This window comes from Corythoichthys intestinalis, unplaced genomic scaffold (genome assembly GCF_030265065.1).
Source record: "Corythoichthys intestinalis isolate RoL2023-P3 unplaced genomic scaffold, ASM3026506v1 HiC_scaffold_23, whole genome shotgun sequence".
Taxonomy (NCBI): domain Eukaryota; kingdom Metazoa; phylum Chordata; class Actinopteri; order Syngnathiformes; family Syngnathidae; genus Corythoichthys; species Corythoichthys intestinalis.
In genome coordinates, this window is record NW_026651592.1 from 8,638,149 (window position 1) to 8,710,237 (window position 72,089).

General features: G+C 41.0%; 1 protein-coding gene and 1 pseudogene across 2 annotated transcripts; one reads left to right on the forward strand and one right to left on the reverse strand.

Annotated features, from left to right (window-relative positions):
* Positions 1-1,045: 1,045 nt before the first annotated feature.
* On the forward strand, positions 1,046-36,129 carry LOC130911120 (calcium/calmodulin-dependent protein kinase kinase 1-like). 2 transcript variants are annotated; one of them, XM_057828839.1, is made up of 17 exons: positions 1,046-1,204; positions 10,361-10,630; positions 10,692-10,739; positions 11,877-11,930; positions 12,022-12,073; positions 12,160-12,281; positions 21,703-21,739; positions 21,805-21,826; positions 21,906-21,994; positions 23,486-23,685; positions 24,223-24,276; positions 24,391-24,464; positions 25,813-25,900; positions 28,994-29,122; positions 29,245-29,348; positions 30,249-30,299; positions 35,696-36,129. In XM_057828839.1, the coding sequence occupies exons 2-17, from the start codon at positions 10,406-10,408 to the stop codon at positions 35,790-35,792; spliced, it is 1,446 nt and encodes a 481-aa protein (XP_057684822.1). In that variant the 5' UTR covers positions 1,046-1,204; positions 10,361-10,405; the 3' UTR covers positions 35,793-36,129. The 2 variants fall into 2 exon arrangements, with proteins under 2 accessions (XP_057684822.1, XP_057684823.1); XM_057828840.1 differs by lacking the exon at positions 30,249-30,299.
* A 16,350-nt stretch (positions 36,130-52,479) lies between these two features.
* Positions 52,480-53,423, reverse strand: LOC130911261 (odorant receptor 131-2-like; annotated as a pseudogene).
* Between the last annotated feature and the right edge of the window lie 18,666 nt (positions 53,424-72,089).

Genomic DNA, 72,089 nt, shown 5'->3' on the forward strand with positions numbered 1-72,089 from the left:
TAACATTCTTTCTGTGAGAGGGATCCACGGATAGAAAGACTTGTGACTTTGTGTATTGTGACTAAATATTGCCATCTAGTGTATTTGTTGAGCTTTCAGTAAATGATACTGTGGCCATCCCAAATGCATGATGGGAAGTGCACCCATGACTGTGCGTCGTGCTACCAATTGATATATCTTCTCTGCGTTGGGAAATAACTTAAGGTGTTAAGACAAAGATCCAACTGCCACCTTGCTTCCCCACATTGCTTCCCATGATATTTCCAATCATAGGGAGAAGGATTGCAAGGCTTTAACCAATTGAAAAATGGCTCCAAAGGCTGCCAAAATTCACTCTACTCATTTTGCGCTGCCTTTTATCTCTCTATATCGGAAAAACAGTGTCAATACAGATTGAGCGTGACAATGAGTGAGAGGGTCGACCACCACATACATTAATATGTAACATGCCACGTTTTTTAATAAATTATTATTAATTAAATACAATTAGAAAACGATTTAATTAAAATATATATGTATTAAAAAAAGGCATGGCCGATATTTTTTTGCCGATTCCGATACTTTGAAAATGACATGATCGGACCGGGGACACCTCTAGTCGCGGCCATTTTTAATGTTACGCACATGTGCAGAACCGCAGAGTTGCAGTTTTTGATGGGTTGCAAAATTTGTGAGAACACTGGTCCATGAAAAAAAGACCCAAATCACACCGGTCCGTGGTGCAAAAAAGGTTGGGGACCCCTGCATTAAATCATTAGTAACATCAAATATTACACAATACACCAAAGTATATCAGTAGCCGTGTCCTTAAGTATTTCTGATAGTTTTCCCCTGACCTTTTTACTGCAATAATATAATAAAAACCTGAAATTGTGGCTTTTAGTTTTGGTGTGCCACCCCAAGATTTTAAGTGGCCGCAACTGGCCACCCCTATAAAAAAATTTCTGGAGGCGCCACTGGTTTCAATGTATAAAGCACAGCCCCTTTTAACCCCTCCCGGCCTTTATGGGCCATGTTGTGGTGTTCAGAAGCGCTCAGCTGCGCTAAATGCGGCCTGGGCTAATCCCTAAACTCCGGCGCTGGGTGACCGCGACCTCTTCCTGATTAACAGTGAAAGTCCGGTGCTCAGACACAAAAGGTGCACCTCCAACGTCAACCTAATGTAGGACGACAACGCAGGACGCTGGAGGCTGACTCTCACACTGTGAGTACATATCAACTCATACAAACAAAAAAAGAACATTTTTGTATATGGCTTCAGGTCTTTATTTTTATCCTTTCCGTACAAACAAACATGTCATGGATAGTAACTAGTGTGTTTGCTTTAATTTGTGTAAACTGTCACAAACCCCGAGGCCTTTTATGTTCCTTGTTGGCGAGGAAATGTTTTCCTCCTTGTTGCGTCTTCTTGTCGTTGTTGCATAAGGAGCTTTCCAGCGTTTAGCTCTTGTATTGTAAGACAACGTGCTTGACAGTCTCACGGACATACATTTAGATCAGCCATTTGACATCATCTGTCCTGTTGTCAGAAATGTAAATAGCCAACATATGGCAACATATTAAAATTTAACATAAAAAATAAATAAAACATTCACACAAGCCATATAACAACTGAATTAAATGCAAAATTTACAGCATTTACAACATGAGATACAACAAGATTAGCATCGGAATTGAGTTGATTAAGTACCTTTTTCTATTATAGTATTTTATTAAGCACACTTCAGATGTATTGACGTTCAAACAAATTTTCTATTTTTAACTTTGAAATTCCTCATTTAAGAGTTCATGTAAAATATTTTTAAGTGTATTTTTATTCTCCAGCACAGTGTTAATATTCAAACCATGTATAGAATGACAGTAGCTTGTAATAATAAATCGCTAAATTGTTACTATTCATCGTTTATAGCGCACTCATTGAACCCATTGACAGCACTAGATGTCAAATCCATTTTGACTGAGAGAGGTTGGCAGCGAATCTTTGCTCATGGCAAACATGTTGATGACCCTGAAACGCAGGGTCAGCAATAAAATCAACTTATACACTGTATGTATACACTCACCGGCCACTTTATTAGGTACACCTGTCCAACTGCTCGTTAACACTTAATTTCTAATCAGCCAATCACATGGCGGCAACTCAGTACATTTAGGCATGTAGACATGGTTTAAGACAATCTCCTGCAGTTCAAACCGAGCGTCAGTATGGGGAAAAAAGGTGATTTGAGTGACTTTGAACGTGGCGTGGTTGTTGGTGCCAGAAGGGCTGGTCTGAGTATTTCAGAAACTGCTGATCTACTGGGATTTTCACGCACAACCATCTCTAGGGTTTACAGAGAATGGTCCGAAAAAGAAAAAATATCCAGCGAGCGGCGGTTCTGTGGGCGGAAATGCTTTGTTGATGCCAGAGGTCAGAGGAGAATGGCCAGACTGGTTCGAGCTGATAGAAAGGCAACAGTGACTCAAATAACCACCCGTTACAACCAAGGTAGGCAGAAGAGCATCTCTGAACGCACAGTACGTCGAACTTTGAGGCAGATGAGCTACAGCAGCAGAAGACCACGCCGGGTGCCACTCCTTTCAGCTAAGAACAGGAAACTGAGGCGACAATTTGCACAAGCTTATCGAAACTTGACAATAGAAGACTGGAAAAACGTTGCCTGGTCTGATGAGTCGAGATTTCTGCTGCGACATTCGGATGGTAGGGTCAGAATTTGGCGTCAACAACATCAAAGCATGGATCCATCCTGCTTTGTATCAACGCTTCAGGCTGTGGTGTCATGGTGTGGGGAATATTTTCTTGGCACTCTTTGGGCCTCTTGGTACCAATTGAGCATCGTTGGAACGCCACAGCCTACCTGAGTATTGTTGCTGACCATGTCCATCCCTTTATGACCACAATGTACCCAACTTCTGATGGCTACTTTCAGCAGAATAATGCGCCATGTCATAAAGCTGGAATCATCTCAGACTGGTTTCTTGAACATGACAATGAGTTCACTGTACTCAAATGGCCTCTACAGTCACCAGATCTCAATCCAATAGAGCATCTTTGGGATGTGGTCGAACGGGAGATTCGTATCATGGATGTGCAGCCGACAAATCTGCACCAACCGTGTGATGCCATCATGTCAATATGGACCAAACTCTCTGAGGAATGCTTCCAGCACCTTGATGAATCTATGCCACGAAGAATTGAGGCAGTTCTGAAGGCAAAAATGGCTCCAACCCGTTACTAGCATGGTGTACCTAATAAAGTGGCCGGTGAGTGTATATTAGGGCTGTCAAACGATTAAATTTTTTAATCGAGTTAATCACAGCTTCAAAATTAATCAATCGTAATTAATCGCAATTCAAACCATCTATAAAATATGCCATATTTTTCTAAAATTATTGCTGGAATGGAAAGACAAGACGGATATATACATTCAACATACTGTACATAAGTACTGTATTTGTTTATTATAACAACAAATCAACAAGATGGCATTAACATTATTAACGTTCTGTTGAAGCCATCCATGGATAGAAAGACTTGTAGTTCTTAAAAGATAAATGTTAGTACAAATTATAGAAATTTTATATTAAAACCCCTCTTAATGTTTTCGTTTTTATAAAATTTGTAACATTTTCAATCAAAAAATAAACTAGTAGCTCACCAAGCCTAGTCAATAATTACACAATGCTCATGGTGCTGAAACCCATAAAATCAGTCGCACCCAAGCACCAGCAGAGGGCGATAAAACACAAGTAACAAATGGACATGACACTGTCATTTTAATCTTTTTGAGTGGGGCATGTGCGTTAATTGCGACAAATATTTTAACGTGATTCATAAAAAAAAAAAAATTACCACCCGTTAACACGATGATTTTGACAGCCCTAGTATATACATATATAGTTATGTACAGTAGATTAGATATCTCTGAAACTGGTTGTGTTCAATCCTCGGTTAAAGCTCAGTTGTTGTTAAAGCTTTTGAAAACTTAGGTTTAAAAAAATTCTAAATATCCATCTTGCCTCCTCAGGTGTAATTTTGGCCATAAACTTTATTAGGGGTGTGACAAAATATCGAAATGGTGATATATCTTGATACTTTGTATTCCAAAAAGGCTATTGATAGGGTTGTTCCGCTCATGTTTTTTTGCTCCCGATCCGATCCCGATCGTCTTAGTTTGAGTATCTGCCGATCCCAATATTTCCCGATCCGATTGCTTTTTTTTTTTTTTTTTTGCTCCCGATTCAATTCCAATCATTCCCGATAATTTTTCCCGATCATATACATTTTGGCAATGCATTAAGAAAAAAAATGAATAAAACTCGGACAAATATATACATTCAATATACAGTACATAAGTACTGTATTTGTTTATTATGACAATAAATCCTCAAGATGGCATTTACATTATTCACATTCTTTCTGTGAGAGGGATCCACGGATAGAAAGACTTGTAATTCTTAAAGGATAAATGTGACTTTGTATATTGTGACTAAATATTGCCATCTAGTGTATTTGTTGAGCTTTCAGTAAATGATACTGTAGCCATTTAACAGTTCAGCCCAAATGCATGATGGGAAGTGCAACCATGACTGTGCGTAGTGGTACCAATTGATATATCTTCTCTGCGTTGGGAAGTAACATAGGGTATTAAGAAAAAGATCAACTACCTTTCTTCCCCACATTGCTCCCCACGATATTTCTAATTGTTGAGAGGGGGATTGTAAGGCTTTAGCCAATAAAAAAAAGGCTTCAAAGGCTGCCAAAATTCTCTCTACTCATTTTACGTTGCCTCTTAGCTCTATATATCCGTAAAACAGTGCCAATGTAGATTGAACGCGGCAATGCGTGAGTGGGTAGTGCAGCGCATGCAGTAATTGCGTTAAATATTTTGATGTTATTACCGCCGTTAACACGATAAATTTGATAGCCCTACTTTAAGCCAAAACTAAAGACTCTGGATGAGTGTAAGGCATTTCGTCTGTAACGTTAAATACAGTTAGAAAACGATTTAATTAAAAAATATATATACATTAAAAAAAGGCATGGCCGATATTTTTTTGCCGATCCCGATACTTTGAAAATGACGTGATCGGACCCGATCGATCGGCATCCGACATCTCTAGTTATCGATATGCTTCTGTCAAGAATCGAGATATTGTTTTAAAAAGGTGTCAATGTTTAAAAAAAACAACAACAAAAAAAACATGAAGTTGCTACCAAGATCTTCCACCATAATAGTGTCTCCGTTAACTCGAAGACTGCCATTGACGGTGCTCGACGCCCAATCCATCTAGACTGGGAACGTTCGTTCATTCAAAGCCAGAGCATTCACACAGTCATTCGGTCCGATTTTCGGGGCATTTACAGGTCACTTGCTGTTCATTTTGGGGCATTTACAGCTCATTTCCTGTTGAGTTTGAGTCACTGCCTATTTATTTGGTGTGATTCCCACTTCCTGTTCTGTAACTCAAAATGAACAGGAAGTGACCCATGAAATACCCCAAAATAAACAGGAAGTAACTGAAAATCAAAATATTAGAGAGGCCTGTAATTGTAAACATGGGGAAACCTCAACCATGAGAGACAGAATGTGGAAAAAACCCCAGAAAATTACATTGTTTGATTTTTAAAGAATTTATTTGCAAATCATGGTGGAAAATAAGTATTTGGTCAATACTAAAAGTTCATCACAATACTTTGTTATGTACCATTTGTTGGCAATAACGGAGGCCAAACGTTTTCTGTAACTCTTCACAAGCTTTTCACACACTGTTGCTGGTATTTTGGCCCATTCCTTAGTGCAGATCTCCTCTAGAGCAGTGATGTTTTGGGGCTGTCGTTGGGCAACACAGACTTTCAACTCATTCCACAGATTTTCTATGGGGTTGAGATCTGGAGACTGGCAAGGCCTCTCCAGGACCTTGAAATGCTTCTTACGAAGCCACTCCTTTGTTGACCTGGCTGTGTGTTTGGGATCATTGTCATGCTAAAAGACCCAGTCACGTCTCATCTTCAATGCCCTTGTTGACTCAAAATCTCTCGATACATGGCCCCATTCGTTCTTTCCTTTACACAGATCAGTCGTCCTGGTCCGTTTGCAGAAAAACAGCCGCAAAGCATGATGTTTCCACCCCCATGCTTCACAGTGGGTATGGTGTTCTTCGGATGCAATTCAGTATTCTTTCTCCTACAAACACGAGCTCCTGTGTTTCTACCAAAAAGTTCTATTTTGGTTTCATGTGACCATATCGCATTCTCCCAGTCCCCTTCTGGATCTACCAAATGCTCTCTAGCGAACCGCAGATGGGCCTGGACGTGTACTGGCTTCATCAGGGGGACAAGTCTGGCAGTGCAGGATTTGATTCCCTGGCGGCGCATTGTGTTACTGATAGTAGCCTTTGTTACTGTGGTCCCAGCTCTCTGTAGGTCTTTCACTAGGTCCCCCCCGTGTGGTTGTGGGATTTTTGCTCACCGTTCTTGTTATCATTTTGACGCCACGGGTTGAGATCTTGCATGGAGCCCCAGATCGAGGGAGATTATCAGTGGTCATGTATGTCTTCCATTTTCTAATAATTGCTCCCACAGTTGATTTCTTTACACCAAGCGTTTTACCTATTGCATATTCAGTCTTCCCAGCCTGGTGCAGGTCTACAATTTAGTCTCTGGTGTCCTTCAACTTCTTTGGTCTTGGCCATAGTGGAGTTTGGATTGTGACTGACTGAGTTTGTGGACAGGTGTCTTTTATACCGATAATGAGTCAAAACAGGTGCCATTAATACAGGTAACGAGTGGAGCCTCGTTAGACCTCGTTGGAAGAAGTTAGACCTCTTTGACAGCCAGACATCATGCTTGTTTGTAGGTGACCAAATACTTATTTTCCACTGTAATTTGGAAATAAATTCTTTAAAAATCAAACAATGTGAATTTCTATTTTTCCCCCCCCACATTCTGTCTCTCAGGGTTGCGGTTTACCCATGTTGACAATTACAGGCCTCTCTAATCTTTTCAAGTAGGAGAACTTGCACAATTGGTGGTTGACTAAATACTTATTTGCCCCACTGTATGTACGTAAAATAAATGCTAACTGCCCGTTTTTTTTGCTTTTAACCAAGAATCTGTACATCCATATCTATAAAGAATTCAGGGATTTAAGCATTTATTCAAAAAGCTCTTTGTCTGTGTTTCCACTCGGTCAGCTTTGACAGAGTTAGGCCCCCTATTAATCAGCCCTGCGCCCCATGTCCCATCATTATATTATGATGTCTATGTTTTGGCAAAGCAAAGCAAAGGACCTTCTCTAAGGTGCTAGTCATATGATCTGTCCGACCCATTATGAAATAGGATTCTTTTTCATTTCATTCATTTTTGTTTTTTGTGTGATTGCTTGACAACTTTTATAGACAACATTTTAAAAGCTAGGTCTTTTATTTAAAGGGGAAGTTGACAAATTTTGAAATTAGGCTTAATCCTCAAGTTAACGGGGTTTAATTATGACTGTTTAGCATGCCAATAAAAAAACCAAAACAAACAATATTAACAGATTTAACATAGTCAAATAAGTTCAAAATGCAAATCATTGTTCAAAATACCCATGCGGCCAAAACAATGTCACACCAAACTGCCGTAATTAATTTCATGCTGCAGGATTATGTTTTTTTAGATGCGTAATGTGACCACAATAGAGAGGAGTGCTTTGACCACTCATGCCCAGTCTGCTGGGGAGTCCCTTTTGTTCCTACGACAAAAAAATCAGTGGTGAAAACACAGATGTGCTATTACTCTGCCCTGCTTGCCTAGACAGCCTGTTCCCTGCAGAGCTGCTGGATTACAAATGTTGCTGTTCATACTTCAATTATGGACATGCAATTGTAAGTTTAAATAACTTTATCCTGAAAACATAGCCAACACTATTGATTGCATGGGTCATAGGTGAATCTCATGGGTGCATTTGCTATTTTTTTATTGGTATGCTAAGCAGGCACCATTGACTCGCACTAGTTTAGCCACTCCGAAGCCCTGAAACTAATAAATAACTAACAAACTGCATGGAATTTGTTGAAATCAACTCCACTGGCTAATTATACATCCGCTAACTCAAGATTAAGGTGTCATAAATTCTGAACTTCCCCTTTAAATTAATTTAGAGGAAAATCAATTGCATGCAATGATATTTTTCAGCCACCAGGGGGATACTGCCCCCTCGATCTCTGCCTATTTTTTTTGCTTGCAGCCCTTGACTCATTTACTTCCATTGCCAGTTATAGACAAATCAATTACCACTATCTATTTTAAGTCCAATCTAATTTGACTGAGGGGGCTGGCAGAGATTTGAAGCAAGGGTGTTGGTTTGCATAGGGACGGTCGAGACATAAAACTGCCAACTTTTCAGGATGCTCAAATTGTACCCATTCACTTTCAGGCAACCTTATTTGCATTATATAATGACTTCAGCTATATAGGTCATTTAGATCACAGGTGTCAAACCGATTCCAGAAAGGGCCAAGTGGGTGCTGGATTTTGTTCCAACCGATACCGTGCAGAGAGTTTAACCAATGAACTTCCTACTGAAACAAGCAGCACCTTGCAAAGTTTAACTGATTACTCATGTAAAAGATCTGATTGGTGAAAAGGTGTCCTCTTCAATGGTTGGAAAGCAAACCTGCACCCACTTGGCCCTTTCTGGAATCGTTTGACACTTGTGATTTAGATTGTCTTCCCATACGTTGTAATGATAGAATAGACCCTGCCATTATTAAGTGAATTATTTTCATTATGTTCAGACTTACATTTATCCATTTTCACTTGTTGAATGCGCTGGTGCACCCCCCCCCCCCCCCCAAAAAAAAAACAACGTTTGGTTGGCTGCTGACTTAAAGCTCCCCGTCCCGCCACAAAGACACACACACATACTCGCACAACCCTGACAGATTCATGTTGACAATACGCCGCCTCCTTTGGAGAGAAGCGATATTGAAGTTTTTTTTTTTTTCGTTAGCAGCAGCCACTGTAAGTCATGTAAAAAGACGTCAATGTTGTGGAAGTGGGGGAAACACCACTAATTTTGCTACTGAAAGTCCGACCTGCATTAGAGTTAGCATAAGATTAAACTTACTAACCTGCAAATCTACTGCGGTTGACCAGCCATTATGTGTATTACGGTAATATCGTCCCTAACGATGTTGAGACCAAACCTACACCCTAATTTGAACAATTACTGACAGACCTCCCTGTCAAAATGGATTGGGCACCTTGCACGTTATGTCTATCTCTGTCAGTGGCAGCTAATGAGTGAATACTTAAAAACAAATACATAAAATATAAAAATCCAATCTTTTATACCTGAACACAATCCTGTGAATACAGGGCTGGCCCAGGCCTTTTGGGGGCCTTAAGCAAAAAAATGCAAAGGGACCCATATTTTTGGCCCACCATTTCGTCACAGTGTACTGTGAAACCCATACATGCAATCCAACCCATACGTACATATTTTGTATATTAATCAGATTTTGTTGCATTGCATACTTCAAACTTCTCACCCCAAATGATTGTCAGTACTTGGAATGGAATTTTATCGTCATCATCATCGGTATCACTGACAATCATTGACAATTACAAAATGTGATATGATATGCCCAAAGGAACCGAAGAAGAAGACAAAGGCGGACGGAATGAAGCATATGCTTATCAGTTTCCCGTCCCCCATACAACCAAAGACGCACATTCAGGCGTGGAACATACTGTACATCAAAACTGTACAATATCACAATCAACAATCTGGGTTTAGTAACTTAGCGTCCAGTCAAGCAGCTCGATTAATTTCAGGGCGTACAAGAGTTTCTCGTTTTCAGCGCGAATTGACTGGAGCTCTCTGACGATTTCTTGAGTCTGGTTTTGAATGAAGCTAGTCAAGGAGACCTCCAACTTCTGTATGGAGGATTTTAATTCTTCCAAGTCTCCAGGTTTCAAATTCTTTAAAGACATACTGGAAGTCGAGCTCGCTGGCCCTGAGCGCTTATCGGTTGAGATAAGAGAGTGCTTCAGGAGCTCAGAGTGCGACTGTACACGGTGAAGTCTGTACACTTACAGTAGATCACGCCAAACCTTTTTCTAAAAGAGGAAAGAAAGAAGTTAAGAACTTTTTTGTTTTTTTAAGCTTGTAATCAAGTATCAAAACTCACAAAAGTCAAATAAAGCAAACTGCAGTAAACAAAATAGAATATAAATTAAACAATTGCCAGATTGGGGGCACCCTAGTGGTCAGGGGCCCTAAGCAGCTGCATAGTCTGCATATAGGCTGGGCTGGCCCTGTGTGAATATGACATCATCGTGCCTGATTTCCAATCACGTTTTTCCTGCCAGCGGTAGCGATGTTTCCAGAGTGAGCGCCACCCCCTTCAGGCCACCATGAGCGTGACGGGCGACGACCCCGACGCGGATCACCATGCCGAGCTGGCCGACACGGTGGCAGCCATGAGCGTCAACACGCCTACTGCGCCCAACGGCTATCGCTCGGCCGCCTCTCACCGGGCCCGCTTCTCCAACAGAAAGTTGTCCCTGCAGGAGCGCGGCGGACGCGTCTTCAGGCAGCCTACCATCGAAACCAAGAGGGTGTCCATCACTGACACAGAGGTCAGGGCCTCGTCTTTGGTGTCTTTGTCTGGGGACACTAAAGTGTTTTTCCTGCTTTCAGGACTTTGTGCAGCTGAACCAGTACAAGCTCAAAAAAGAAATTGGAAAGGTACAATTAAGATTTTTATTTTTTTGTTATTTAGTGGGCGCCGGGATTGCACAAAACCAATTCGTAGTGAAAGTGCCCCCCTAAAGTCCGATTTTCCAAGACTTAATACTTGATTTTTTCCCCCACTCATAATTATCCAAAGAAAAAAAAAAGTCTTGCTAGAATTTTTATGTCGAGGGGGGAAAGTGGTGAAAAAAAATTTTTTTTCATCGTTTTTTTTTTCTTTTCCAGTGGATTAACGTGTCTACTAAATACTTATTTGCCCCACTGTATGTACACTTGCATATACACACACACACCTATTATAGGAGAGAGAGAGTGAGAATGAGTGTACAGTCCGTATTATTTACACATTATTTTATATGTATTATTTACATGTTTCAAACTAACCCCTAACCCAAATTTTTAGGGTTATATACATACATACACTTATTGATATCATATACTATACACAAATACACAAAAAATACATGTTAGATGTGTGGGAGGGGTGACACTTTGCGTTTTTTCACTTTACGCGGTCGGTTCTGGTCCCCATTAACAGCGATAAGTGAGGGATTATTTATTTATTTTTGAAAGTTCTTGCATGAAAAAAAGACAGTTTTATCTGATAGGAAGGACTGTTTTTTGTCACCTTACAAGACTAAGTAATCTTCTTTCAGAAAACAATTTTTAAAAGTAAATACGATTTTTTTTTGCTGGAATAATATAATTTTAATGTTGTTTTATTCACATTTTATCAATTTGCCATTTTACTTTTTCATAAGTTTTTCAAAAATGATTCATTATAATAATTTAAAAATAATTATTAATTAATCATACAATACAACATAATATAATATAATAAAACAATTATAAGCTAGGTCTGTATAAGACTTTTTTAATAGTCTCTTGCCATTTAAAGGGTTAAGAATATGTATGTTGTATAAGGTTTTTGTCTGGAGAAATGACAAATACCGTAGTACTGTATTTTGTTTCTGTAATACTGCCATCTTGTGACTGAATGGTGACACGACTGTAGGTTTTATTGCTAAAGTGCATCCATCAAGGTCTCAGCTGTCTCAAACCATATGAATTCATAGTCCACAGAACAGATGAAATATGAATATAATGTATCATTGTTATATGTAACACTAGGGTTCCTACGGCGTGGTGAAACTGGCTTACAATGAAGATTCGGAACAATATTACGTAAGTGGACGAAATTTCTATTTTTTTCATTTCATTCGTTTTTATTTTATCTGTATTATTCATATTGTTGTTTGTTCTACTCTTCATCCAGGCTATGAAGGTTGTTTCTAAGAAGAAGCTCATGAAGCAATTTGGTTTTCTGCGTGAGTAACTCCAATTAGGAGGATAAGAATTTTTGTAATCTTGCAAGAGTGGTGAATTTCACAATTTGTTCTGTTTGTGAATTCAGGTCGCGCGATGCCCCCCCAGCAGGAGGGCTTCCCAAAGGCTTCCCTGCCCTTGGAGAAGATCTATCGCGAGATCGCCATTCTCAAGAAGCTAGACCACCACAATGTGGTCAAGTTGGTGGAGGTCAGTCAGGCCCTTCATTACAAACACCTAGTTTGTAAACTCCCATGTGGCACATTAAAACGGTTCAGACCAGAAGGACACTCAGATTCCCATTTTCCGTGTCAGGTTATAATAAATAAATAAACGTCTGCTGCGTAGATTTGCATAGGGATGATAGGGACATAACACTACCAACTTTTCAGGATGCTGCAATTGTCCCCACCCACTTTTAAGCAACCTTATTTGCATTACATAATGACATTCGTTATATAGGTCATTTAGATTCTCTTCCCATATATCGTAAGGAGAGAATTGATCTCCCATTAATTATTAAATGAATTACAGTACTTTCATTATGTTCAAACTTACATGGACCCGTTTTCATTTGCTGAATGTGCCAGTCCGTTTTTTCCCCTCAAACACGTTTGATAACCCCCCCCCCCCCCCCCCCCCCCCACACACACACACACACGCATTCACAGCCCAACAGCAATACAGCATGCCGCCTCCTCCGCCCCCTTTGAAGACGAGGGATTTTAAGTTTCTTTCCCCGCCTGCAGTAGCCACTGTAATTAATTTAAAAAGACGTCAATGTTGTGGAGGTGGGGAACACAACACTAATTTTGCTACTGAAGGTCCGACCTGCATCAAAGTTAGCATACATTAATCTGTGCGAATTTCTCTAACTCGAGCAGGAAGCTGCATTGAGAGAAATATCGTCCTGTATGATTTCTACAGCTAATCAGTGTTGTTAATAATGGTGTTAGAGTATAACGGCATTATTTTTTTCAGTAGTGAATAATCTAATTAATTACTTTTCTCATCTTGGCAACGCCGTTACCATTATTGAGGACGTAAAGGCATGTGTTACTACGTTGGTTGAATGACGCGAGAAAAGTCTGTGAGAGACACTGGCTCATGGAGACGAGAGAGAAAAGCGGGAGCGGGCAGGAGGGACGGGAGTTGTGATGCCGTTGCAAACGCGATGCTAGGTGGCTCAAATAATACCTGACTGTAGCCGATAGCCTCCAAACTACACCCACATGATGCTAAGGTAGATATCATATACAGTGGGGCAAATAAGTATTTAGTCAACCACTAATTTTGCAAGTTCTCCCACTTGAAAATATTAGAGAGGCCTGTAATTGTCAACGTGGGTAAACCTCAACCATGAGAGACAGAATGTGGAAAAAACCCCAGAAAATCCCATTTTTTGATTTTTAAAGAATTTATTTCCAAATTACAGTGGAAAATAAGTATTTGGTCACCTACAAACAAGCAAGATTTCTGGCTGTCAAAGAGATCTAACTTCTAACGATGTCTAACGAGGCTCAACTCGTTACCTGTATTAATGGCACCTGTTTTAACTCATTATCGGTATAAAAGACACCTGTCCAAAATCTCAGTCAGTCACAATCCAAACTCCACTATGGCCAAGGCCCCTAAATGGCCTGGTGACACAGTTTCAGAATGAATTTAAAAAGTGAATTACAGGTAGTCCTCGGGTTACGATGTACTCGACTAAAGCGATTTCGACTTTACGACGCCGGAGTCTCGTCCACCATTTTGTCTCCAGTGTTTTTTTTTTGTTTTTGTCACACAAACAGTATGTAATGTACAGTGGGGCAAATAAGTATTTAGTCAATCACCAATTGTGCAAGTTCTCCTACTTGAAAATATTAGAGAGGTCTGTAATTGTCAACATGGGTAAACCTCAACCATGAGAGACAGAATGTGGAAAAAAAACAGAAAATCACATTGTTTGATTTTTAAAGAATGTATTTGCATATCATGGTGGAAAATAAGTATTTGGTCAGTACCAAAATTTCATCTCAATACTGTTATGTACCCTTTGTTGGCAATAACAGAGGCTAAACGTTTTCTGTAACTCTACACAATCTTTCCACACAGTTTACACGTGTACTTTCTTCAGCAGGGGGACACGTCTGGCAGTGCAGGATTTGAGTCCCTGGCGGCGCATTGTGTTACTGATAGTAGCCTTTGTTACTGCGGTCCCAGCTCTCTATAGACCCTACCCACGTGACGTCACAGCTCCGCTCTCCTGAATGGTACCGCCCACTTGTCCGTCAAAACATAGTGTTAACCTGTTACGGCTACGTACATTTCTCCTATTTACGGCGTGTTTTTCTGCTCCTTAACATTAATAATCAAAATGGTGAAGGCGTGTGTGGCTGTTGGTTGCACTAACAGAGAAGATGGAAGGAGAGACTTGAAGTTTTACCGTATTCCGAGGGATCCAAAGAGGAGAGCGAAATGGACGGCTGCAATTCGACGTGAAAACTGGGCACCAAAAAATCACCACAGACTATGTAGTAGTCATTTTATATCCGGTAAGATGCATTTAAGATATGCTTAGGGGGTTTTGGGCTGACAAATAACCACAATTAAGATCATTGCGAGGCTAATCGCCGACAACACACGACGTAGTACGACATAGTTTCAAATTCAAGATGTTTGTGACTTCCCTTTCTTCCACCATCGTTATTTTTTGAATAATATTTAGCTGGTACCAAGTGAAAGAAACTGGCCTCGTCTACGGAGCTGACAAATAACCACAATTAAGATCATTGCGAGGCTAATCGCCGACAACATACGACGTAGTACGACATAGTTTCAAATTCAAGATGTTTGTGACTTCCCTTTCTTCCACCATCGTTATTTTTTGAATAATATTTAGCTGGTACCAAGTGAAAGAAACTGGCCTCGTCTACGGGGCTGACAAATAACCACAATTAAGATAATTGCTAGGCTAATCGCCGACAACATACACGTATGTATGTCGTGAGAGTGCTATCGCTAAACCATATAAACATTAAAAGCCCTAGCTCCATTGACAAATGACATGAAATACATTAGACTTGACAGTGGATGTTAGCAAGAACAAAAGATTTTGAATTGAAAATTTCGTAACTCACCTTCCGAGCACAAGATTCCTGCCGAATTTTCGTGTACGAGGACCTGTTTCACCCAACCAGCAACGTAGCATTTATAAGCCTCCAAGCTCTTAAAGTTTTTCAAACTTTCGTGAGAATAGGCTGATTTTGTGTGGACAAGATAGTTGTAAATATCAGGGTCAGGCAGAGACGGCGAAGGCAGCCGGTCAAAAATCATCGATTTAGGCATCAAATATGGATCTGGCGACTGTATAGAACGAAGCTTTTCCACATAACGCCTTTTATGCAACAGATCCAGTGAGTTTGCGGCATCAGAAAGCACCGGGTCTTCCATGAAATGCATTTTAAATTCCGCCATCAATTGAAAACAATGGTAATACAGAGTCAAAATGACGGACAAGTGGGCGGAACCATACAGCGAGCACGTGGTTTTATGACGTCGGTGGGTAGGCTCTATAGGTCATTCACTATGTCCCCCCGTGTGGTTCTGGGATTTTTGCTCACCGTTCTTGTAATCATTTTGACGCCACGGAGTGAGATCTCGCATGGAGCCCCTGATCGAGTGAGATTATCAGTGGTCTTGTATGTCTATTTTCTAATAATTGCTCCCACAGTTTATTTCTTTAACCAACCAAGCGTTTTACCTATTGCAGATTCAGTCTTCCCAGCCTGGTGCAGGTCTACAATTTTGTCTCTGGTCTTTTTCGACAGCTCTTTGGTCTTGGCCACAGTGGAGTTTGGAGTGTGACTGACTGAGTTTGTGGACAGGTGCCTTTTATACCGATAATGAGTTAAAACAGGTGCCATTAACACAGGTAACGAGTGGAGTCTCGTTAGACCTCGTTAGAAGAAGTGAGACCTCTTTGAAAGCCAGAAATCTTGCTTGTTTGTAGGTGACCAAATACTTATTTCCACCATGATTTGCAAATAAATTCTTTAAAAATCAAACAATGTGATTTTCTGTTTTTTTTTCTCCACATTCTGTGTCTCATGGTTGAAGTTTACCCATGTTGACAATTACAGGCCTCTCTAATCTTTTCAAGTAGGAGAACTTGCACAATTGGTGGTTGACTAAATACTTATTTGCCCCACTGTATATAACTAAATGCGAAATGACAGTCACAGCTGCATTAGCACATGTATAGAGAACTAAACGCGAAATGATCGACTCACCAGCGTTAGTAAACAGCCGCCATCTTAAACCAGTAGACCTCTCAGGAAGGATCTGTTGTAGGGAACCTTCCAAGTCATTTTTTATCCAAGATACTCCTAAATGGGCAAAATCTTGAGTTGAACCTTTCTTTAAACGATGAAACAGTTTTAAAACTTTCACATGTCGAAAGTAGACAGAAGGTTACTAATGCAATAACGGGAGCTATTTTAACAACTTTAACAGTTGATTCACGTTAAATGACTTCCAAACATAGCAAAGGTTACTATGATTTATTTATTTATTGCGGGGGGGGGGGGGAATCATGAAAGCAAACACCAGTTACTTTGCCAAAAACTAATTACTCTTACATTTAGGTAAATGAGTTACTAACTCAATTACTTTTTGGGAGAAGTAATTTGTAACTGTAATGAATTACTTTCTTAAAGTAAGATGAACAACCCTTCTGCTAATGTAAATAAAACTGTAAGAAATTAATGTCATTTGTGTTTAAATATTGCAGTTTAAATTTGCTAATAAAATCCTGACATTTATTCTGGAAGTTTTCAAAATGTTTCTCTAGTAGTTTTTGAAAACAAAGGTTTGAATCGAACGCTGTATCACCTGAACCAATAACATGAAAGTTAGTATTCAGTGCATCACAAAAGTGAGTACAACCCTCACATTTCTGCAGATATTTAAGTACATCTTTTCATGGGACAACACTGACAAAATGACACTTTGACACAATGAAAAGTAGTCTGTGTGCATCTTATATGATAGTTAATTATTTTCTGTGGTGGTCCCAGCCCACACTCCCCTCTACTGGCTTTTATTGTTGTTACACTTACTGTTTTTATGTGGCATGAGTTCAACCTTGGCAGCCTGGGTGTGGCAGACCTGTGAGTGCTCCTGCTGCTCATCGCAATCAACACTGCTTATCAGGCACGTGCAGGGGGGGTTGGGGGGGGCGGAGGGTGCTTGAGCACCTGCCCCTTTTCTCCTACATGCCCAAAGTGCCCCTTTCAACTGTGCTTTTTTGTGTGTGTGTGTGTGCGTATGTGTGCTGGCCGACTGTGCAGGCACGCCAACGTGTACTATACTTGACCACTGAAAACACCTTCAAAATAAAATAAATAAATAAATAAATAAAGGTCTGCGTGCCCCTAAACCGCCATAAACCCTCTCCTCCCCCCTGCACGCCCACTCGCTTGCTGGCCCGTCTAGTGTCGGGTCACTTGCCAGCCACCCCACGCTGGGACGGGAGGAGCAGCCCCGTCGCTTTCGCGTTGTGTCGCGGCGGCGGCACCCCGGTGGGACCCCGACGTCACACCCCTGCTCTGGCCCGGAGGCCGGCCGCCGATCATTTCCGTATCGCGTCGCGGCACTCCGGTAGAACCCCAATAGCCAGCCGTCAGGCCGGTGTACCGGTGTTGTGCCGAAAAATAGCCGCCCCGCGTGAAACGTCCCCCTGACGGGAACGCTTATTTATAACGCTTTATTGAGGTGAAAATATCAAATGTTTTCATGGACGCATTACAGTAATGGGTTTACGACTGTAAAATCAGTTTTAAATAAATAATTTAGACAAAATACTAGTACTTTATTTTAGTAACAAATCGTGGACTGGGGCACATAACCATCTTTGAACAGAAATGTATTAGTCTACAAGTTTTCACGACCATATCTCAATGACAATCACACAGGTATGACAATTTATTGGTTCAAGCAGAGTAAAATAATACATATATTCACGGTACAAAAATCATTTCCATGTCCATCGATTGGTAAGAAAAATCTGTACGAGTGACGTGTGGGTGCTCAATAATAAAATAAATAAACAAATTAATCAAATAAATGCCCAATAGACCCTACTCACATGACGTCACAACCACGCCTCCGCACCATGTTGTCCGTCTACTTGTCGTGTTGACGCATTACAGCTACGTAAATTCCACCTATTATGGCGTGTTTTTCTGCTCGTTAACGTTAATAATCAAAATGGTGAAGGCCTGTGTGACGGTTGGTTGCAATAACAGAGAAGATAGACGGAGAGAGTTGAAGTTCTGCCGTATTCCGAGAGACCCGGAGAGGAGAGCGAGATGGACTGCTGCAATTCGATGAGACCGAGGGCTCCAAACGATTACCACGGATTATGTAGTAGTCATTTTATATCTGGTAAGATGCATTTAATATATATTTAGACGGTTTTGGACTGACAACCACAATTAAGACCATTACGAGGCTAATCGCCGACAACATAGTTTCAAAGTCAAAACGCTTATTTCTTACATTTTGAATAATATTTAGCTGGTACCAAGTGAAAGAAGCTGGCCTCGTCTACAGATCATCAGTTAAACAGGTGTGTCCAAACCTTTTGCAAAGGGGGCCAGGTTTGGTGTGGTAAAAATGCAGGGGGCTACCTTGGCTGATTTACATAGAACAATATATTTAAACAAATTTTAGCAAGCCCTTCTGTGTGTCACATTTGCTTTATTATTTTTAATTCATAATTTCAACAGTCTCGCCTTTGTGGCTTTCTCTTTCGACACTCGGACTCTTGCGAAATACTGCTGCTGTGAAAAAATAAACTAGCTTCAAGTTGCTATAATTTCTCGCTGCGTATCTTCTCTGTAATGTTGTCGTACATGTCAGCGTGTCTTGTTCAGTAATATTGCGTCACATCGAACTCTTTGAAAACAGCGACTGTCTCTTTGCAAATGAGGCAGACACAGTTGTTGCGTGTTTTATTGAAGAAATAGTCCAATATCCACCTATCCTTGAAGCGTCGGCCATCGCAGTCAACTTTTTTTTTTAAATCGATTGTCGCCATTTTAGAAAATTGAAAGTAAAGGGTCACACGGGGTAATGTTGCTTAGAGTGCTGCTCTTAAAGTTTTTCAAACTTTTGTGAGAATAGGCTGATTTTGTGTGGACAAGATAGTTGTAGATATCAGGGTAGCAGATGTCAGGCAGAGAGGATGAAGACAGCGGGTCGAAAAATATCAATTTAGGCATCAAATATGGATCTGGCTAATAGATAGACTGAAGCTTTTCCACATAACGCCTTTTAAGCAACGCATCCAATGAGTTTACAGCGTCTGAAAGCACTGGGGCTTCCATGAATTGCTCTATAAACTGAACGACAAATTGAAACCATTGAGAATAGGGCTAAACAGAGACGGACAATATGGCTGCCGGATACAGCAACACGTCATTCTGTGACGTTGGTGAGTAGAGTCTATAGCCACTTATCACTCAAACATGTCTAACCAATAGCGAAGTGTGACATTTGTCTAGGACTGCTTCAATAAAAAAAATAGTGGTTTCAAAACTTTTTCCACTTCAAAAAAAGTGCGTTCAAAACGTTTCGCACTTCAAAAAAAAAAAAAAAAAAAAGTGAGTTCAAAACCTTTGGCACGTCAATCAAAACAATAATAATTTCAATTAAAAACAATAATTTTTAAAAAATATATGTATTTTTTGGGGAGGGGAATTTTATTTTTGTATATGATTTTTTTCTTTGAATTTTTTTTTTTTGATTGAAGCACCATGTTGTTCCTTTTTGAGTCTCAAATTTATTTTTGCATTCACTTTTTTTTTTTTTTGCTTGAAGTGACTTTTTTTTATTGAAAATATATATATTGATTGAAGCAACTTTGTAATTGAAACAACTTTTTTTGATTGAATAATACACAAATCTACCTCCATAGGTATTGAGACAGAAAGAAATTAAGAAACCTTTAAAAATAAAAGCCACCGGGGAATCTGATATTTGTAATTTAAGATTTATATTTCATTTTGTAGGCATGCCTCGTAAGGAAGGAGGTTGAGGGATTAAAAAAACAGGAAGCTGGATGAACCTGCTAAAGGCAGTGAATCCCTCATCAGCTGGGTGAATAGCACAATTTGCAAGGATATTCAGGTATAGAATACAACAATTATAAACAATTACAATGTTATTGTTCGTAACATTTAATGTCATTACTTTATTAATTATGTGCTGCAGTTGTCTAACATGGATAATAATGAAATAGTAGTTTTGAAAAAACTGCTGAAGGTGGCTCAGTGACCATCTGATGCGGTTTCTTCTCAGATGAACAAGTTGAGGAAGCAAGTTTTGATGTAGAGGTTGAAGGAAGAAAAGAGGCAAAGACTGACTGAGCCACAGCCAGAAAGTGATGACGGTGTTGATTTCTATTCACTATTCCCCCCTCCCAATTAAAGTCTGTCACAGTCACTGCCAATTAAACTGTAAAGCTGGTTAAAATGGAAGTTATGTTGTTGTAAGGTCAGGTGTATTACTTGTTCATGTGCCCCTTTCGATCTATGAGCACCTGGCCACAGGTGCTTTCTTCAGAAAAGGCTTCCTTCTGGGGTGACAGCCATGCGGTTTGATGTAGAGTGCGGCGTATGTTCTGAGCAATGACAAGCTGACCCCCCACCTCTTCAATCTCTGCAGCAAATGGTGTTATACTTGTATAACGCTTTTCCACCTTTCAAAGCATCGCCATCCATCTGGTGACGCACCAGGAGCAATGTGGGATTCAGTATCTTGCTCAAGCATACTTAGGTGAGTTCAACAGGGCGGAGAATTGAACCCACAACCTCTGGGTTGGGGGACAACTACTCTACCACTGAGCCACACCACCCCACTCCTGTAACAAGTTTTTTTGGAGGGAAAATGACAAGCAGTACTCAGTTTGGACATTTAGGGATGTACGTTTTTGTACTCACTTTTGTTGCCAGGGGTTTGGATATTAATGGATATTGGATATTAATAATATTTGGGTTATTTGGAGGGGAAAATAAATTAACGCTATCACATGCTGCACACGGCGGCACGGTGGCTGAGTGGTTAGCACGTCGGCCTCACAGTTCTGAGATCAAGGGTTCAATCCTGGGCTTCGGCCTTCCTGTGCTGAGTTTGCATGTTCTTCGGCCTTCCTGTGCGGTGTTTGCATGTTCTCCCCGTGCCGGCGTGGGTTTCCTCCGGGAACTCTGGTTTCCTCCCACATCCCAAAAACATGCATGGTAGGCTGATTGAACATTCTAAATTGTCCGTAGATATGAGTGTGTGCGTGAATGGTTGTATGTTTTCTTGTGCCCTGTGATTGGCTGGCAACCAGTTCAGGGTGTCCCCTGCCTACTGCCCATAGTTAGCTGGGATAGGCTCCAGCACCTCCGCGACCCTCGTGAGGAAAAAGTGGCATGGAAAATGAATGAATGAATAAGCTGCACACAGACTACTTTTCATTGTGTCAAAGTGTCATTTTTTCAGCATTGTCCCATGAAAAGACATACTTCAATATCTGCAGAAATGCGAGGGGTGTACTCACTTTTGTGATACACCGTAATTTCTTCTAGTATATTTGCAGGTTCTTGATGATCCTGACGAAGATGGACTTCACATGGGTAAAATCTTTTTTACTCTTTTTGGCACCACTTCAAAGACTCAAATGTGTTTTTTGCTTTTGGAGCCTTCGAACTGATGACCAGAGGGTGCGTTTGGTGGTTGCATGCTGATATTCTCTGAGAAAGATTTGAGTATTTTGAGTACTTTTGTTTGTTTGTTTTTCAGTCCTGTGATGGAGGTGCCCACTGAGGAGCCCCTGACTGAGGAGCAAGCTCGCTTTTACTTCCGAGATCTCGTCCTGGGCATCGAGTATCGTACGTTGACGCGCTTATGGTTTGATGTTCCATTTAGTGTTTATTTTATTTGAATTTATTTTTGAAATGGCATGTTAAAATCTTAATAATCCTAATGAGTTAATTTTTTGTGTGATAACAATCTTACATTTATTTAACATTAGTTATTCGTGAGGTGATGTTGTAGGGCTAGTTCATGGTAAGGACAAACTGTAACCAGGATGGCGTGCCGGTTAGAGCACAGGAATAAAGGCGATTAAGAATCCACTGCTGATTTAGAATGGCTTTAATGTGCCTTATATTGTCCAAAAATATTCCTTGATGTGCAAAAAAGATGAATTCTAACTCCACAGGGCATGAAGTATAAAACCCAGATATAAAACCAGTCTGAAATAATAAAAGGAAAAAAGAAATAAACTCAATTATTATCATACATTTCAAATTAATCAAGAAAATACAGCCAAATGCACACATTAACTAAAAAGCATACAATGACTGACTTGGCTGACGATAAATGGACAAATGAGGTCATCTAGCGGCCGTAACGTGAACTACCGTTTGATGACATCAGTCTCCAATACTAATTTCCCCCCATACTAGTTTACTATACTAATTTAACACCATCGCAATTTAACACAGGAAATAACACAGGTCATGCAACATCCACATCTTATATGCATCGCGAAGGTATAAAAACATAAACAATGCACATATTAACCACTCCATTAGCGCCCGTTAGCGATAGCGACCGTTAGCAATCGATGCTAATATGCTAACGATTTTACCAACGTCACAAAGAGAACTAAATAGACAAAATACAACTCTATAACAGTTCCTCTACTTGTTATCATTTACTGGTGTGCTTGGATGCACATCAAGGAACGAGGAAAAAGAAGGACTACACAGATTAAAATTATTGCTCAATGCTCAATTGCTCACCAGCCAACACAAGCAAAACAGGCATGGTGAAATAGCGACACCCACAGGAAAAACACGGGAGAACAATTTAAGAAAATAATCCAATAATAATAGGAAGAGGGCTGAGCCTTTATTACATTAGTATTAGAATTTTCATTTTATTTTAGATTTTTTTAATTTGGCATTTTTTCTCTGATTATTTTACAACTTAGTTTTTGAAGGTAATTTGCTAGTCTCTTCATTTTCTTTAAATGATTAGTTTTGTTTTGTTTTGTTTTTGTTGGTAGTTTAGCATTGGTTTTACCGTGTCATTCATTGGGTTATTTGTCAGGTGCCTCATTAAAAAATAAACTCAACAAAAAAATAGAATAATTACAACATGTAGTTAGTCATTTTGAATTGTGTCATTTGTGTAAATGGAAACATTGCTTGTATCTTTAATTTGAATATGATTTTATTTTGTGAACCCCCAAAATATAAGTTATCATTTTTGTCTTTTAATTATAGTTTTTATTTATTTCATTTAATTAAAATGGTTAAGAACTATAGTTTTTGCCATTTCGTTCAATTTTGTTCACGACGGTAACCTTGCAGTGCACTACCACAAAATTATCCACCGGGACATCAAACCGTCCAACCTGCTCCTGAGCGATGACGGCCACGTAAAGATCGCTGACTTTGGCGTGAGTAACGAGTTTGAGGGAGCGGACGCGCTGCTGTCCAGCACGGCCGGCACCCCCGCCTTCATGGCACCCGAGACCATGGAGGAACACCAACGAGAGTTTAGTGGCAAGGTGAACTGTCTCCACACTACAAAAACAGTCATAAACATAACTTTTATCGTCACAGTGTACAGTGGGGCAAATAAGTATTTAGTCAACCACTAATTGTGCAAGTGCTCCCACTTAAAAATATTAGAGAGTCCTGTAATTGTCAACATGGGTAAACCTCAACCATGAGAGACAGAATGTGGGAAAAAAAAACAAAATCACATTGTTTGATCTTTAAAGAATTTATTTGCAAATCATGGCGGGAAATAAGTATTTGGTCTATACCAAAAGTTCATCTCAACACTTTGTTATGTACCCTTTGTTGAAAATAACAGAGGCCAAACTTATTTTTCACCATGATTTGCAAATAAAGTCTTTAAAAATCAAACAATGTGATTTTCTGTTTTTTTTTTTCCCACATTCTGTCTCTCATGGTTGAGGTTTAACCCAATTGACAATCACAGGCCTCTCTAATATTTTCAAGTGGGAGAACTTGCACAATTAGTGGTTGACTAAATACTTATTTGCCCCACTGTATGTGTTTGTGTGTGCTCCTTTCAGGCGTTAGACGTGTGGGCCATGGGGGTAACACTCTACTGCTTTGTCTATGGAAAGGTACACAAAAGATCTTGTGTTTATGTTTCATATTTAGATCACTGTTCTTGTAACTTGACTTTTCTTGTAAACTGAACATACGCACGCAGTGTAAACATTGTTTTGCTCCTGCAGTGTCCTTTTTATGATGACTACATCGTTTCTCTGCATAACAAGATCAAGAACAAGCCTGTGGAATTCCCACAAATGTGAGACAATATTCTCATATTATGTAATTTCATGAGGAAGGAAGAATAAAACCAGGTTACAAAATATTTATACATATTTTTACACTATTGCACTTTGTAAACATTAGTCTGATGCAGAGGCGATTGCTCTAAGACTGCAAGGGAAGCTCAGCTGACCCTAAAATGTCAGAAAATAAAGCCACTTTCACACATACCTGAACTCTGGTTAATTCCCAGGATTTAAACGGGTAGCCCTTTGAGTGAAAGCAATTTTGACTCGCCAACACGGGACCGAAAGTGTTCAACACGGGTAATAGCGTACCACACGTAGCACATCACCTTTGCTCATTAATATTCATGACATTAGCAACTGTTGCTAGAAGGGTCAAACTCGCATTCGTCCCTCATGCTAGATGCATATAAATAGTAGCGCTGCATGATTAATCGATTAACTCGAGTATTCCATTAGAAAAAAAGATTCAAATTAAATTTTGCTGCCTCGAGAATTTGTTTAATTAAAGTGGGGTTGTAATGGTTTATTTTGAAAGTGTTTGCATTGAGTTTTATTAATTTGGGTGGCTACACTGCCCTCTAGTCTGCCTCATATCACATGGCGGAACCCAGCTGGTCCATGTTAACACCAACATAAGCTAAGTGTTTGTTTGAGCTAATGTTTTCTAATGTATTTGTAATTTAGTTTACAGGTATATTTAGCCATTTTACTGTGGGAATATGTGTCCGAACCATTTGTTAGGAGCATTGTAAAAAAAAAAAAAAAAAACAGTTTGCTTTTTATAGCATTTAAGCTAGCAGACTTGCTGTGTGAGTTAGCCAATTGTTCTTTTATTGTACATAAATCCGTATTTTATTTTTTTATAACGTTTGAGGCTCATCAGCTCGGGTATTTCAATTTTTCATGGTCCTTATCCGATTACTCGATTATTCGAACGAACTAGTTCATCGATTAATCGACTACTACAATAATCGATAGCTGCAGCCCTAATAAATAGTGTACGGACGAGATGTTTACTGATCTAAACCTACCAATTCTGTCCGAAAATGATGTACCCAGTACCAAATTCACTGGTAACGATGTGGAAGAACATACAAATATTTAGTTAAAGAGATGGTTTGAGTGCAAGGGTTGAAAAAGACGAGAAAAAGTGCCGACCTGATCCAGAGGTAGCTTATATTATCGATACTTTTTCTTGTGTGCATTGCCTTACGCCACTGACAATGACATTCTCCCATTTCAACAAGCTATCCTTTACCACTATATGTGCCCTGTCTTTCATATTTTTTTTATTAGACAATTTATTTATTATTTTTATTTGGAGCATTTATTCTGGTACATTCTTTCTTTCCACAGGCCTCAGACAAGCGAAGAACTGAAGCATCTCATTCAAAACATGTTGGACAAAAATCCACAAAGCAGAATCACTGTCCCGCAAATTAAAGTGAGCAAAAGACACTCCCTTGTTGCTTACACATTCAAAGGCTGCCTGCCTTGCTTCGCTGCATCAAAACCTTTTCACTCAATCTTAAACTCAATCTTGGTCTCACACAAAAATACACACGGCCCCAGGCTTCAACTGGGACCGTGTGCTTTGGTCAGATGAGACCAAGATTGAGCTTTTTGGCAACAAACACTTTAAGTGGGTCTGGTGTGCCACGAAAGATGCGCATGCTGAAAAGCACCTCATACCCACTGTGAAGTATGGGGGTGGGTCAGTGATGCTTTGGGGCTGTTTCACTTCCAAAGGCCCTGGGAACCTTGTTAGGGTGCATGTCATCATGAATGCTTTGAAATACCAGGACATTTTAAATCAAAATCTGTTGCCCTCTGCCCGAAAGCTAAAGATGGGTCAACACGGGGTCTTTCAGCAAGACAATGACCCTAAACATATGGCCAAATCTACACAGAAATGGTTCACCAGACACAAAATCAAGCTCCTCCCATGGCCATCTCAGTCCCCAGACATTGTTTTGTTGGCAAAAGGGGGTTGTACAAAGTATTAACACCAGGGGTGCTAATAATTGTGACACACATTATTTGATGTCAAATATTTTTTCCTTTATGTGGGATTTTTTCCCCACTGAGTGAATGCACTTGTATTGAAGGTTTGATTTTTCTCTTTTTTTCCATTAAGGTCCCATATTATTTGAATTTTTAAAAAATTATTAGAAGCTAAAAAACATCTTTTTCAGGGGTGCCAATAATTATGGAGGGCACTGTATGAGCCGATTTAATCAGTTAATGTCAACATATTTGATGTGAAATAAATTACAGAATGTACAATGTAACAACCAGAGGTGAGTAGTAACGCGTTAAATGTACTTTGGTACATTTACTTGAGTAACGTTTTAGGAAAAATGTACTTCTAAGAGTAGTTTTACTAAGCCATACTTTTTACTTTTACTTGAATAGATTTGCGAAGAAAAAACGCTCTTACTCCACTACCTTGGGCTACACAAGAGTCGTTACATTTTTCCCTCTTTATTCTACATATTAGATTTATTATTTTTTGCCAGCAATCCCAAGAGTAGCTCAACCAATTTCACCAATCAGATGTTGCAACAATAATCACATGACTCCATTATACCAATCTGACGCAAACTTGCCTTTCTTTGATTACGCCAGGCTGTTCAATCACGTGGCGTCTTCATAGCACTGTAAAAAATGAAGCATTTAACATAGAGCACAGCCCTCAACATGACTCGAAAGCGCGGATTTAAACATCTCCCAGTTTTTATTTGGCACCGATTGACCTTGTAAAACTGGAGATATGATCCTTTTAATTTCATAATAGTAACTAAGAAGGAAGTATTCACTATTCACACTAGGAACTATTTTCTCCACTAAAGGGGAACTCATGCTCTTGGGAGAAATAATGCTTCATTTCTGTCTTTTTTTTCTCTCTTGCCAGAATTCAATATTTTTTTTGTATTTCTTTGGGTTCATGTGGTTATGTAATGGGTTATTGGACAGTATCATTATAACAACAGTTCATATAGATAAGTGTTAGGTTTTATGTTTGTTTTCTCCTAGTGTGACTTGTCCCTGTGATTGCGCATTGATTTCACCTGTTGTGACTGCTCCTAGTGTATCCTTCAGCCTACATCCTCCTGCGTCACCCGCTTGTTCCTCGTTGACTCGTTACCCTGTCTCTGTGTCTATATACAGTAAGATCCCGGTTTTTGTTGAGTCTTGTCGCGACATTGTCAATGTGGAAGTCCACGTTCATGTCAGTGCCCCCAGTTCCTCGTGTTCCTCGTCCTGCTTTGAATGTTATTTGATTTGTTAGCCTGATTTTTTGTTTGTTAAGAGTTTTTGGATTCCCCGGTCGTTTTGTTGGTACTTTGCTTTTTGTTGGCTTTCATTAAATCATTTTTGCACCGTTCATCTGCCTCGCCTCCCTTTCCCTGCTTTTAGGTCCACCTGCCTGCCCGCAAACCTGACAGATAAGTTTGTGCTGAGAGAAAAAAAAAATCTCTCATACAATTTTTTCCCCCAATAATTCAATCAGTTAATGTAAACATATCTGGTGTGAAAGACGTTATAGATTGGATCATGTAATAACGTGTAGAGCATGAAAAGTCGCGTCAGTTACTTTGCCGAGTAACTAATTACTCTTACATTGATATAACTTAGTTACTAACTCAATTACTTTTTGGGGAGAAGTAATTTGTAACGAACTAATTACTTTTTTTAAAAGTAAGATTAACTGCTCCTAGTCAAGATGGATTGGACGTCTATGACCGTCGATAGCAGCAGATGAGTTAATACTTGAAAAATATAAACACTAGGGCTGTCAAACGATTAAAATTTTTAATCTAGTTAATCACAGCTTAAAAATTAATTAATCGTAATTAATCGCAATTCAAACCATCTATAAAATATGCCATATTTTTCTGTAAATTATTGTTGGAATGGAAAGATAAGACACAAGACAAATATATACATTCAACATACTGTACATATGTACTGTATTTGTTTATTATAACAATAAATCAACAAGATGGCATTAACATTAACATTCTGTTAAAGCGATCCATGGATAGAAAGACTTCTTAAAAGATAAATGTTAGTACAAGTTATAGAAATTTTATATTAAAACCCCTCTTAATGTTTTCGTTTTAATAAAATTTGTAAAAATTTCAATCAAAAAATAAACTAGTAGCTCGCCATTGTTGATGTCAATAATTACAATTCTCATGGTGCTGAAACCCATAAAATCAGTCGCACCCAAGCGCCAGCAGAGGGCGACAAAACACAAAAAAACACAAGTAACAAGTGGACATCACACTGTGCTGTCATTTTAATCTGTTTGAGCGGGGCATGTGCGTTAATTGCGTCAAATATTTTAACGTCATTTATTTAAAAAATTAATTACCGCCCGTTAACGCGATAATTTTGACAGCCCTAATAAACACATTTTAAAAACCTGATATTTTTTTCACCCGATTTTGACCCTCTGACACTACTGCAATAGAGGAAGAATTGTAGATGTTGGTTCCGGAATGTTTGTGTGTTTCTGCCTGCCTGGTAGCGCCACCCATGGGTGACAGAGTCAGGAGCGTGCCCTCTTCCGCTGGAGGAGGATCATTGTACGGCAGTGGACGTGACAGATGAGGAAGTTCAGAACAGCGTCACACTCGTTTCCAGCCTCTCTGCTGTGGTGAGCGACCTCACTCACCTTTGAGGCTATTCTAATACAATTAATTAGAAGGATGAAAACAAAAGTTCAGATGAAAGCATGTTTCTCCTTTACTCAGCTCATTTTCGTTCTGCCATTTACAGATTTTGGTGAAATCAATGCTCAGGAAGCGCTCATTCAGCAATCCCTTTGAGTGTCACGCCAGACGGGCAGAGAGGTCCATGTCTGCCCCCGGTGGTCTTTTAACGTAAGTAACCAACCCCAAAGCAATCCGAATTTCAAAATAAGAACTGTTAACCTCGTAAGTAGCAGTAAACTAGCAGTATGGCCCGGTGTTGCTCGGATTTGTTTAACATGGTAGACCAAACATACTTTCCTTAGAGATGCAGCTGTAATGCAGTAATAGTAAAAGAACAGTATAACGAGGCTAATGCGCAATTGCTTTTCTATTACTGTGTATGTTATTGTGGAAAGCGACATGGAGAAGAGTGAGCGAGACATTTTTTGTGTTTCACACTTGCTGCTCTTGTGCCCCATACACCACACAACCCTTAGAGACAGTGCCGTAATAAACAGAAAACACCAGAAAATAACAATGGCAACCACCCCTCTCAGTCATGAACTACCCATGAATCATTGCGGATGCAACACATACCAAATAACAGTCGCTACAGTGTGAATATCTGAGTGAAATTCCCCCAAAAGTTTTTTTTTTTTTTTTTTAATCCAGTGTCTTGTTGTGGAGTACTCAATGTATCATTACAGCACATTTAAATTTGTGCATGAAACCATAAAGTTTGAAAGCCAACTGCAACATTGCAATCGCAAGAGAGGCGCCTTTTGGCCAAGACTGCTCTGTCGCCTCCACAATCAGGTCAAATTTTCTACACAAATTTTTGGAGTTTCGAAGTAATTTTCCTCGGAAAATGGAGGATTACAGAGATCAAACCCATGTAAGAACAGTCCCAGAATCATAAAGTACAACTGTAAAATTTTGTCAAAATCCGCCTAGCCGTTTTTAGATAAGCATTTTTCAGGATAGAGCTGTAAGGACTCAGATGGAATTTAATGAAATGTAATGTATTGGACTTTCTGGATTTCTAAGTGTCAAATAAAGGAATTTAGGCAATGGTCTGTTTATTTACAGTGGTTCTTGGGGTCTTTTGGGATCTTCTGTGCAACTTCACCCTTCTCTGAGGTAATCATTCTGGCCATAATCTGCCCACATTTTTAGCCTTTTTTTACTCCTCGTTCTGTCTTTAACTTGGCACACTTCCATCTATCCCCACCTTCTCCTTATTCATTGTCCTAAAATCCACCTCATACTATTTACAAACTTTTCATTTCAACAACATTTTATCATCCCCCAACTTCACATTGCCAAACCACTTTTCACTAGGTTCTGACCAGTGTTGTTTTTGGCAGCCATTTTAATTTTCGTCTTAGTCTTAAACCTGAGTTATACTCCCGCGTTGCGGTGACGGCGCAGCGACTACGGCGTCATTCGACATTTGATAGTTCTGCTGTGAGGGAACGCGTTACTCTGTAATTCACCGCCAAACCACTAGAGGGGTGTGGCGTTATGTTTGTACGGTTTTGGGGCATGCTTGTTGACTTCCGCTAGTCTAGTTTAAGGGAGAAAAAATAAACAATGCAAGATGGAACTCTCCAAAGCAAATATTCTGAATAAATATTGAACATACAAATATTGAGGGGCAGGCGACACAGAAGACAATTTCGAGGCGGTCTGGCCGACTTTTAATGCCGCACAGAGTTCTAGACTCGGGTGGAGAGAGCTAGCTGTGGCGGCTAGCTTCAAACTGGCGTCGAGCACTGCGTTCAAGGTCTGCAAAGCCCTCCAGCCCGATTTGTTTGCCGTGTCCTACAACCAGCCAGTGGGAAGCCATAGCAGATTTCTGGCGTCTATGGAACTTTCCAAACTGCGTTGGGAGCCTTGATTTTAACGTTATCATAAAAAGCACCAAGGCACTCTCAATCGTTGAGGATGTATCGTGTGTGAACTGTTTGTTATTGAAAATTAAAGATAAAACAACTCTTTTGACACCAAATCTGTGCTTTATTCTTCATATACTTGAATTGTGACATGTAAATAAGTCACAGACTCACAGCAAACATATGTACACAATAAATGATGAAGTGCACCAACCAAAAATACGACATAAAGTAGGGTGACCAAACGTCCTCTTTTGCCCGGACAAGTCCTACTTTCACGTAGTATCCTCGTCGTCCGGCGGGTTTTATAAATTCATAAAAATGTCCGTTTTTTTATGATTTTTCACGGGACCAATTTGAAGAGAATCCCTCCGGACGCTGGGTGGCAGCGCTTGCCTGCGATGACATGGCTCCTAGTAGTAGGGAGGAAAGAAGTAGTTCTTCTTGTTTTTGTTGGCAGTTTACCACTATCATGAGGCATTACCGCCATCTACTGGGTGAACGATTTGGCCACAACGCCTGAAGTTTTTTACGATAAATACGTATAAAATGGCAACTGCTGACTTCTGTCGGAGCTTTGACTGTAAAATCCCGTTTGGTGTCGCATTGTTGCACTGCCGATGATTGTAAACTTTTATAGCAAAGTTTGATTTTTGCCTCAGCTAGCTATCAGTAAGCTAAACCGCGCTAGGCATTATGGGAAACGTAGTTTTGAACTGCTACGTTTGGAAACATGCTGGTTGAATACTTTGTCAGTTTATTTCGGTTTTTGTTTGTGTGCAATCTAGAACATTGAATGAGAATATCAATTGAATGGGAATAACAATTTGTCAAGGACAACTGTCGTGATAGTAATTTATAAAAATGTTTAGTTGGCACATAGCCTACTGTGTGTATGTGTATTGACTGGACTACATTTCTATGGGTCTGCATTATATATTATACGTATGTATTTTTTCAAACTGCATTTTTCCATCCAGAGTGAGGGGGCACACTTTAAATATATTAAAGTGATATAGGCATCTTTGAGTGAACTTCGAGTAAAATTCAAGTATCTTGAGGCCGGGCTGAGTGTCCTCTTTTTTGGAAATACAAATATGGTCACCCTACATTAAGTGATAAAAAGTTTTTGGCCGACTGGGTCACCGCTTCGTGTGGCCACTCGATTCCGAACAAACGTCTCGGAGGTTCTTCCATTTTTTTTTTGTTTTTCTTTCCAATCGCCGACCTTGCCATTTGGCAATCACAATAATGTCTTGACGAGACTTGCTCTTCGATGATACTCGCGTTGGCTTGCGGGTAGAAAATAATGTTTGATTCTATTCTACAATGGCGGTGATCTCGCGCAGAACCGGAAACAACAGTCTGAGCGGACCAATCACAGTCCGTTTCTGCCACGTCATACGCGTCTACGCGATGTAAAGGTTAGAAAATTCGAGAGGAGTGCGTCAGGCTACGGCGCAGGGTCGCAACTCGGGTCTTCCTTGACGGCGCAGGTCTGACGCGGAAGTATAACTCGGCCTTTAGTCCGATGGACGAAAATACTTATTCGTCTTAGGCATATATTTTAGTCATTACAAAACGTGTTCGTCTTTGTCTAGTTTTAGTCAACAATTCTCAAAATGTTTACGTCTATAAACTTCAAACGTTTTACTCCATTAATAAATAAATAAATAAATAAAAGGTTTCCAACAATTTTGAATGAAAATGACAGACCGACACTTAACTGGAGTATACAAGGACATCACCATGTTCATGATGAGAATACACACTCAGTAGGAAAACAGCTAAATTATTTGCAATTAATTAAACTCACCACGAGCTGTATGTAAAATGTTTTCCAAGAGTTTAAGAAGACAATGAGTCACCGCCATAGGCGGGGTTTGACTTTTGGGGCAGGGGGGCCCAACATGTTGATGACCCCGAAAAAGAGTGTCAGCAATAAAATGAACTTTCAAGAATATTTATGATAATAAGTTGACAATGAGCGTTTTTTGTTCCCCACCATTCTTGAGGGGAATTCTAAGTCAGGCTGCTTAAGCAATACTTTTCGCTAGGGTTGTTCCGATCATGTTTTTTTGCTCCCGATCCGATCCCGATCGTTTTAGTTTGAGTATCTGCCGATCCCGATATTTCCCGATCTAATTGCTTTTTTTTGCTCCCGATTCAATTCCAATCATTCCCGATAATTTTTCCCGATCATATACATTTTGGCAATGCATTAAGAAAAAAATGAATAAAACTCGGACGAATATATACATTCAACATACAGTACATAAGTACTGTATTTGTTTATTATGACAATAAATCCTCAAGATGGCATTTACATTTTTAACATTCTTTCTGTTGGAGGGATCCACGGATAGAAAAACTTGTGACTTTGTGTATTGTGACGAAATATTGCCATCTAGTGTATTTGTTGAGCTTTCAGTAAATGATACTGCAGCATGCCCCAATGCATGATGGGAAGTGAAACCATGTTGGGAAGTAAAACCATGACTGTGCGTCATGCTGCCATTGGATATATCTTCTCTGCTTTGGGAAATAAGGTGATAAGACAATGATCTATTGCCACCTCACATCCCCACATTGTTTCCTATGATATTTCTAATCACAGGGCGAAGGATTGCAAGATTATGTCCGATTGAAGGAAAGCTTCAAAGACTCCCAAAATTCACTCTACTTGTTTTGCGCTACCATTTATCTGTCTATGTTGGTAAAATGGCGATAATACAGATTGAGTGCGATAATGAGTGAGAGGCTCGTGCAGCGCATATATTTATAGCATTAAATATTGTCACGTGACACATTTTTCAATAAATTAATTGCTGCCGTTATTGGGATAATTTTGATAACCCTACCTTAAGCCTAAATTAAAGACTCTGGATGAGTGTAACACATTATGTCTGTAACGTTAAATACAATTAGAAAACGATTTCATTAAAATATACTGTATATATATATATATATATATATTAAAAAAAGGCATGGCCGATATTTTTTTGCCGATTCCGATACTTTGAAAATGACGTGATCAGACCCGATAGATCGGGATGCTGATCGATCGGGACATCTCTACTTTTCGCCAAGATCGTCATCCATTGAATATGGTACGCCCGCCGGTGTCGTGCCAGTTTGGTTACCCCAGTCAAAAATTGTATTCCCTGGGCGGAGCTATATAGAGGTAGATTTATGTCTTTATTATTAATCAAAAAAAGTTGCTTCAATAAAAGAAAAGTTGCTTCAATCAAAATATCTACAGTATTTTCAACCCAAAAAATGTCGCTTCAATAAAAAAAATGTGTTTTAATTCAAAAACAAATTTGTAATTAAAAAAACTAAAAAAAATGCATGTGATAGTAATTTTTCCTTGATTTTTTTGTTTTTTTTTTTGTTTTGATTGAAGTAATGTTGATTTGTGTTTGGGCCACATTATGGCGAGGACATTTTTGTCTTTATTATTCACTCTAAAAATAAGTTGCTTAAAAAATAGATTGTCAAAAAGAAAACCACTTCAATCAAAAGAAGAAAAATTTCAATCATAGAAAGTTTTTGAATGCGAAAAAATATTCGAGATGGGGCAGAGGGCAGAGGGCAACAGATTTTGATTTAAAATGTCAGACCCACACAAAAATACACACAGTCCCAGGCTTCAACTGGGACAGTGTGCTTTGGTCAGAAGAGACCAAGATTGAGCTTTTTGGCAACAAACACTTTAAGTGGGTCTGGCGTGCCACGAAAGATGCGCATGCGGAAAACAACCTCATACCCACTGTGAAGTATGGGGGTGGGTTAGTGATGCTGTGGGGCTGTTTCGCTTCCAAAGGCCCTGGGAACCTTGTTAGGGTGCATGGCATCATGAATGCTTTGAAATACCAGGACATTTTAAATCAAAATCTGTTGCCCTCTGCCCGAAAGCTGAAGATGGGTCGTCACTGGGTCTTTCAGTAAGCCAATGACCCTAAACATATGGCCAAATCTACACAGAAATGGTTTACCAGACACAAAATCAAGCTCCTCCCATGGCCATCTCTGTCCCCAGACCTTGTTTTGTTGTTTGTGCTGTTTGTTTCTACAAGACTTTTCAGCGACTGTAGGTGTTGTCTGTCCCTTTAAGTAAATTGTAAATTTAGTGAGTAGAATTGCTCAAACTAAGAACTGTTGACATTTTGTTTTGTTTTTTTTGGTAAATATTCATGCGCAAGTAACTACTTACTGTATCAGTCACATCATACTTTTAGGCAACAAAACATCTAAAAATGGACCAGAATCTTTTTTCTGTTTCATCTTCCAGTAATTTGGCAACATACATCTAATTTCAAAGTTGATGGCACATGCGTCAACTGGCAAGGAAATGTATCGTAATATTTTGTCATATTCGTACCCACTTCTTAAATTACATTCAAACATTTTATTATAAATCAGCAGACATAGGCAAATAAATCAATTATTTGTCTCAGAATGAATAGCGCAATATAAAATAATAAATTGTTTGAAAAATATGAATGATTAATCCCACCAAATATCGGAATTGTACCGGTTAATCCCTACTTTGCCACACCAATTTCTGATTTTTCCTCCTCTACATTGTCTGTCAATGCGAAATTGTAATGTTTTGCTCACTTCATTCTGGTTCATCAGGAACAACAGCCGTGACGGCAGCCGCGACGGCGAACTGGAGGATTTGTTTGAAGACGAGGCGTTCACAGAATGTTCAGACTCCGCTCAGACAAGTTAGAATGTACTGCATTGTTGCATAAAGTAAAACAAAAACATGAAAGCTCTACAAAGAATAATTGTTTACATTTTCCTACATTGATTTAAAGGAAAAAAAAAAAAAAAAAAAAAAAGAAAAAAAAAGGGCAAGTGAAGCATGTGCATTTTAAACACTAGATGGCGCATAATTCTTTTGAGCATATTTTTAGCCTAAAAGGAATTACTCGCAAGAGAATGCATGCGCACCATACTGAATTAGGATCGATCGCTCAATAAAAAAATAAGTTAAACACAGATAAAGATTGCAATGAAAAACAAATCATGATCCCATTAGCAGACTTTTATAGGTCCACTGTAAATTGAAACAGAATCATCAATAAAGTATACATATGTGCTTGATGAAATGTGTTTTTTTTCTAACTATAGATTTGAATTTGAATCATGGCAATTGCACTTTAGTGCTCGATAACAGTGGTTTCAGACTTTTTTTTTTTTTTTTTGCCACAAGCCATATCCTTATGGTTTCTCTCCCTAGGCCATTATGACTGCAAAAATGCATACACGCGCGCACACAAATACAGATATACTGTATACTGTATTTTTTTTGTTTTCAATAAATAAAAAAATTTAATTAATATTTGATAACTAGTAAAATCAAAATGAATGAAACAGAAGTACACTGCAGTTATGGGCCCCAATAATAATCTAAAGCCCCCCCCCCATCAATTTCATTGTATTTAGCTCATTTTCTGCCATTGACAATAATAAACATCCAATTAATCTGAACTGGGAGGACTGGCTGTGAATCAAACAAGACAAGCTGCAGATGTAATGTGCTCAATGATGTAATCCAGGGGTCCTCAAATACAAATCTTGAAGGTCCACACTTTTTTTCATACAAGCATGGGTCCATTTATAATGTCAGTCAAGTACACGGCAGATCGAAGGTGTTAAAGGTGGTTTTCGTTTGACCAAACAAAAATACAATGCACATTCTGATTAAATTAAAATAAAAATGTTCTTGACTCAAAATAAAAATACCATAAAATAAAAATAAAACCACGCAAGTATAATGTTTACACATGTACACTAAATATTTGACAAGATCTGTCATTACGGTGCAAACAATAACTATTGACTGTACATTTTGTAACTGTAAAACACTGCTGGACAAAAAAGAAAACGTGCAATTAGTACAATACATGTTCTGATGTACAGAACATAAATGACAAGCTCTGTCATTAAGGTGCAAACATGATAATTATTGACAGTAACTTTAACTGTAAAACACTGCTCAATCAGAGAAATGGCCTTTAGGGGTCACAAAGCTGTTTACTCACATCATCAGCCAGTACTCCAGTACATTTTGTGGTTGATGAATCTGAGAGTGTTAGGAACGGCAAGCCGTTAATGTGGATCCAAAACACAGACCAGGAGATCAGTAGAGTAAATGTTTGTATTTAATAAGTACAACAAAAGGAGCACGCTAACAAACGCGAGTTTAACAAGTACAACTAAGGGCACGCTAACAAACGCGAGTTTAACAAGTACAACTAAGGGCACGCTAACAAACGCGAGTTTAACAAGTACAACTAAGGACACGCTAACAAACGCGAGTTTAACAAGTACAACTAAGAGAGCACGCTAAAATGCATGAATATAACAGAGTACAAGAGTCTAACTACAAAGTCCAAAAGAGCACTAAAGTAAAGCTAACCAAACCAGAATACGACCGTAGAACGTCGGGAAACTCGAAGGATGACGATGAACACACAGGCGGTAAGCAAGGCAAATAGCAAGCAATAGTCCGACACTTGCAGATGGTGACAGGCTTCCTTAAATACTGAGCTTTCCTAATCAAGCACAGGTGTGTCGTGTTACCCCGCCAATCTGGCTCAATCAGGTGCTGCATAAAGAAAAAAGAACTGAGAACACACACAAATATGACAGAACCCCCCCCTCAACGGACGCCCCCTGGCGGACCACCTGGTTTCGTGGGATGAAGGGAGTGGAAATCCCGCAGCAGCGACGGATCGAGGATCCAGGAGCGGGGGACCCATTGGCGTTCCTCTGGGCCATAACCTTCCCAGTCGACCAGGTACTGCACCCCCCTACCCCGCCTCCTAGAATCGAGAATAGAACGCACCGTATACACCGGCCCACCGTCAACCACGCGAGGGGCAGGCGGAGGCACTGGCGGAGGGTTCAGGGGGCAGGTGGAGACCGGCTTGAGCAGAGACACGTGGAAGACCGGGTGGATCTTCATTGAACTGGGAAGCTTGAGCCTGACCGCTACGGGGTTCACCACAGAGTCCACAGCAAAAGGGCCCACGAACCTAGGGCCCAACTTCTTGGAAGTCCCAGCAAGGTGCAAATCCCGCGTTGACAACCAGACCATCTGGCCCGGACGATAGACCGGAGCGGGTCTTCTGCGGCGGTCAGCAATCAGGCGGTTGCGGGCCGCAGTGCGGACTAGTGCTGCCCTTGCGTCCCTCCAGACTCTATGGGCCCTCCGCAGGTGCACTTGGACGGACGGTACGACGACGTCGGCTTCTTGAGAAGGGAACAGTGGCGGTTGGAACCCGTATGCAGTCATAAAAGGTGACCTCCCAGTGGCTGAGCAAACGAGGGTATTGTGGGCGTATTCCACCCAAGGCAGGTGTGAAGACCAAGAGGCCGGATGCAGTTGGCAAATGCAACGGAGGGCAGCCTCCAGCTCTTGGTTGACCCGTTCTGTCTGCCCGTTGGACTGTGGGTGGTAGCCAGAAGACATACTTGACGTGGCCCCCAAGGCCTTGCAGAACGCTCTCCAAACACGAGACACAAACTGGGGTCCCCTGTCAGAAACCAGGTCAGACGGAATGCCATGGGGTCGAAAAACGTGCGTTACCAGCAGGTCAGCGGTCTCCAGAGCTGAAGGCAACTTTGGGAGAGCGACGAAGTGCGCCATCTTTGAGAACCGATCAATCACTGTCAAGATGACGGAATATCCCCTTGAGCGTGGAAGGCCAGTGATAAAGTCGAGTGCAACATGGGACCAGGGGCGAGATGGAACAGGCAATGGGCGCAGAAGTCCCGCTGGAGCTTGATGGACTGATTTGCCCCGAGCGCAGATGGAACAAGCTGAAATGTAGTCCATGACGTCCTTTCGCATACCTGGCCACCAAAACCTCTGGGAAATTAGGAAGAACGTGCGGGACACACCCGGATGGCAGGCGAACTTTGAGGTGTGCCCCCACTTCAGCACTCCCGCACGCCGAGCTTCTGGAACAAAAAGTTTGTCAGCAGGGCAGCCTCCGGGCACCCTAACACCTCGTAGAGAGTCTTCCACAAGCCGCTCGACCTCCCATCGTAGTGCGCCGATGATCAGGTTCTCAGGAACAACAGGCTCCTCTGAAGGCCTCTCCTCCACTGGTTCATGAATCCTCGACAAGGCATCCGGTTTCCCGTTGCGTGATCCTGGACGGTAAGTAATCACGTAGTTGAAACGCGTCAGGAACAGCGCCCAACGGGCCTGGCGTGAGTTGAGGCGCTTGGCAGCCCGAAGGTACTCCAAGTTCTTATGGTCGGTGAGTATCTGGAACGGCACCTCCGTCCCCTCCAACCAGTGCCTCCATTCCTGCAAAGCCTGGACTATAGCGAGCAGCTCCCTGTTGCCGACATCATAATTTGCCTCTGCGGGGGTGAGGCGGCGAGAGTAGAAGGCGCAGGGGTGCAATTTCTGGTCGACTGCAGACCTCTGGGATAGGATGGCCCCCACTCCGGAACTCGACGCGTCAACCTCGACCACAAAAGGAAGATCTGAGTCAGCGTGAACCAGGACAGGAGAGCTAGTGAATGCCCTTTTTAGACTTACAAAAGCGGCCTCCGCCACCGAGGACCACACAAATGGGCGTTTATTAGAGGTCAGCCTGGTAAGGGGCTCGGCCCTCATACTATAGTCCCGGATAAAACGCCTGTAAAAATTAGCAAACCCGAGGAATCTTTGTAGCTGCTTACGTGAAGTGGGGGTTGGCCACTCTGCCACTGCCTGAATTTTGGCTGGGTCAGGCCGTAGTTGCCCTTTTTCTACGATAAAACCAAGAAACTGCATTGACCCCCGGTGAAACTCGCACTTCTCGGCCTTGACAAACAACCTATTTTCCAGAAGTCTTTGCAGGACCATGCGGACGTGTTGGCGGTGTTCCTGCAAGCTTCTTGAAAATATTAAAATGTCATCTAAATAAACAAAACAAAAGATATTTAGCATGTCACGAAGCACATCATTTATGAGGCTCTGGAAAACGGCAGGTGCATTAGTCAGACCAAAAGGCATGACCAGGTATTCAAAATGTCCGAGCGGGGTTTTGAAAGCGGTTTTCCACTCATCTCCATCCCGAATCCTAACCAAATGGTAAGCGCTGCGTAAGTCTAATTTAGTATATATGGTGGCTGATTTTAACGGTGCGAAGGCCGAATCTAACAATGGCAGTGGATATTTATTTTTAACAGTAATCTCGTTAAGGCCCTGGTAGTCGACGCACGGCCGAAGACCCCCATCTTTTTTACCAACGAAGAAAAACCCTGCTCCCAATGGTGAAGACGAAGGGCGAATTAGGCCAGTTGCCAAGGAAGAGGTTATATATTCTTTCATAGCCTCCTGCTCAGGTTTAGAGACTTTGTATAATCTCGAGCTAGGCAGAGGGGCATTGGGCTGCAAGTCAATGGCGCAATCGTAAGGACGGTGCGGGGGCAGGGTCTTAGCCTGGTCTATACTAAAAACGTGTTGGAGATCATGGTATTCGGCAGGCACATTTACCAAATTAACAGGCTCGGGAACAGTTTGGGCTTGATCAGGAAGTAGGCACGCCGAGCGTAAACAGTGCGCGTAGCAGAAGGAACTCCAAGTCACTACTTGTGTCTTAGCCCAGTCAATATTAGGGTTATGCACTTTTAGCCAGGAGAGCCCTAGCACAACCGGAGCCGATTTGCATGGCATAATCAAAAAACTACGGACCTCAAAATGATTCCCGGACAACTTGGTTTTAAGCGGGGGCGTTATAAACCTTACGTCCGCCAGGGGTCGCCCATCGAGATCTAAAACCCTTTTGGGAGAAGAGAGTCTTATTAATGGACATTTAAGCGCATCAACAACACTCTGGTCCATGAAACAGTCATCTGCCCCCGAATCTATTAAGGCAGTGAACCTAAAATTAACCCCACCATGCGAAACTTCTCCCGGCAATTGCAGTCTCATTTCACTTAGAGTTTGTTTTAGTTCTTTTAACTCGTTGCGAGGCAAATCATTTGACTGATTGCCATCACGTACGAACCTGGGCCCCCCTCGGGCGAGAGGAACCTCAGGAGCCGAAGATCCAGGACGACGTGAAGGAATCGCGTCACAGGTGGAGATGTGGTGCCCCGGCAAGCCACAGTAAAGACACAAGCCTGCCCTCAACCGTCTCCGCCGCTCCTCCGCAGGAAGACGACCGCCGCCGAGTTGCATTGGCTCCTCCCCCGTCAGGGCCGGACTCCGCGTCGGCGTAGAGGCAGATGGCGATTCGATGAAGCCCTCAGCACGGACCCCAGCTGGGCCGTTCCACGATGACGACGACCCCTGACGTCCCCGCTGCTCCAAGGCTCGTTCCCTCTCACGCTCCTTCAGCCGATTGTCCAATTTTACGGACAAAGAAATCAGGTCCTCCAAGCCCGAAGAATCCTCCCGGGCCGCCAATTCGTCTTTCACCGCAGAAGACAACCCCCGCCGAAAAATTCCACACAGCGCAGCTTCGCCAAAACCGCACTCCACGGCCAAAATGCGAAATTGAATGGAGTAGTCCGCCACGCTAAGATCGCCCTGAAAAAAATCCAGCAGGCGGCTGCCTGCCTCCCTGCCCCTAACCGGGTGATCAAAAACCCTCACAAACTCAGTTTTAAAAATCTCGAACGATTGACGGATCGCGGGATTAGCGTTGCTCACCGCCATTGCCCAAGTGGCCGCTTTACCGGCGAGGAGACTCATAGTATACGCTACACGGGACCTGTCACTTGCAAACGTATATGGCTGTTGATCAAATACAAGAGAGCACTGGTGCAAAAATTGTTGGCAAGCGCCAGGTTTTCCCTCATAACGATGGGGGTGTGGCAACACCGGCTCCCGAAAAGAAGCCGGTGGAACAACCGGAGACGGGGTGGAGTGATCGGGCGCCGCGGCAGCGTTACCTACACCACCGGTCCGTGCAGGTGGGGCCATATTTTCTATTCTAGTGGTTAATGCGGTGGTCACGTTCACAAGTTCATTTAATAATTGTTCATGCTTACTGATCGTATGGCCATGACCGGCAAGTGCATGGCGAATACTCTCCGAGTCTGTGGGATCCATGGTCGGACTATTCTGTTAGGAACGGCAAGCCGTTAATGTGGATCCAAAACACAGACCAGGAGATCAGTAGAGTAAATGTTTGTATTTAATAAGTACAACAAAAGGAGCACGCTAACAAACGCGAGTTTAACAAGTACAACTAAGGGCACGCTAACAAACGCGAGTTTAACAAGTACAACTAAGGGCACGCTAACAAACGCGAGTTTAACAAGTACAACTAAGGACACGCTAACAAACGCGAGTTTAACAAGTACAACTAAGAGAGCACGCTAAAATGCATGAATATAACAGAGTACAAGAGTCTAACTACAAAGTCCAAAAGAGCACTAAAGTAAAGCTAACCAAACCAGAATACGACCGTAGAACGTCGGGAAACTCGAAGGATGACGATGAACACACAGGCGGTAAGCAAGGCAAATAGCAAGCAATAGTCCGACACTTGCAGATGGTGACAGGCTTCCTTAAATACTGAGCTTTCCTAATCAAGCACAGGTGTGTCGTGTTACCCCGCCAATCTGGCTCAATCAGGTGCTGCATAAAGAAAAAAGAACTGAGAACACACACAAATATGACAGAGAGTGAGATTTGTTTTTGTTGTCATTTGTTCCTTTTCTTTTCCTTCGAACATTTCTGCCATCACTTCAGTCATACATGCTTTATTTCTCCATCAGAGAATGGCCTCTTATGTTTGGCCAACACCCACGACATTCTGAGTGAGCACTCCGTCGCAATTTGGTGTTGTGTCATAGATTTAACGATAACCTTGCTTGACACTTGATATGACTGATTCAACCTGTTAATTTCTTGCCTTCTCAATTCTGATTTAGGAGGAAACTTCTCTTCAAAAGAACTGTGCTCTTTAAAATAATAGAGTTTCACATTTTCACTTTTTCTCAGAGCAATTGTCCTTAAGCATAGTAAGCACATAGGTTTGATACTGGCAGTTGGTAAAATGGACACATATTTGTCAGTCCATTCCTCATTGAAACGGCGATTTTCGTTGTCCACATTTCTTCTCTTGGTCAACTTTGAGCATGCAATTTTGTAGATTCGGTCTTTTACTGGTGTCATGTAAACAAACAGATTGCAAAGAGTCTCATCTGACCAAAGCACAGGGTCCCAGTTGAAGCCTGGGACCATGTGTATTTTTGTGTGGGACCAAGATTGAGCTTTTTGGCAACAAACACTCGAAGTGGGTCTGGTGTGCCACGAAAGATGCGCGGGCAGAAAAGCACCTCATACCCACTGTGATGTATGGGGGTGTGTCAGTGATGCTGTGTGGCTGTTTCGCTTCCAAAGGCCCTGGGAACCTTGTTAGGGTGCATGGCATCATGAATGCTTTGAAATACCAGGACATTTTAAATCAAAATCTGTTGCCCTCTGCCCGAAAGCTGAAGATGGGTCGTCACTGGGTCTTTCAGCAAGCCAATGACCCTAGATATATGGCCAAATCTACACAGAAATGGTTCACCAGACACAAAATCAAGCTCCTCCCATGGCCATCTCAGTCCCCAGACCTCGTTTTGTTGGCAAAAGGGGGCTGTACAAAGTATTAACACCAGGGGTGCTAATAATTGTGACACACATTATTTGATCTCAAATATTTTTTTCTTTATGTGGGATTTTTTCCCCACTGAATAAATGCACTTGTATTGAGGGTTGGATTTTTCTCTTTTTTTCCAATAAGGTCCCATATTATTTGAATAAACAAAAAAAATTAGAATCTTTTTCAGGGGTGCCAATAATTATGGAGGGCACTGTATATGTCTAAGGGAGGTGCCTGTTTGGTTTTAGATTGCTAGAAGCTTTGGTTTTGAAAATATTTATATTTATATAAATTTCACTTTTAAGTTTTAGAAAATAGGCCCCCTACGGAGCAGCCTTGCACCCCATTTCCCGTCAACTGATCGAGGAGTCTGTGGATGTACAAATCCTGAAAATAATACAAACTAAGTATACGTGTTCACTATTAACTTGTGTATTTGGAGGCTTACATTTTTCTTTTACTAGGCATATTTTTGTCAAAACTAACTCCAATTTTAGTATAATTTTTGGCTACATTACCTACCTATGTGTTGCAGCCTGGATTAGGGATGTCAAACTGAATGAACCCAAGGCTCCGTCAAATTCTAATTATAATTATTAGGTAATTATGAGTGAGTGAACGAACGATTTATGGATGATGGCGGGAGTTCAAATTTCTGAATTTGTACTACTACAGCTGGCAATAGACCTGTTTTTGAGAATGAAATATTTTTTGTTAGTTTTTTTTTAAATTAATTTAATCTAGAAGCAGACAGAGAGGGTTGCAGCATGCAGTGGAGGTGTATGTCCATGCTATTAAACTTAACAGAGAGATGTTAAGTGAAATGTTATGAGAAATGCTACCACCCGCAACTCAAAAACGAAAAAAAACCCACAGGCCGAATATCTATCTAGCTATAACAATAACTACTTAGTAACGTTATGACTAGAGCTGTCCCGACTAGTCGATGTTGTCGACGTCATTGATGACGTAAATGCGTCAACAGGCAAAGTAATGACGGGTTAAAAAAAAATTACACGCGGATAAAGTTTAGAATGGCGGGCACTCGTGATACAAGCGTTTGTTACTGGCACCCTCAAGGGGGGGCGCTGTTCTTTCAATGTGACCGGCGTTCTTAGATTGAGCAAAGAGGAAGAAAGTGTGCGAGTGAGAGAGAGGGAGCGAGATCGGTGGGTTGGAAAAGTGCGCGGGTAGCGCCGAGTTGAGTGGCGGCATCCCCCACGTTTTTGTTTTGGTCAATAAAAGTATCCATAAAGTATCCATACCTCTCGGTGTTTTTATGCACGCCGCTGCCTTCCTGAGGAGGAAATCGGACGAACCCGGACGAACCGACGACAACGAGCCACGTGAATCGCCGGTTCACCCCGCCCTACGGTGAGGAGTTGAAAACACTGCCAATTACCAAAAAGTGCAGAATTGGTAACACGTGAAAGCGGCATAAAGCCTAAAAAGCGGACCAGAATAGCCAGAGCCTGGAATTATTTCAAGGAAAATATGGAGGGTGCCACTTTGTGTACTCTTTGCTAAGCTGAGCTGGCATACCACGGTAGCACGTCGGCAATGAACAAACAGTTGAAGCGCTGTCACCCAAGTGTAATTTTCGAAGACAACAAGAAACGACAAGCTAGCAGATTGTGAGTCCACACAACTTTCTAACGATTTTTTTTTAATGGAAGTTGCCTTTATGTGCGTCGTATCATCGTGCATTTTTATTTAATAAAATAATTAATACAGTATAAATATATATAATATAATTATATAATATTTTTGTAAATTATTATTAAATTTATTAGGATCATGGAAGCTCCCACTTGGGGAAAATATATACATATATCCTGTATATATATAATATAATAAAAATATATATTATATGGAAACAGCACTGGCCTGCTTACTGTAGTCAATGACTGCGCTAATGTTAGTTACTTAATATTATAAAGTATTAATGGTAACACTTTATAACAGGGGTGTCCAAACTCTTTGCAAAGGGGGCCAGATTTGGTGCGGTAAAAATGTGGGGGGCAGACCTTGGCTGACGTCCTCTATGTAGAACAAATTATTTAAGCAAATTTTAGCTAGCCATTCTGTGTGTCACATTTGCTTTATTATTTTTTTTAATCAATAATTTCAACAATCTCGCAACTAACCTTTGTGGCGTTCTCTTTTCGTCTCTCGGGCTCTTGCGAAATACTGCTGGTTCAATTTCTCGCTACGTATCTTCCCTGTAATCTTGTCGTACATGTCAGCATGTCTTGTTTGGTAATATCGCCTCACATTGAAATCTTTAAAAACAGCGACTGTCTTTCTGCAAATGAGACAGACAGTTGTTGCGTATTTTAGTGAAGAATAGTCCAATTTCCACCTATCCTTGACGCATCGGCCGTCGCAGTCAACTTTTTGTTGTTGTTGATTGTCGCCATTTTAGAAAATTGGGAGTAAAGGGTCACACGGGGTAATGTTGCTTAGAGTGCTGCTGCATTTTACTGGGTAAATGAGGAGCAGAATTTATTGTGTAAGATACTTCATATACTGGCAGCAGTACTGCTGACCAATTTATTAAGTCTGTGTGTGGGCCAGACGTTATTGATTTTATGACAGAGGTTGGGGGCCGGATGAAATTTGACCATGGGCCGCATTTGGCCCCCGGGCCGGACTTTGGACATGTCTGCTTTATAATAACTATCCGTTTTACTAGTTAATAGATCATTTGTAAACTGTTGATAAATGATTTATTGATGATTTGTGAAGTATATGTTAACAGTTTGTGACAGGGCTCAGAGAACAAACGGACCCAATAATGCAGTGCTCAGAGCAGATTTATTAACAATGGTTTTGAGAGGAAGAGGTCTTGGCTCTTGGAGCGGCACGGAAGGCTGTTCGAGCAGGGGGGGGACGAGCAAGGCGAAGGCACAGGCAGGATGCGGCTATCTCCGGTCCTGTAGCAGGGTTCAGGTCACAGAAAATAGGCAGAGGCAGAGGCACAAACGAGGAGCAGGCTAGAGGCAAAAATCCAAGAGGTCAAAAGGTGTATCAAAAATCCGGCAAGGCAAGGTATCTAGGAACGCTCGTAAGTTGCAGTGAAGGCTAACAAACTCGCAATGGAGCAGAGGGCTGTGTGTGCTTATGTAGGGAGGCTGTGGTAATGACCAGGTGTGCAGAACAGGTGTGTGGAATGAGTGCTGATGACTGAGGGGGAAAAAAAAGGAAAAAGGTATACAGGCCTGCTGTGGGGCTCTAACAGTTTGTTAAGCATTTACAGGGTGTTCCAATATGGTTGACCCCATTCTAAATGCCCATGCTAGTTGATGGATCTTAATAAAACTATATACATTTTATGTTGAAGGTCATAAGTTTTATTGGTTAAATATACAAAGAAAAGTACAAATATTTGTTGGTTCTATGGCAGATTTTTATAAATGTGCGCTGCCTGCAAAATGCCTTATCAAAATGCCTTTTCTTTTGAAGTGAACGGCATTTCTTAACCTAAAAAGATAGAAACGCCAAATGTTACACACAAAACACAAACTGTGTTTCATTTAAAATCGCATTTAGAATGTGGTCAACTATATTGGAACACCCTGTAAATGCTTAACAAACTGTTAACAAATACTTCACAAATCAACAATAAATCATTTATTAACAGTTTACTAATGATTAATTAACTAGTAAAATGGATAGTTATTATACAGTGTTACCGCTTAATCTACAGACATCAAACATCACCTGCCCGAAGAGCATGAGTGCCATCTAGTAGAGAAAGGGACGGTTTTCCATGGTCTATCGGTGCCAAATAAAAAATGGGAGATAATCCGTGCTTAAAATCCATGCTTTTGAGTAATGTTGATGGCAGCGCTTTATGTGGAAAAAAAAATATTTTTTTTACGGTCGAGCTGGTGTTCTGTCAGATTTTTCAACCCATCAGAAACTGCAACTTTGCGTCTCGCGCATGCGCGTAACATTACAAATTGCCGCGAATGCAGCAGGTCCAAAGTAAACTCCACAAACTTTCTATAAAGAAAGAAATATCTACTTAAAGTGCGTACGACAGGAGAGAAAAGTCTTAAATAGCATTATTATGTGTATTAGAATCATATTTTGAGACGATTCGACTACATACAACAATTTTGCAAAGCGCAGATGACGACAAATTAGTGTTTTAATCCGCCGTCTAGCCACGCCTACCATTATAGGGCTCTAGCGTCCCCAACAGGTGGATGACGTCGGCAGAAGAATGCTTTCATCTGATTTAGTATGCAGCCCACTGAGGGGGAATTATTCATAAAGAGGTAAATGCGACGAAGAGAGCCGCAAAATGTCATTGTTTCAGTCTCTCTACTCCAATATTTTTAAAGGATATTCTTTTTATCGAAGTAATTTTCCCAATTGCTAAATAAATGGTATGGTCATGAAAAATAACAGTCTTGTGCTAAATGGAATATGAAATAATAAAAATGCATTTTTTCAGAACAACATGGCACTTCACCTTTACTGTCACACCTCCAGAACGATACTTTTTGCTGCCGTAGTTGGTCAGGTTTTTCTCATTTCCCTGCCCACTGGCTTCGGAGAATGTAAACAAACCAAGAGGCGTGACAGCTGGCCGACATGCTAACGCGAACCGAGTGACGTCTAAAAGTCTTATTTTCGCTTTTCGAAGCGAAAAATCACACAAAACTAGCCCGGTGTTACATGTCACACTGGCGGGGTTGTCGATTGTCCTCGCCGATCGCCAACCTGCCCGGTGGAGAGCAAGTTATCGCTCGTTCTCCTGCTACTACGGACAGGAGAGCTCGCCGGGGAAGCAGCAGGAGAGTACGGCCGGACGAACCGGCCGACATCGGAGGAACACGTAGCTGCCACATGGTCAACATGTATGTAATGAAAAATAATGCTTTACCACCCGGCGATGACGTAAACAGAGAGCAGCGTGCAGTTGTTGTGCAGCTAACAAGACAGAATGTGTCTGGAGTGAGGAGAGCTTTTCTACATTCCCATCCATGATCAAACGTAAGTAAATAGTCCTTTATTTAAAGAAAGTGTGGTGTTTACTTTGTAATTGCTTTATTCGCGGCCATTTTTAACATAAAGTTGCAATTTCTGATCTGGTGGGAAATTTGACAGAACACCGGGCACATGAAGAGGGCAATAAGCAGAGTATATTGCTCTCCCGGCGGGGGGATGTGCGACAAGCCACCGGTGTCGTAGGCCGAGTGGACAAGGAGCATGTCAGCCACAAAATGCAAGCCCCCTACGTTTTAAAATGATTCCAGTATTTGACATAATACAAAACACTATGTTTACTCACTTCCTCGTAAGTCCAATGGTCCCACAGTAGTAGGGCTTGTTTTGGCCAATATCCACCGGTGAATGGGAAGCTTTTGAAACCCAAAAAAGGCTCACACGCCTCTCCCTGGAGCAGCAACATTTTTCTGTAGCCGCTTGACTAGCGTGATGCGAAAAATAAACAAATTAATCCGCAAAATCAGCTGAATCTTTAGTCCTTCTCATACAACAGTACAGCTGGATAGCGAAGAGGACTCCTTCTGCAGTACATGTCACAGCGCCCTCTTTCTCAACTTGAGACTGGAGCCGGAAGTCACTCATTTTCATGGCGTTTAGTTCAGTCAGATTCCTGAGATGTCTGGCATGAATCGCTGTCTTTAGGTCATGCCACAGCATCTCAATGGGGTTCAAGTCTAGACTTTGACTTGGCCACTCCAGAACTTGGATTTTTTTTCTTCTGAAACCATTCAGAAGTTGATTTACTTCTGTGTTTTGGATCATTGTCTTGTTGCAGTATCCATCCTCTTTTTAGCTTCAACTGTCTGACAGACGGCCTCAGGTTTTCCTGCAAAATATCCTGATAAACCTTTGGAATTCATTCTTCCATTAATGATTGCATGTTGTACAGGCCATGAGGTAGCAAAACGGCTCCAAATCATGATGGTTGGACTCTGGGGCAGACGACAATTTTATTGACTCAACTTACGTGAAAAAGCATTGCCTCCCAGTCCACCAATTGACCAACCCCAAGGAGGTGCACGCTGTCGATGGCGACATTCTGCAAGTGGTCACGCACAAGACAGAACCTCTGAAGCTTGTCCTGTCCAGTAATCACCATGAATATATTGAATTTTTTGTGATTGCCTCACCACTAAGCCCTGTCATTTTGGGTATCTAGTGGCTCACGTGGACTGGTCGACTTCCACAATCTGCAGCTGGAGTAAGCACTGGTACGCCTACTGTCTCCGATCAGCCGTTCCTGTCAGGACCTTCAGCCCTGACCAGTCGCCTAAGGAAATAAACTTGACTAATGTTCCACCTGAGTATCATGACATACAAGAGGTTTTTAGTAAAGCCTCTGCCAGGACTTTACCCCCCATCGCCCGTTTGACTGATCAATAGACTTGCTCCCTGGTGCACCACTTCCCACTAAGCGACTGTACAATCTCTCAAAACCGGAACGTGAAGCAATGGAGACCTACATCACCGACTCTCTAGCGGCTGGTCTTATCCGGCCATCCTCGTCTCCTGTGGGGGCTGTTCTTTTCTTTATGGAGAAAAAAGGCAAGACACTCAGACCGTGTATAGATTACCAAATGACATAACTGTTAAGAATAAATATCCTCTCCTCCTCCTGGATTCTGCATTCAGCCCGTTACACGAAGAATGCATTTTTTCCTAACTTGATCTTCAGAATGCTTACCACCTCGTCCGTATTCTCGAATGGGACGAGTGGAAAACGGCATTGAATACGTATTTAGACCATTTTTAATATTTCGTCATGCCATTCGGCCTCACAAATGCACCCGCTGTATTACAGGCACTAGTGAATGATGTGTTACAAGACCTGCTAAACAGTGTTGTTTTTGTGTACTTGGATGATATTCTGATTTTCTCCCGCTCACTAGAAGAGATGTATAGAGAGATGTATAGTCACGGCTCCATGCGAAACCGATTGTACGTCAAGGCCGAGAATTTCATGTGCCTTCAGTAAGCTTCTTAGACTACGTGGTGGAAAAGGGACATCTGCGGGCTGACCCCTCTAAGGTGTTGGCGGTTAGGGAATGGCCTGTTCCCTCTACTCACAAACAGTTGCAACGCTTCCTCGGCTTTGCATATTTTTATCGCAGATTCATCCGAAATTATAGCCCTCTAGCGGCCCCTCTCACTCGACTCACATCCACCAAGGTCAGTTTTTCATGGTCTTCGGTAGGACAGACTGCTTTTGTTGAGCTGAAGCACATGCTTGTTAATGCACCTGTTCTTGTCCACCCAGACACCGAACGGCAGTTTGTGGTCGAGGTTTTCTCCGACGAAAACGAGGGCTGACAACATGGATTGGACTCCTAGCATTCTTTTGTTTACAAATGCTGAATGTGGTTTGATTCACTACATTCTTTTTGGCTGTTTCCTTTTCAACGCAAAAAGATTCAAGTGTCATGATTCTTTTTTAGATTTGTATAATTTTTAACGATACCAATCTGTTGACGTCCTAGCTAGCGTGACGATGACAAGGAGTGGGAGCTTGGTCGATGAGGGTGTTGCATAGTGACCTGATGCATCAACATAGCGCAACCAAACATATCCTGTAAAATGTGCCATTTTAACGTCATTTCACGTCTACTGTGACGTGACCTCACTGGCACCATGAATTCCTTTCTATTTTTAATTGGTGTGCCCTCCACATCCTGAAAACCTTGATGAAGCCTAATGTGACCACCCAGCTGCAGCGAGTGGTAACTGACACCATGACTACCTCCTGCTGCTTGATGTTCCTCTTCATCAACAGGTTCATGTTGTTCAGGTTGAGAAGTAAATATGTGTTTCGGGAGATGCAGCGTTACATCCTGCTATACAACCTTCTGCTTGGAGACACATTGGAGCTGACCATAACCTAGCTGATGTACCTGCTGAGCCGCATTACCCTCATGTTACCTGTGTGTGGCGTGCTCGCGATGCTTAGCAAACTCTTCAGTAGGATGCCTCCTCTGATGCTGGTGGTAATGTCCCTGGAGAGAGATGTGGCTGTGTGCCACCCCCTCAGACACGCCTCCATTAGTGCCAGAAAGAACACAACGAAGGCCGTGCTTGCCATGTGGATCTTTTGTTTTCTATTTTCTCTCATTCAGGGTTTTTTTTATTGTTGATGTTTTATTGTTAATTGTTGATATATATATATACACACACAATTAATGACCATTTTATTTTGAAATTTTTTCCATGATTAAGAAATACTGTATTTATATAAGTTCAATTCTGTCTTTATGAATGTTAATCTAGAAACAAAATGAACAAAAACAGAAAGAGGGGAAGAGATACCTGTGCATTGCACATGTGATAAGCCCTCTATGAAAGCTCTCACTGGTAAACCAGGCTCGGACAAGATTTTGCTGGATTCAAATGCTCTTTATTCATGCAATGACAATAAATGTACACTTTGTAGACTAACACATGTAATTCTTCAAGTCTGCTATTCTAAGTACATGAGAACAAAGTAGTTTGAAAACATGTCATTACAAATATAAAATAGGGTCACGTGAAACATTTTGCATCACACTAGAGCCTTTTTCTTCCTACAAGTCAGTGTCACAAATCACTGAAATTCTGTAACTGTTTGTTTTATGTGTATTACAATAGATTTGTACAGACACGTCCTGTATTCAGCCTATGAACACTAATGACAAATAAATGTGATGACAAACGGTAGACCTTGCACATGTGGTCTAAATGTTTGTCTAAGTTGAATGCTGTAGCGTTTTTAAAGTTTGAATGCAGAGGCAGAAGGATCGAATAATATTCTCAGGACACAACAGCTTTGAATGGCCCTTTGAAGCGACAGCAGAACAGATAGAAGAGTGCAATTCTAAGGCTTTGATCTCTCAGCCCATAGACGAGTGAACTCAGAGATCTGGGCAATAAGAAAAAGCACACAAACAAAAAGATCTGCATTTGGTTAAAAGCCACCCAGTTCAACAAAGATGAAAGAATTATGAGGATGTTGGAGTAGATCACTGACAAAAGGCTGAAGCTTAGCTGCACCAGGTGCAGCAGCAATGTACTTTTTATTTACGCACAGACACTTTGTCCGTGGCTGCCGATCTGGCTGCTATGACTATACCAATGTAGCTGGAAATGTTGGCCAGGCCTGCAAAGAAGAACACCAAACCAGAGTAGGTATTGTGGTAAATTTCGGAAAAGGGGAGGAGGAACAGAGCGATGTAACGGCATGGCTGTGTCATTTGCATACTCTCCAGCTGTTCAAAAGGAAACATCAAAATTAATAGGTTTTGAATGAGAACAATTTTAAAACACACGAGCCACATTCCAAGCATGGCCCTCACTGTGTTCCCTCTGGTCATGATGGAGGCGTGTCTGAGAGGGTGGCACACAGCCACATATCTCTCCAGCGACATAGCTACCAGCACCAAAGGAGAAATCCTACTGAAGAGATTAGTGAGAAGGACCAGTACACCGCACGCAGGATACGTGAGGGTGATGCGAAAGGAGGTCAAACAATACATCAGCTGAGAGACGACCAGTTGCAGCATGTCTCCGAGCAGCAGGTTATACAGCAGGATGTAGCGCGATGTCTCCCGAAACATACATTTGTTCCTCAAAGTGAACAACATGATACCATTGAGAAATAGTAAAATCAAGCAGATGAAGGTAGTCAAGGTGGCAGACACTATTCGTTCCGCAAGGCTTAACCTTGAGGTAACATTGGCCAGTGAATTACCTTGCATGAATGTTAGCGATACAACGAGAAAGAAAACAAACAGTGACGCTGGAAACGTTGAGTCTGATTGAATTCTCATCGCACGTTTTATAGGTTTCCATGCTCCATTTTGATGCATTGCGTAACTATGCAACACTATCGCTGCAATGTAACCGCCTCTTACAGGTGTCACACTGGAACATACGAGCATCATAATGAGTACCAAAAAAATGGCAGGAAATGCCTTTAACCCTTTCAGGAACCATGGTCCGCACAGTGGACAGCAACTCAAAGGTTGACACTTAAGACCATTAAAGTGTACATGACATGACAAATGAAATCTTAAATAGCATTATTATTGGAATAAAAATCATACTTTGAGACGATTCGACTACATACAGTGGCATGAAAAAGTACCTGAACCTTTTGCAATTTCTCATTTCTGCATAAAATCACCATCAAATGTGAACTGATGTTTGTCAAAATCACACAGATGAAAGAGCAGTGTCTCTTATCTAAAACCACCCAAACATTTATAGGTTTTCATACTTTAATGAGGATAATATGCAAACAATAACAGGAGGGGGAAAAAATAACTCAGTGAACCATCACATTTAATATTTTGTGACCACCTTTTGGCAGCAATAACTTCAACCAGATGCTTCCTGTAGCTGCAGATCAGTCTGGTACATCGATCAGGACTAGGTAATCTTGGCCCATTCTTCTCGACAAAACTGCTTTAGTTCAGTCAGATTCCTGGGATGTCTGACATGAATCGCTGTCTTTAGGTCATGCCACAGCATCTCAATGGGGTTTAAGTCTGGACTTTGACTTGGCCACTGCAGAACATTCTTTTTTTTTTTTTTGTAATACCATTCAGAAGTTGATTTACTTCTGTGTTTTGGATCATTGTCTTGTTGCAGCATCCATCCTCTTTTCAGCTTACACTGTCCGACAGACTGCCTCAGGTTTTCCTGCAAAATATCCTGCTAAACTTTTGAATTCATTCTTCCATTAATGATTGCAAGTTGTCCAGGCCCTGAGGCAACAAAACGGCACCAAATCATGATGCTCTCCCCTGCCGTGCTTTGTGGTGGGGATGAGGTGTTGATGCCGGTGAGTGGTTCTATTTAAAAAAAAAAATTTTTAAGTAAATGCTTTTAACCCTTCCAGGGACAGTAGTCAGTTTAGTGGAGAGTAATTCAAAAGCTGACACCTCAGACCATTAACTCTTAATAGAGCAAGTGACTATTTTTGGTCGTTAAAGAACACATGAGCATCCTGATGAATACAAAAAAAAAAAAAAAAGAAAGTAAATACTAGAGGTGTGCGAAATTTCCGACTCGATCCGGCCGTGCAAGATTTGAGAACGATTCACAAACATTCAAATTCCGATTCTTGAAATATGTCAAGTAAAGCGGAACTAAAACACAGTCAACGCGGTCTTCGGGACGCAATGAGGAACAGACCGAGAGTAAACATCATGCTAGTCACTACTCGGGTAATGACAATGCTCAATTCATGGCTGTGGCTCAACTCATGCCGCTAGATAATAAAAAAATAAACAATAATACTTGACAGCCGCTACAAACTACGTCTACATAACGCTATGGTAGATACAATGGGGCAAATAACCACGAATTGTGCAAGTTTCCCCACTTGAAAATATTAGAGGCCTGTAATTGTCAACATGGGTAAACCTCAACCATGAGAGACAGAATGTGGAAAAACCCCCAGAAAATCACGTTGTTTGATTTTTAAAGAATTTATTTGCAAATCATGGTGGAAAATAAGTATTTGGTCAATACTAAAAGTTCATCACAATACTTTGTTATGTACCCTTTGTTGGCAATAACGGAGGCCAAACGTTTTCTGTAACTCTTCAAAAGCTTTTCACACACTGTTGCTGGTATTTTGGCCCATTCCTCCATGCAGATCTCCTCTAGAGCAGTGATGTTTTGGGGCTGTCGTTGGGCAAGACGGACTTTCAATTCCCTCCACAGATTTTCTATGGGGTTGAGATCTGGAGACTGGCTAGGCCACTCCAGGACCTTGAAATGCATCTTACGAAGCCACTCCTTTGTTGCCCTGGCTGTGTGTTTGGGATCATCGACGTCACATCTTCAATGCCCTTGCTGACGGAAGGAGATTTTCACTCAAAATCTCTCGATACATGGCCCCATTAATTCTTTCCTTTACACAGATCAGTCGTCCTGGTCCCTTTGCAGAAAAACAGCCCCATAGCATGATGTTTCCACCCCCATGCTTCACAGTGGGTATGGTGTTCTTCGGATGCAATTCAGTATTCTTTCTCCTCCAAACACGAGAACCGATGTTTCTACCAAAAAGTTCTATTTTGGTTTCATCTGACCATAACACATTCTCCCAGTCCTCTTCTGGATCATCCAAATGCTCTCTAGCGAACCGCAGACGGGCCTGGACATCTACTTTCTTCAGCAGGGGGACATGTCTGGCTGTGCTGGATTTGAGTCCCTGGCGGCGCATTGTGTTACTGATAGTAGCCATTGTTACAGTGGTCCCAGCTTTCTGTAGGTCATTCACTCGGTCCCCCCGTGTGGTTCTGGGATTTTTCCTGACCGTTATTGTCATCATTTTGACGCCACGGGGTGAGATCTTGCATGGAGCCCCAGATTGAGGGAGATTATCAGTGGTCTTATATGTCTTCCATTTTCTAATAATTGCTCCCACAGTTCATTTCTTTACACCAAGCATTTTACCTATTGCAGATTCAGTCTTCCTAGCCTGGTGCCGGTCTACAATTTTGTTTCTGGTGTCCTTCGACAGCTCTTTGGTCTTGGCCATTGTGGAGTTTGGACTGTGACTGACTGAGATTGTGGACAGGTGCCTTTTATATCGATAATGAGTTTAAAACAGGTGCCATTAATACAGGTAACGAGTGGAGCCTCGTTAGACCTCTTTGACCGCTAGAAATCTTGCTTGTTTGTAGGTGACCAAATACTTATTTTCCACTCTAATTTGGAAATAAATTCTTTAAAAATCAAACAATGTAATTTTGTGTTTTTTTTCCCCCCACATTCTGTCTCTCATGGTTAAGGTTTACCCATGTTGACAATTACAGGCCTGTCTAAACTTTTCATGTAGGAGAACTTGCACAATTGGTGGTTGACTAATACATATTTGCCCCACTGTATATTATATCCTCTGGTTGTCTCTGTCGTTTTTGGGGGGTAATTTACATGGCTATTTTTGTGTAGCAATCGCATATTCTACACAGTGACAGCCAACAAACACTTTTTTTTTTTCCATTCAGATTCAGATTCAGAATATTTATTGTCATTGTTACAAAAAAAGCACAACGAAACTTTGTTTGGAGCATCCATCCAGCTCATACAGCTAAGTTGGTAAAGTGCAAAGTGCAAACCCATAAAATAAATACCCATCAGTACCAAGTGTAAACATTAATAGCAAATCTTAATTCTATAATTTATTTACACTTCCCCCAGACTAAAGTTGTTTTTTTTTTACAACAGAAAAGGTAACAACGGTGGCAGTCAGATACCATTTAAATTTTTTGTCAGGTCATTCATTGTCAGACAGAAGCAGCACGGCAAAACGCCACGCTAAAAAATAAGTAAAAATATAAAAATGGCTTACCTCTTTGTCCTCTGTAGGACCATGGCCCTCAACAAAATTTTTATTGCATATGAAATGTAAATGGCTTCACCTTGCTGGCATTAAACTGGTCGTTTGGACGTCTGCGCAAGTTAATCCATTCTTCACATTTTTTCCTCCGGATTTTCAGTTTCGGGAAACGTATCAAGAAAACATCCTTCATATGTCGTAATGTCTAGAGTCATTTCTACAAGTTCCTTGACAGCAATGTTTACTCGGAATGTTGTTTTTTGAAAGATTACCGTAGAAAACAAGCAGAAATAACATGGATTTTATATGAAGGCGTGTCTGTGATGACCCACTTACCATGGTGACATCAGTGTCTAAAAATAGCATACGCTATTAAATGGTTGACGCTTAGGACCATTAAAGTGTATACGGCATGACAAATTAAATCTTAAATAGCATTATTATTGGAATTAAAATCATATATTGAGACGATTCGACTACAAACAACAATTGGACATAGCGCAGATGACCAGAAATGCCTGTTTAAATCTGCCGTTTAGCTCCTCCTGTCAATATAGCGCTCTGGCACCTCTTTGGTGATGACGTCACATGATGAGCGATTTCAGCGTTTAGCACTGAGCCCAATGGAGGAGGAAGTGTTTTTAAGCAATTCTGGTTAATGTGCTGATCTTTCAAGTGATATTGTCGAGCCAGAGGAAGCCTGTGGCCTACTGCCATATAGATTTGAGCCCTATTTGGAAGAGTCGGAAGATTCAGAACGAGAAAAAGGCGACAGAGACAACAAACACGATGCTGATGACTAAAGCAGACTGCATGGGCAACACAAAATGTCATCATTGTTTTTATCTCTCTGCTCTCCTATTATTACAGGATATTCTTTGCTTAAGTATTAATTCCCCAACTGCTATATAGATTGTATTGTCATGACAAATAACACTCTTTTGCTAATATATGGAATATGAAATATTAAAAATGTATTCATTCAGTATGATAGGGCTAAATAATGGTCGCTCTTGTACCTCTTAAACGGCATCTCATGCCACCAGAGTTTCAGCGATTACGGCTCTTGTAATTTCCCTGCTGCGTCCTCGGGGACGGAGCTTAAACAAAAGAGGAGGCGTCAGAGTTCGGCTACATGCTGGCTCTTCCAAGTCTTTTACTAACATCGGCAACAAAATAAACCACGCATTTCCAAACATGGACGATTGACTCTCTTCCTCGGTTCTACAGTCACATATGCATTGTGTTATTCCAGGCCCGGATCTAGGTTTACCCACCTGAGTGGGCACTAAGAAATCTTGAGGGGGCAAACCCAATGCAGGCTTTTTTTTACCCTCTGTATTTCTCCGGGCTTGGGACCAGCGCAAGTAGGACACCGGCTTGTGTCCCGTTGAGGCTGCATTATTTTTTGGGGGGTTTATTTGTTTTAGTTTTTTTGTTTGTTTTGGTTTTTTTTTAAATTCATCTATCTACTTATTCTCGCAGTCGGCGTAATGTCACGATGACGACCTCTCGCATAGCAACGTGTCGCCATTTTGAGATGGGGGCACGCACAAGTAAACATCCGTAGACAAATGTCTGAAATTCATATATTTCAGCTGTGTTTTGCGTCTTTTTTTCATAAACCGTCTTAAACATGACATATTACTATCACGAGACACTGCCGACAGACGCGAGGAGGTGATACACCACAAAATCAGCGTGTATTGGCCTGCAAATCTGCTCATACAAAGTCGCAGCTAATAGCTGGATGAACAATCCAAAGGAATTGCCTGCAGTGGAGTTCGGAAACATCTACAACTACCTCATAAAGTCACCCAGTAAGTTGACCTTTATCAATTACGTGGAATATGTACACTGTGGAACAAAGAAAACTGGTAGTATATACAGAGTGATTATTTCTGCCGTTACCGGTAATTCGCCTCCAAGCGTTATTTAGCCGTGAACACGTCACGGCAAAATAACCAATTCCCACCATGCCAATAATATACCGACTGACCGATCAGAGCAGTTCACGGCAAAAGAAAAATAACGCTTTGCGAGTTGTCGGTTACGGTAATAATAACCACTGCCTAGTCTATTGAATCCTAGCAGTTAATTGGTGCAAAAAAAAAATCAATTAGTTTACTTACCAGTAATAAAATGTCGGCTGCAAACGTAAATGCGCCTGGATTTAGGTTCCCGCTGGCGAGAATGGTCCACGGGACCGTCTTCTTTTACTGTTCCTCGATTGATTGCTATCAGCCATTTGCTTGCCCTTTACTTCTCACGAGGAAGAATGAAGAACTTCAAATGCGGCTCCAAACTCTTCCTTGTGTTACAACCCGCAACACGGCAACTTTTAGTCAGTCCGATGGAAAAAAAGACAGCAAATAAGACAAAAGTTCAACGCGTTTGTACTACAATGCACGACAGAGCAACTGCTTGTGACTCGTGTTTTGCCCCCATTTCAATATGGCGACGCTTTGTTGTGGCTGGTGACGTCATTAATGCCCAGATGTCCGACTGCGAGAATGTGTCTGGAGGAGCGAGAGGAAGCGCGCGGATAAGAAAGAAGGTTGGAAAAACAGCTTGTTTTGGTGATTGCTTGTTCGGCGTGGTTGCGGCCAGCAGTAACTGTTAATCCTGCTATAAAAAAGTAGGTGAGACCAACTCTCCGTGCGGTCTCTATATCCAGTGCAACGCTACAATAGATATTCCCGACATTTTGATTGGGTGGGCACGACTCACGTCTGGGTGGGCCCCCCCATACATCCCGCCCCGTGTTATTCCCCCTTTTGCGCAATTGCGTTTATTTTTGTGTTTAATAAACCCCTTAACGCATCCCTCCATTGTTTTTCGCTTTGAAGTACTACCTTGTTTCCGCAGTAGCGGATCCTAACATCAGCAACAAAATAAACCACACATTTCTAAAGATGGACTATCTTCCTCACCTCTACAATCCCGTAGCAATTTAATTCCGTTATGTTTTCAGTTTAATTTAGCTATTTCCAGCTTGCCTTGTTGATAATTGCGATGTTTGTTTACCGCTTTTCGTCTTACTGTGAAGAAAGAGGAAGTGACGATCAGCCCCCCATGATATTTACGTCATCAGCCATCGTGCTGTGACCCGGGAATTTAACGCCTGCTTTCACGCACACCGTCTTTCGTGTTCATTTAGCTTTTGCTGCTCGTTTTGTGAAACATCGACAGGGTTGTCGTTCTCATTTATTCCACTCGGGTTCATATTGGAAGGGCAAACCTGACCACATGTTTATGTCGTTAAATAGTGACACTGTGGAAGTCTAGCAGTGTGTCCATGTGACGTCACCAATCTGCGACGTCAACAACAATGGCGACCTACTTGTTAATTTTTTGGTTTAAAATTTTACAAATTTTATCAAAACGAAAACATTAAGAAGGGTTTTATTATCAAGTTATTATAACTCATACTAACATTTATCTTTTAAGAATTACATGTCTTTCTATCCGTGGATCCCTTTAAATGTAAATGTTCATAGAAACAAGAGAATAGGTCAAAGGAATATCTTAAATTCGGCAATGTAAATTCAGTTTTCAGGGTGAAGGATCTGATTCGACACATGATTTAGGCTATTGTATTTTCTGGACAGTAAATTGCACTTTTTAAATATTTTTGAAAATTTGAATGTTCTCATAGTTTTTAAATGTTAAACATGACATCATGTGTATCTGACAAAGTTTTTTCTTTGGTCTTTTGAACTGGCGTCCCCGCAGACATGCACACGCAACACCCGCAGGACTCATTAATCTAGTCAATATTTGGTGAAAACATTTTTGAATAATTAATGTGCCTAAATGAGCCATTTGGGGACAAGTTCAGAGGTGATGATAACAAAGTGGTCGATCACATGTTCATCGGAGGAAAGTATGGAAGCCAAGCAAGTAATTAGGACAAGTCTGAACAACAACAAACACTGATGTCATCGACACAAAGTTCATTCAAAAGTTTTTTTCCACCAGAAGCACATGAAAAGTAATATACATTGTAACATCACATAAAATACAATTTAGGTTGAAAACTATAGGTAGATCCTTGCTGGCGTCATTGTTTACAGTACATTTCCCGCGTTGCATCATGGTAGTGTCTGGCAAGTGTTGATTCATTTTGATGTTCCTAATCCAGGCTGCAGCACATAGGCAGCGAATGTAGCCAAAAATTATTCTGAAATTTGAGTTAGTTTTGAAAACTATCTTATCTAACTATCCATCTTAATCTGATACTATATGCTGCTAAAAAAGAACAATTTTAAATGCATAGGCATCCACTATTTGCTACGACAAGAGAACGCGATGCTAGCGTTGATTAGCCGTTTTCAACTGGCACTCCGAGGACTTTATTGCCACAGTATGATACAACAAAGCTGCTAAATCAGGGTTAGCGCTAGCTGTTAACCGTTTTAAGAGGATTTCATCCACTTCAATTTTGAGTGGATTATATATTTTTGCGAATGTAGCTACCTGTTTTTTAACGTTCGTTTTTAAGCATTCAGACAACACGTGTTGGTGATGTTGTTGCCTGTTTAGGGATGGGAATTGATAAGATTTTTACGATTCCGATTCCATTATCGATATTGCTTAACGATTCGATTCTTTTTCGATTCTCTTATCGATTCTAATTTGGACTAATGGACTGTATGAGGTTCTGGGTTCAATATGTTTTAAGGGTCATTCGCCTCGTGGTGTCGGTCAGAACACAAGGAGCGGATAATGGAGTTGGTCTTTGGCAATTTTAATACAACTTGGCAACAGGCACAACTATTTACAGGCAATGGCACTTGATATGAGAATAACTCAATGAGCAGGTGGGAGCAAGCGTGGAAAGATGTTAATGTATTTATATGTGTTTGAAAGACTGGAATGTGTGTGGTTCTGAAAGGAAAGAAAATTAGTAGAGACGTCCCGATCGATCAGGTCCGATCACGTCATTTTCAAAGTATCGGAATCGGCAAAAAAAATATCGGCCATGCCTTTTTTTAATATATATATTTTTTAATTAAATCATTTTCTAATTGTATTTAACGTTACAGACATAATATGTTACACTCATCCAGAGTCTTTAGTTAAGGCTTAAGGTAGGGTTATCAAATTTATCCCGATAATGGCGGTAATTAATTTTTTAAAAAATGTATCATGTTAAAATATTCAACGCAATTAATGCATGCACTGCACGACCTACTCACGCATCGTCGCGCTCAATTTGTAATGGCGCCGTTGTACCTATATAGAGAGATATAAAGCAGCGTATAATAAGTAGAGTGAATTTTGGCAGACTTTGGAGCCTTTTTTTAATTGGCTAAAGCCTTACAATCCTTCTCCCTACGATTAGAAATATCATGGGAAGCGATGTGGAGAAGCAAGATAGCAATTGATCTTTTTCTTAACACCTTATGTTATTTCCCAACGCAGAGAAGATATATCAATTGGAAGCACTACGCACAGTCATGGTTCCACTTCCCATCATGCATTTGGGCATGACTACAGTATCATTTACTGAAAGCTCAACAAATACACTAGATGGCAGTATTTAATCACAATATACAAAGTCACAAGTCTTTCTATCTGTAGATCCCTCTCACAGAAAGAATGTTAGTAATGTAAATGCCATCTTGAGGATTTATTGTCATTATCAACAAATACAGTCCTTATGTACTGTATGTTGAATGTATATACTCGTCCAAGTTTTATTCATTTTTTTCTTAATGCATTGCCAAAATGTATATGATCGGGAAAACTCCAATCGGGAATGATTGGAATTGAATCGGAAGCAAAAAAAAGCAATCGGATCGGGAAACATCGGGATCGGCAGATACTCAAACTAAAACGATCGGGATCGGATCGGGAGCAAAAAAACATGATCGGAACAACCCTAAAAATGAGTGCTGATGCAGTAAACATTGAAAATTGACTGTCAATTGGCAGTCAATAATACACATACATGACTCGCAGTGCAATGAACACAAGGTGGGGAGGGGGGGTGCGCGCGTACAACCCAGAAGTGCGGTTGTCTTGGTCATAAAAGTGGTGAAAACTGAGCATTGTACCCTCATATGGATGTACAACATCATATTAAGATGCTAAACTAATACATTCCCTCTTAAAGGGTATGAAAACGCAAAGGGGGTGTGAGACATCAATAGAACTGTTATGTGCCAAGATAACAAATATTGATAAAGTTAACAAAAAAATCAATCACATTAATGAGCAATTATCAAAAATAGATCGAAATGACGAAACAGCCGAATGGGGCGGCGACGTCATAACAAGGAAACAAAAGGTCGAGGCAGGTGCCATCGTTGTTTATCGACGAGAGAGTTGCGTTCCTGTTCTATCAAAAAATCGCTAAAATGGTTCAAACCTGTCATGCTATGTGGTTTGTCGCAATGTAGTACCCATGAGTTCCCGAACGCGAGAAAAAGAGCTGGACTACGCAGACAACGAGTAAAGTTCGTCAGTGCTAAGAGGGCTAATTTTGCAATTTTACAGGGAAACGGGAACCTGACGAGCCAGAAGATGTGCCTACAACCTCAAAGAAAACAAAATTTATGCTATTTCCCAATCACTAAAGACCCACGAACTGCGAAGGAGTGAATTCGTGACCTGTATGTGAATAAATCGAGTGATTCGAGCATGTCTGTGGAAAAGGAATATCAGCTTTTAGAGATCGCAAATCACGGCGACTTAAACGTACATTTGAGACAACAACTCTACCGAAGTTCTGGATTAAAGTCATTTCGGAATATCCCGACATCGCTTCGAGCGCGCTGAAAACTGTGCTACAATTTCCAACATCGCTAGCTTGATGCTAGCTTCTCTCACTCTCCCATCTCGTCTCAACGAAACAAACTCAGTCCTCCCATTGATTCAGCGGGTGAGTTGTATTTTTTCCCTGCACTTAACACGACGGGGCTAAGAACAAATGCTATTTTATATTTGCTGTATTTTTCTGCCGCACATTGCCGGTGTTCTGACAAAGTTGGCATGCGCGTAACGTTAAAAAGGACCGCGAATGCAGCGATTCCTAAGTACACACTACAAACTTTCTTTAAAGAAAGGAATATTAACTTACGTTTGCCATGTTTGGCGCACACAAGAACTGCATGTAGCCCTCTCACTTAACGACTTTGCCGTGTCGTTAAGCGTTAATTTACGCCATTTCCGTGTTGCACATGTATGTTTGTGATGTAAATAGTTTTTTAGCACCATTGGATAACATTGAGAGTCCAACTGAATGTAAAAGTGGGACACCGGTCCGTGAAAAAAAGACCCAAATCACACCGGTCCGTGGTGCAAAAAAGGTTGGGGACCCCTGCTCTAATCCCATTCATATTTGTGTCGGTTGGCAGAGCGAAACCGATGATAGCATATTAAATGATAATTATTCTATACATTACTTTATTTTGCGGTCACGGTGTATCAGCTTCACAAAAAGAAATGCAAAACATACCATTTGGTGTTTCCCACACGAACTGTTGTCGGGGTTTCATCAGTGTGATTGCTCCCCTCAATGATCCTTTCATTAGGCTGTATTGGCTTTCGTTTGGGCTCAAATTGATAACCCAAAACACCAAAGAAAGGTTCATAACTCTCCTCTTCACCATTAGAAGAATGTTCGTTACGTCGGATTCGTCGCTGCAACTAGGAACGTAATTGTCCGCCATCATTGCCGCCATTCAGTACTAAAGCACTGAGCCGGTTGTTTCCTTGTTTTGATGTCACGCACACAATCTGCCAGATTTCCGGGATCTCGGGGGCGGGTCTTTTTAGCTTGAAATTGACCCAAATTTCTCTCATTTTCTTGGTGTTGCGATGTGTGTAATTACACGAAGTGACATGATATGAATCCAAAAGGCATTCGTTTATGGATAAATGATGGAATATTAGCATTTCCCCAGGTGTTGACATACACTTTAACACAAATGTGCAACGGGAATATAATGGTGGGGGCGCGTGTGCGCGTGCACAACCCACAAGCACGCTACGTGCACGCGCGGTCATCTTGGCCATAAAAGAGGCGAAAACTAAGCACTGTACACTCATATGGATGTACAACATCATATTAAGATGCTAAGCTAACACATTCCCTCATAACACAAATGTGCTACGTGAATGTAATGTAATCAACACTCTCCTCGACACAGCGAGGACGAGCGGAGCAACCAGCCGACAGTAAAAACACGAAACGGTGGCGCTGATAACGGCTCTAATTTATCATAAGAACTTTATGGCATGAAGAGGAAATACTTAAATTCGTTCATGGACGCACAAAAATTAATACTTCCTCTAAAAGGTGGCCGTTCTCTGCTCGAACTGCGCACCTTACGCTTAATCTCGGTCCCAGAACACGCATGACGTAGGACAATATCAGGAAATGGACTGGTTGCTATGGGAACGAAGCATACCCATGAAATCTTTCTAACAGGAGTATAAAAATAGCTCATAAAATTGTTTGGGATTATTTTAGATGCATGTATGTTATATTCTTCTTATAGAGTATTCGACGAGAATATGAATATGACAGACCCATTAATAGACTTTCTGGGAAAAAATCACCATTTCTTTAAGTAGTCTAAAGAATATTGACTTGGCCTGTGAATACCACTAAACTATCGCTCGGTAGCGACACTTGGTGAATGATTACACTGTTAGCATTCATGTTGAGATACTTGCGTACTTGTTGATGTGTATCATGCGTAAAATCCATGAAGTTGATTGTACTGTTTGGAATCTATAAGAGAATCGTTAAATAATCTGCCAAATGATACCATGGAATTGATACACGCGGAATCGGTTCTCTATAAGAACCGGTTCTCGATTCCCATCCCTGTGCGTGATTATCTGGTTAATAAATATATTTTTGATTAATCAAATATTGCTGTGTAACATCTATGTAAATATACAATGTTAAGGGCTTATAGTCAGATATGGCGTATGTGTGGATTTATTTCTAAAATTTTGTGAAATTTGGCCAGTGCGGCTTATGATTGGGTGCGCTTTATAGCAGTGTTGCACCGATACCATTTTTTGGCCCCGATACCGATACAGATACCTGGCTGTGCAGTATCGGCTGATACCGATACCATACCGATACCACCCCGTTTATATATATATATGTATATATATATATATATTTTATTTTTTTCCAAAGAGCTACATAATTGGATGTGAAATCATTCCATCAAGGCTTTGTCAGGCTGTTGCTTACCTTTGCAAAATAGGAAAAAGACTAGTACAAAGTGAATAGTCAACTAAACCCTAGTAGACAATAGTTGAATAATCCTTTGGCTCTCAAAGGCCAAAATAGCGCTACATTTGTGAAATTAATAAAACATGTATAAAACTAGCCCAACAGTAAGAAAGTAAAAATAAATTCATAATAATAAACTCTGAATGAACTGAATAAACTTTTTAAACCTCTCAAAGGCCAAACAGTGCAACTTTCATGAAATTAATGTCACATTCTGCTGCTGGTTAGACTGTGTTTCGTTGCTGGGCTGGTCGTGGGGGCGTTCCTGACGTCGCACCTGAATCCAATGCAGGCTCATCAGGGCAGCATTTAAGCACGGGTGGTCTCAAAGATATTTGCCTTGCTGATCGCCATTTGACATCTCGCACTAGAGTCTCGCTACATTTGCTTGTTACGCCCCTGCATTGGGTTTTTTTCTGTTAGCGTGCTGCTCTCGTTTGTAACCTCTACCATGTGCAAGTATTTGAGTGTTTTTATTTTGGTCTATCGTCTTAGTCAACCTTTGAGTTTGTGGTATTGAGCTCCTTTGACCTGCTGTCATGGGGTCCTTTTGTTATTTCTTCTATCCTGCGATCGCGTGTTATTTTTTTGTTTGCAATCATTAAACCCTTGTACGTATCCCCCGCTTGTTGTCTGCTTCGAGTTCCAACTTTGTTTCCGCATTTGCGGACGCTAACAATTATAATTAATAATAATTGACCACAGCATACCGTCTCTCTATTAGCCTCCTTTATTTCGGGAGTGGGGAGTCCCTTATTTCTATTTCTGAAAGGTGGCAACCCTACTTTGGGAACAGTTCCCAAATTACTGCGGCATTTCTTTCAGTAAAACATAATAAAAGTAAAGTAGACATAGTGAACTGACCAGAGATTGATGCTCCGATCCAGCTGAATAGCAGTCCTGCTCTTGCAGGCTCAAACTCGTTGTGTTCGTTCACATTTCGTCTTCAAATGTTTTATCAGGTTTGAGGTATTGAAATTGGCCGATTTAACTCCACATCTGGTAGCTTTCAGGCCGCAAATCTTGCATGCAGCCAATGATTTTAATCGACGGGATTTCTATTTTGAAATACTTCCCGACCGCCGCCATTTCTCCTGGTTTGTTTTTCATCCATATTAAAAAGCGGCCTTGTCATTGGTTAGGAGTGGCTATTGGCCCGCTCTCATTGGTCTGGAGCAGGCCAATAGCGATAGCTGCTTGGTGTTCACATGTCATCACACAACACAGAGACGGAGTGTAGTGAGCGCCAGGAGGAAAAAAAGGCTGCGGTCAAATGTTATAATAATGGACTGGTAAATGGTATCGGCGCAGTCTTTGATGGTACTCGCCGATACCGATACTTCCATTTCGGGCTGGTTCGGCGCCCCCTGCCGATACTAGTATCGGTATCGGTCCATCTCTACTTTATAGTCCAGAAATTACAGTAGTTACAGTTACAAATTACTTCTCCCAAAAAGTTATCTCACTGTAAGAGTAATTACTTACTCGGCAAAGTAATTGACGTTACTTTTCATGTTCTACACGTTATTACATGATCCATTTGATAATGTCTTTCAAATCAAATGTGTTTACATTAACTGATTGAATTGTTGAACTGAACTGTCTTTTTCATTGCCCCCCGCCCCAATTTTTTTTTTTCAATGTTCACCTACTGTACGTAAGAGTGTAATGGAATACAAACTTTAACTCTCAAATGCTGTGAGAAAAAAAGGTTGTTTGTTTTTCCTGTTGTACGGAACCCGCACTGAACCATGACCCCCTGTACTGAGGTACGTACTAAACCGTGACTTGTGTGTACCGTCACACCCCTAATATATATTCTGTAGATATATTTTACAATATGCAGGTGAGGCTCTGAATCTTTTCCCTCTCCAACTTTTTCTGGAGTTGTTTTGATTTAAAAAACAATCACACAAGGTTTATGGATACGTAATTCAAGAAAAATTTAGTGAGTATAAAGTAAAGTGAGTATTTTTAGTATTAAAAACAAAAACAAATTATTGTTATATTGTAGAATCAATAATGACAACGCGTACTTGGTGATTATAATGCATACTCAACATGAACAGGACAGGAACTCAACAGGAAAACAGTCAATTATTTTCAATTAATTGTACCCACCTGAACGCCACAAACTGTATGTATAAAAACAAAACAAACAAAAAAAGTTTAAGATGACGCTTGCCAAACTAAATGCTAATGCTTGCGAAAACGCGAATGCTATGCTAAGGCTCCAAGCCACCTAGCATCACATTTCCAACGGCGTCACAACCCCCTTCCTTCTTCCCTCCTCCCGCTCTGCTTTCTCTATGTCTCTCAGAAATCTCGCGTGTGAGTCAACCAAATTGTAGCCTTCACATCCTCAGTAACGGTAACGGCGTTGCAAAGATGGGAAAAGTGATTACTCTCTACTGACACTACTGGTTGATTGTCTTCACCGATCGGCCAGCCCCCAGCGGCGAGCAAGTTACAGCTCGTCATTCTACTGCGGCTCCGGTGGGCAGGCAGAGAAGGGACAGAGGGGAATGAACGCCGAAAATAGCGCATTCTCGGTGGACAAACCGGCCGACGTCGGAGCAGGGGGCTGCCCGAGCCCAAGCTGAGGATAGTGATCTATTGGCGACCACACGAAGAGGACCGAGGAGGTGGAAGTGACCATGGTGTGTGACAAACCAAGCCGCCTGTCGTTGGCGGAGTGGCCTTCTCGGTGGACCGGAAGTATTGTAACTCACAAAATGCAAGCCACCTCCTCATTCAAACGTGTGCCATGATCCCAGTATTTGACATAATACAAAACACGTAGTTTACTCACTTCCTCATTGGTCCAATGGTCCCACAGTTGTCGGACTTGTTTTGGCCATTCTCCACGGTGAACGGGAACTTTATGAAATCCAAAAAGGCTTACACGACTCTCCCTGGTGCAGCAACAAAAGCCTGCAGCACATCGGGTCGGCATGATGTGAAAAATAAACAAATTAATCTGCAAAATCAGCTAATTCCGCAGTCCATTGTTTTGTTTTGTTTTGTGTTGTGCTGTGTTGTGTTTTGAGACCTCACTTAGCTTAACTATTTGGCTACCATTGATGGCAATAAACATCCAATCCATTTTAATTGGGAGGGGCAGCAGCTTGACAGATGTTTTCAAAATAAAGACCTCCTCTTACTAAAAACTACAACACATACTCTGTAAACTGGGCTGGCAGTGAATGAGTTAAGCAAATGATACATTTTGAATAGATGTCCAGTGTAGTAACCACTGTTCCTGAGAGGGTCAATAAAAATAAATAAATAAATAAATAAATAAGTAAATAAATAAATACATAAATAAATAAATAAAACATCATTGTGTAAAAATAATTGCCCTATAAAGGGTTAAAGTGAGGTAATATTTCCCCCCATTGAATTACAGTAGTGAGGCCTCCTCTGAGAACTTGCTACCGCTCGCGTTTCATTTAATCAAATAGTACCCTCTAGTGGACAAATATACAAATGAACACTTGAATGGCAGGATAGTAGTCCAAAAAATCCAATATTCCAATTGACTTGTCAGTCACATAGCCTGAATAGAAATTTGTTTCAATGACCATTAGTATAAGAGGTCTTTTTTTTTTTTTTTTTTTTAATTTGGCTTATAGGAGCTGGAAATACATGAAGATAGGATCCCAATCCTCTGAAAATAATGTGTTTGGGCCCGATATCCAAATACGGTATCAGATTAGGTACATTTTTAGTAGCTAGAAAATGCAATTTCTGATGAAATTACTATGGAGCTTTGTTGTGGTAGCTACAGATCTAAGACGCCCCCAGGTTGATTTGGGGACATTTCGGGGAAAAATATCAGGTCACTTCCTGTTTATATCAGATCACTTCCTGTTGATTCGGGGACATGCCCTGGTGGTATCAGTTCAAAGCAATGTAAATATCATCGAAAATGAATGGGAAATTTGTGACGTACACGGCCGTCAATGGCAACTCTGACGCTCCTTACCAGCCCGGAATTGGACAGAGGGACATTTTTTATTTTTCTCTGCAGGCGGTATCAGCTCCTTAGCTATAGTGTGGGGTCATTCTGCACTGAGCAATTTGGTATGCCACCTTATATGATGTTAACGGTACTCGCTGATTTACTGATGTAACACTGACAAAGAAGGACGATTGTGGGCAATATTCGGCACATTTTTGCTGAAAAAAATCATTAAGCGGCTTATCAATGTGATTGGGGTCTAATGTCTTTAAGTGACATCCTAATTGATTTGGCTTCCTACTGTCAGCTGCAAACATTTTTAGACACAGTAAACAGACTGGTCTTTCCTCATCTCCCACTGTATTAAAAGTCAAAGCCAAAAGCTACATTCGCTTTGTCATATTTCCTCGTCTTAGCTCTTCATATCTCCATTGCTCTTTGCTGCGTGTTCTTGTTTGGTTGCAAAATACAGCACACTCTGAAAACTGCCACCCTCTGAGTGGATGTGCAATTTGGATTTATTCTAGTAGGACAAAAATGTATATACCCCGAAGTCAACTTTGCCACCCCCGTCATTATATTTCTGCGCCTTCCTGGGGGGGGGGGGGGGGTTTAGTTGAGGCCTCCCACTCTTTGAGAAGTACTGATTTAGATATATTCCACACATCTGCTGTTTTTGCTTTCTTTTTTATAACTGACATTGTTCTAACCAGGCATAGGCAGGCAGTTATCTCTGCAAAAGGTGCCCTTTGTTCCCTTCTGAGCACCTTCCCCCCAAATTGTCTGTCCACACATTCCTCTGTGCAGGACTTCAGCTTCCAGATGGACAAACAGCTCCAGGCTAACCAACCAGAAATAGTAGTGGTGGACAAAGGCCAAAATAGAGTGATAGATGGGACATTGCTAGATATGGCAATACAGCTGCATTTTCCCCGATATTTTAGATGATAAATAATTGATCCAAACAAAGAAAATTGACATTGAAAAACATCTTTTCAATTGACATTGAAAAACGTCTAAAAGGGTAAATATTTGAAAGAGAAAAACTCAACCACTCCTTTTTGTCTGTGACTTCTGCATCCTTGTTATCATACTGTGTTTCACCCATACAATCCCCTACTACAACTAGAACTTAAAAGTAGATTGACACAAATGGAAATTAAATTGAAACACGTGGGGAAAACAAGTAGCTTTCAAGTGATGTGTGTTATCAAGCGTAATTACATTTTTAGGTAAGATTTTTTATTTTATTTTTTTATAAGAACTAGAAGTTTTTTGAGTGTAAGCAGAGTTTTTTTTCGAGTCACATCTGAGATGCAATTGTTGGCTGTTTTCAACAATGTACAGTACATCGAAAATGAAGACATTGATTGACTGAAAATGGTTCAAAATTGGATTAAATGTCTTTTTCTCTCATGTATATTTATAATTGCTCTTTACCGTAGGAAAAATGTTTTATCCGATTAACTCTATTAATCGATATAATTTTCAGTCGATTACTAAAATATTCGATAGCTGCAGCCCTAAAGTAAATATGTGTTTCGAGAGACGCACCGTGACATCCTGCTATACAACCTTCTGCTTGGAGACACATTGCAGCTAACCTAACCCTGTTGATGTACATGCTGAGCACCTGCCGCATCACCCTCATGTTTCCTGTGTGCGGCGTGCTCGCAATGCTTAGCAAGCTCTTCAGTAGGATGTCTCCTCTGATGGTGGTGGTAATGTCCCTGGAGAGAGATGTGGCTGTGTGCCGCAATCTCAGACACACCACCATCAGTGCCAGAAAGAACACAACCAGGTCCGTGCTTGCCATGTGGATCTTTTGTTTTCTATTTTCT

Excerpts from the sequence above, each read along its gene's own strand:
- LOC130911120 (XM_057828839.1), top strand. The coding sequence starts at position 10,406 with ATGAGCGTGACGGGCGACGACCCCGACGCGGATCACCATGCCGAGCTG. Across the intron at positions 10,740-11,876 it reads TCAAAAAAGAAATTGGAAAG|GGTTCCTACGGCGTGGTGAA; the intron begins GTACAATTAAGA and ends ATGTAACACTAG. Across the intron at positions 25,901-28,993 it reads TCACTGTCCCGCAAATTAAA|CGCCACCCATGGGTGACAGA; the intron begins GTGAGCAAAAGA and ends CCTGCCTGGTAG.